This window comes from Rhinoderma darwinii, chromosome 2, assembly GCF_050947455.1.
Source record: "Rhinoderma darwinii isolate aRhiDar2 chromosome 2, aRhiDar2.hap1, whole genome shotgun sequence".
NCBI lineage: Eukaryota > Metazoa > Chordata > Amphibia > Anura > Rhinodermatidae > Rhinoderma > Rhinoderma darwinii.
In genome coordinates this window covers 351,526,094-351,598,182 of record NC_134688.1, presented here as the reverse complement: position 1 = coordinate 351,598,182, position 72,089 = coordinate 351,526,094, and positions in this window count along the sequence as shown.

The following is a 72,089-nucleotide window of genomic DNA, read 5'->3' as shown; positions in this document are numbered from 1 at the left end:
TTATCACCGATTTGCCTCCATCTCAAGGCAAGTCGGTGGTGTGGGTGGTAGTAGACCGCTTTAGTAAGATGTGCCACTTTGTGCCCCTCAAGAAACTACCCAATGCCAAGACGTTAGCTACCTTGTTTGTCAAGCACATCCTGCATCTCCATGAAGTCCCTGTTAATATTGTTTCGGACAGAGGGGTACAATTTGTTTCATTGTTTTGGAGAGCCTTCTGTAAAAAGTTGGAGATTGATCTGTCCTTCTCCTCTGCCTTCCATCCTGAAACTAATGGCCAAACTGAGAGGACTAATCAATCTCTAGAACAATATTTAAGGTGTTTTATCTCTGACTGTCAATATGATTGGGTCTCATTCATTCCCCTCGCCGAATTTTCCCTTAATAACTGGGTCAGTAACTCGTCAGGGGTCTCCCCCTTTTTCTGTAATTTTGGGTTTAATCCACGGTTCTCCTCCGTTTCACCTGGTAGTACCAACAATCCCGAGGTAGAGGTCGTTCATCGGGAACTGTGCACAGTCTGGGCCAAGGTTCAGAAGAACCTAGAGGCGTCCCAGAGCGTACAAAAAACTCAGACTGATAGAAGACTTTCTGCTAACCCCTTGTTTATGGTCGGGGATCTGGTGTGGTTATCGTCTAGGAACTTGCGCCTTAAGGTCCCGTCCAAGAAGTTTGCTCCCCGGTTTATTGGGCCGTATAAGGTCATTGAAGTCCTCATTCCTGTCTCCTTCCGACTGGAGTTGCCCCCATCTTTTCGAATACACGACGTGTTTCATGCCTCCCTCCTTAAACGCTTCTCCCCGTCCTTGGCTCCCTCGAGGAAACCTCCTGTTCCCGTTCTCACCCCTGAGGGGGTGGAATTCGGGGTGGCCAAGATTGTGGACAGCAAGATGGTCCAAGGCTCCCTCAAGTACCTGGTCCATTGGAGAGGATACGGGCCTGAGGAGAGGACTTGGGTACCCGCCCGGGATGTTCACGCTGGGGTATTGGTCAGGAAGTTCCACCTTCGTTTCCCCAATAAAACAGGTCCACTTAGAAAGGGTCCGGTGGCCCCTCATAAAAGGGGGGGGGTACTGTAAAGGATCTGCCAGGCACAACTTCTCTGTATACGCCCATAGGTAATCAGTCTGCACCTGAGTCTATGTCTCTGAGACTGACTCCATCTTCCACCACTCAGGATGGCAGGCTTAGGAGTGGGAGAGCCTATCGCAGCCTGGCCAGACGGAGCTAGCTGCCGCCCTCTGTCTATTTATACCTGCCTTTCCTGTTCCTCCTTTGCTTGTGATTCTTCTCGTGTGGTTTCCTGGCCCAGCTACAGCTTCTACTATTTGATCCTGCTCCATTCTGACCCTGGCTTACTGACTACTCTCCTGCTCTGCATTTGGTACCTCGTGCACTCCTGGTTTGACTTGGCTCGTTCACCACTCTTGTTGCTCACGGTGTTGCCGTGGGCAACTGCCCCATTTCCCTTGCTTTGTGTTCCCTTGTCTGTTTGTCTCGTGCACTTACTGAGCGTAGGGACCGCCGCCCAGTTGTACCCAGTCGCCTAGGGCGGGTCGTTGCAAGTAGGCAGGGACAGAGTGGCGGGTAGATTAGGGCTCACTTGTCCGTTTCCCTACCCCTGTCATTACATTACTCTTTTGAGCAGTCTATACTCGAATCCATCTGCCCAAGTAATGATCAAGGGTTTTTTCTCAGATCGTATATCCATAGCTCAGGGAGCAAGACAGAGGTGCCCCCTCTCCCCTATCCTTTTCATTTTGGCAATCGAGCCCCTGGCCCACCTGATCAGGTTGACCTGCGAAAATTTCTATTAACGCTTCGCTGGTCGAAGCCAATTATAAAGTATTTTTACGGTGGTACTTAGTTCCCTCTAGACTGGCCAAGATGTTCCCTTCTTTCCCATCGTTGTGCTTCAGACACTGTGGATGTGTGGGAGACCCCTGCATATATGGTGGGGTTGCCCGAAGGTACGCCGGTTTTGGCAAAGTATCTTTAACATGTTATATTCCATAACTCAGATAAATTTGACACTGTCTCCATCACAGGCGTTACTTAATGAGACCGTCCCTGGCTTATCTAAGGCCTCTCATAAATTTGTATCCTTACTTTTTCTGGCAGCCAAAATTGCTATAGCTACATCTTGGAAAAGTCCTGTGATTCCTCTTCATCTTCCTCCTCTTTCTCTCCCTCCCTTTTGTTTCATCTTTCTATTTTTCTCCCCTCTTTTTTTTTTTTTGACAAGTAGCAATATTTGGTTTATATTTGCCTGTTATAGCTTGATTAAGCCCATATTCACACGACAGGGTTTCCCGGCCGGGTGACGGCCATTCATAAATCGGCTGTCACCTGGCTGCATTAGGAACAATAGACCCCTAATGGGGCTATTCACATGACCGATTTTTTGACGGCCCGGGAAACCTGGCCATCAAAAAATGGGACATGCCCTATTTTCGGCCGTTTACCCGGCCGCCCGGCTCCCATAGAAGTCTATGGGGCCGGGTAATACACGGCCATCACCGGAATGTGTCCCGAGTGACGGCCATGTATTCCGTCGCTCGCGCCCTCTCTCTACTCCTCCTCCTCCTCACAGTGCAGAGTGCATGTGAGGAGCAGGAGGAAGGTCTTTTTTTGCTCCCTGTAGAAGTCGGAATCCCCAATCCCCGGCCAGGGATTGGCGAGTCCGCTACAGGAGAAGTGCGTGACTACACTGTCCATATATGGACACAGCGATGTCACTCACTTCTGCAGCGGAATCCCCGACTCTATGGCCGGGGATTCCCCTACAGGAGAAGTGCGTGACTACACTGTCCATATATGGACACAGCGATGTCACTCACTTCTGCAGCGGAATCCCCGACTCTATGGCCGGGGATTCCCCTACAGGAGAAGTGCGTGACTACACTGTCCATATATGGACACAGCGATGTCACTCACTTCTGCAGCGGAATCCCAGACTCTATGGCCGGGGATTCCCCTACAGGAGAAGTGCGTGACTACACTGTCCATATATGGACACAGTGATGTCACTCACTTCTGCAGCGGAATCCCCGACTCTATGGCCGGGGATTCCGCTACAGGAGAAGTGAGTGACTACACTGTCCATATATGGACACAGCGATGTCACTCACTTCTGCAACAGAATCCCCGACTCTCTGGCCGGGGATTCCGCAGCAGGAGAAGTGCGTGACTACACTGTCCATATATGGACACAGCGAAGTCACTCACTTCTGCAGCGGAATCCCCGACTCTATGGCCGGAGATTCCGCTACAGGAGAAGTGCGTGACTACACTGTCAATATATGGACAGAGCGATGTCACACACTTCTGCAGCGGAATCCCCGACTCTATGGCTGGGGATTCCGCTACAGGAGAAGTGAGTGACTACACTGTCCATATATGGACACAGTGATGTCACTCACTTCTGCAGCGGAATCCCCGACTCTATGGCCGGGGATTCCGCTGCAGGAGAAGTGAGTGACTACACTGTCCATATATGGACACAGTGATGTCACTCACTTCTGCACCAGAATCCCCGACTCTATGGCAGGGAATTCCTCTCCAGGAGAAGTCATATATGTCAGTTACTTCTCCTGGAATGTGGGGGGGGGGATGGGTGCAACCTACAGGGGGCTATGTGGCATCACCTACGGGGGACTTGGTGGCATCACCTACAGGGGGCTGGGTGGCATCACCTACAGGGGGCTGGTTGGCATCACCTGCAGGGGGCTGGTTGGCATCACCTGCAGGGGGCTGGGTGGCATCACCTGCAGGGGGCTGGGTGGCATTACCAACAGGGGGCAGGGTGGCATTACCTACAAGGGGCAGGGTGGCATTACCTACAAGGGGCAGGGTGGCATTACCAACAGGGAGCTGGGTGGCATTACCTACAAGGGGCAGGTTGGCATTACCTACAAGGGGCAGGGTGGCATTACCTACAAGACCCAGGGTGGCATTACCAACAGGGAGCTGGGTGGCATTACCAACAGGGAGCTGGGTGGCATTACCTACAAGGGGCAGGGTGGCATTAACTACAAGGGGTAGGGTGGCATTACCTACAGGGGGCAGGGTGGCATTACCTATAGGGGGCAGGGTGGCATTACCTACAGGGGGCTGGTTGGCATTACCTGCAGGGGGCTGGGTGGCATTACCTGCAGGGGGCTGGGTGGCATTACCAACAGGGGGCTCGGTGGCATTATCTCCAGAGGGAAGTGTGTGGCAATAAATTTAAATGAAATTCATCCGATTTTAAAACGGACAGGGAAAAAAACGGATGCAAAACGGGTCAAAATCGGCCGTTAAAAAGGCAACACGGCCCGGAACGGAATCGGAATGGATGCAAAACGGATGCAAACCGGCCGGGAAAAACGGCCCAAAACGGCCGATTTTTTCGGCCGACACTCGGACCCTGTCGTGTGAATGAGGCGTTAGGCTCTATTCACACGACAGGGTCCGAGTGTCGACCGTTTTGGCCCATTTTTCTCGGCCGTTTTGCATCCGTTCCGTTTCCGTATTGGGCTGTGTTTCCGTTTTTAACGGCCAATTTTGACCCGTTTTGCATCCGTTTTTTCCCTGTCTGTTTTAAAAATGGATGAATTTAATTTGTAATTTTTTGCCACGCAGTGCCCTCTGTAGATATTGCCACAGCCCCCCTTGTAGGTAGTGCCACACAGCCCCCCTGTAAGTAGTGTCACACAGCCCCCTGTAGGTAATGCCACACAGCCCTCTGTAGGTAATGCCACACAGCCCTCTGTAGGTAATGCCACACAGCACCCTGTAGGTAATGCCGCACAGCCCCCTGTAGGTAATGCCACACAGCCCCCTGTAAGTAATGCCACACAGCCCACTGTAGGTAATGCCACACAGTACCCCGTAGGTAATGCCACACAGCCCCCTGTAGGTAGTGCCACACAGCCCCCCTTAGCTAATGCCACACATCCCCCCCGTAGGTAATGCCACACAGCCCCCTGTAGGTAATGCCACACAGCCCCCTGTAGGTAGTTCTACACAGCACCCCCTCCACCCATAGATGGCACCCCCTACATTTCTGTTGATAGCGCCACCGTTCCAGGAAAAGTCCATGACTTCACTGTCCATATATGGACAGTGAAGTCAGGGACTTCTCCTGGAGCAGAAACACCGACTGCAGCGCCGGGGATTCCGCTTCAGAAGTCCCTGACGTCACTGTGTCCATATATGGACAGTGAAGTCAGGGACTTCTCCTGGAGCGGAATCCCCAGCATTGCCGAAGCTGTGGCCGGGGATTGGGGATTCCTCTCCTACAGCGAGCAAAAAAATACCCTTCTCCTCACATGCACTTCGCACTGCGAGGAGGAGGAGAGAGCGAGTGACAGAAGACACGGCCGTCACTCGGAACACATTCCAGTGATGGCCGTGTATTACCCAGCCCCATAGACTTCTATGAGAGCTGGGTGGCCGGGAGAAAGGCCGAAGATAGGACATGTCCCATTTTTGGACGGCCGGGTTTCCAGGGCCGTCAAAAAATCGTTTGTATAAATAGCCCCATTTGGGATCTATAGGTCCTACTGCGTCCGTGCGACGGACGTTTTTTGAACGGCCGTCACACGGCCGGGGAACCCTGTCATGTGAATAGGGCCTTATGGGTACTGCCCCCGGCTGCTACTTGTATTTTTTGACATATGAAAAAAGCCTTCAATAAAAATTATTGAAACATAAATATGAAGCCTCCATGAACCCTATAGCCTGCAATGCCATGATTTTCTAGAAGCGCAACCTTCCTGCAATTTCCTGAAGTGCAAAGTATCAAGTGCTCTGAAGCACAGCTTTGGTCAAAAAGGCTCAAATCCAACCCACAAAAAGATGTGATGTAAATTCTTAACAAACACCATAAAAGACAAATGTTAATAATAGGTGTTATGTATGTGGTATTAAAATAGCTGTGAATGAACGTGGTAAAACATAAAACAAAACATATCAATTTGGTATTGCCGTAATCGTTTCAACCTGTAGAATAAGTCGTTTTTACCGCCTGATGGATGCCGTAAAAACAAAACCCCCCTAAAAAATGGTGTAATCGCTGTTTATTGCCCATTTCACCCACAAATATTTTATTTGCAGATTCCCAGTACATTATGCGGTACAATAAATGGTGAAATGAAGAACTACAACATGTCCTGCAAAAAATAGCACCTCATACGGCTATGTCGACGAAGAAATAGAAAAGTTTTGGCTTTTGGAAGGCTGGCAGGAAAAATTTTAAATTAAAAACTCAAATTGGCCTGGTCTTTAAGGGGTTAATTGTACATGGAAAATAATGTGGGTGAATACAAGAGTATGTATAAAAATTGGGGAAATGAATAACTAGTGTAAGGTTTTAACTATGGGTGTTTGATACAACAAATGTATATAATCGTATTTAAAAAAAACTTCAGTTCTCCAACTTCCCAGTATATCTTCTATTAGGATTCGATTCCTGATCACAGCTACAGGGAGGCAGGCAGTTATCCTCATTGCTTATTGTGCTCCCTGCCAGATTGATGGTTATTCTGGTCTAAATGCACAGGATATGTAAAGGGCTCTATATAGCTGTATTTATTAGTAATTCTGTGTTTATCAAAGGAGCAAGAGGCAGATGACTGGAGTGTATATACAATACATGTTATCCTGGAGGTATTCTTTTTTTTAGTGGTCTGTACATGCAAGAGGAATGCTGCTAGAAAGTTGTTTTGGCCACCAATTAACACCCCTGTCCCACCCATTAATGGGTTTTCCTACTTTTGGGAATTTTGGCATACGGGACATGACATAAATGGCTAATACTTAGGAGTCCTACCTTTCGGACCCTCTACCTTTCAGTAGAATGAAAGCCGAGGCAGCCGGTGGGCACTCCATACAGAGTAAATGGAGAGATGTCCCTCCATTGAAGTCTATAAGAGTTGGAAAGAAAAAGTGGAGCATATCAGCCATCTCTCCATATGATCCTCTCCATTTTACAGTGGCCGCTGGCCACGTTGGCTTGCAGAACGTGGATAAGCTGATATGCCATGAAGTTAGAAAAGCCCTTTAACATGCACATTTGGTTATAATCAAATCCAGTTGCCCCTCATGAGAACATGCCCAAGGGTGTGTCTGGCAGCCCCCATAAAAATCTAATTAATGGATCCATAATTGGAGAAACAGTTGCTTACTGCCACATGGTAAATACCTGCTAAACGTTAGGCTTCTTTCACATCTGTGTAGTAACTCCGTTCATGGGTTCCATCGGACCTTTCCGTCAGGGGAACCCATGAACAGAATCCAAACTGAAACAAACGGAAACCATAGGCTCCCGTTTGAATCACCATTGATTTCAATGGTGACGGATCCGGTGCAAATGGTTTCCGTTTGTCACCGTTGTTTAAGGGTTCCATCGTTTTGACGGTATCAATACTGTAGTCGACTGCGCTATTCATTCCATCTAAACGACAGAACCCTTAAAAAAAGGTGACAGGTGGAAACCATTTGCACAGGATCCTTCATGATGGAAATCAATGGTGATGCAAACGGAAACCGTTTGGTTTCCGTTTGAATTCCGTTCATGGGTTCCCCTGATGGAAAGGTCAGACGGAACCCTTGAAGGGAGTCCCGACGCAGATATGACCGAAGCCTAACTTGTAGGTGCTATGACTAACAACGCAGTTGGCGTTCTAAATGTGTAAGTACTGGTCTTCTGTATTTCTACAATAAAGTTCTAAGATTGCTTCATGTAGTGCCGGAACATCCTTTTATTTGCTGCTGTGGAAGATGCATGAGCCAGGGCGAAGTCCATGCACTGATCACTCAAGAAGCTGGACACTGGTGAGCTGGAGTTTTTTTTTTTTTTTTCATTTTACTAAACGTTACTTGTTGCAAGATACATTAGGTTCTTTGTCTATTGTGCTGAGATTTTTTTTATATTATTATGTATGGGATGATCAATGAGTATGAAACACTGGATTTATGGGAAAACTTTGAAACCAGTAACATTGTTCCTTGTTGACAAAAACAAAATGGCCACTTGGCAATAACTAAATAGATTCTATAATTGTAATTTGAAATCTTTGTTAATGCTTAATTGTTACATGGTTATGTGACAATATACATTGAGATACTGTACATTTTTTATACATTATTGATAAAATAATAAAGAGAATGCAGAGTGGAGAAAAGTATTTGCCCCTTACCAAATGTGCTGTATCATAGAATAATTCTCAGACTACGGCCGAATGCACACGATCGTAGTGGTTTTGTGGGCTGCAAAACCAAGAATCCATTGCGGTCCATTTGTCTGCAAAAAAACTTCCGTTGTGCATCTGTTTGTCATCAGTATTAACGGATCCGCAACAAAAAAATGTATGTCACCAGTTTGTCAAACCGTAAATCCGGACCGCAAAATCACATATTCTGAGTTTTTGCTTCTCGGATTCGCAACCCCCACATGGATCTGTGAACATCACGGTCGTGTGCATGGCTCCATAGAAATTAATGAAAACTACGGTCCTTTGCATGGGGCCTAAATGTTTTCTGACCTTTAAGCAATGTGTCCTTTTGATACAGCTTTAAAATTATTACTGCATCCATAACACCTATGTAAAAAGTAACTGCTCTCTTATACTTAAAGGCTATGTTAACGTTTGCATTTTTTAAAAAGTTTGTGTAATGTGATTAAATAATTTTTCAAATTCACATTTATTAAAAATGTTCTTTACTTTTTGCATTACAGCTTCTATGTATGCACTATACATAGAAGCTGCATACCGCCGCTGTAAGCCGAATCCATCAGTCAGCTGGACTGACCTCTCAGCTGAAAGTGACTCCTGAATGCCCACCCAACTTAGATGTGATCGGTATTAGGGTTATCCTGTTTGTTAGAAGAGGAGGTTATCCTGTGTAGAAGGAGAGTAAAGACACCCTCATGAGAGCTTATATAGGGGATAACGGTGGTTGTCAGGAATCTACTTCCTTTACTAGAAAATGACTGGAGTAGAAACAACTGAGGTTACAAGAGTTAGGCTGGATTCACACCATCAGGACTGCATGATACAAGCAAAAAAACAGTTAGGCTGGATTCACACGAGCATGTTCGGTCCGTAAAAGACGGAACGTATTTCGGCTGCAAGTCCTGGACCGAAAACACTGCAGGGAGCCGGGCTACTAGCATCATAGTTAGGTACGACGCTAGGAGACCCTGCCTCTCCGTGGAACTACTGTCCCGTACTTCAAACATGATTACATTACAAGACCGTTGTCCCGCAGCGAGGCAGGGTCTCCTAGCGTCGTACATAACCATGATGCTAGGAGCCCGGCTCCCTGCAGTGTGTTCGGTCCGGGACTTGTGGCCGAAATACGTTCCGTCCTTTACGGACCGAACATGCTCGTGTGAATCCAGAATAGCTGTTTTTTTGCTTGTATCATGCAGTCCTGATGGTTCTGCTGTCAGAATGTTATGTCATGAGCACTTAGAGGTTATAATCACCAGTAGCGCTTTGCAAGGCTCTAATAAAATCAAAGGCACAAACCCAAGGCTTATGTTTTGCCCTCTCTCCCCCCCCAAAAATGACACATTTATATTAATTATAAGAGGCTGCCCAATCTTGACATTCTTGTGTCTGCTAAACGCTGCCAACTGAGCAGCCAGACTGCATTTAGCGACACTTAAACTGGAAAACTCAATTGTTAAAATAAGCACATAGAGTAAACTCGCAAATTTCGCAAAGTTTAAACCTAGCGCTATTATTATAGTAATGTAGTATTATTATAGAAATGTCGTATTGTTATAGTAATGTCGTGTTATTATAGTTATGTAGTATTATTATGGTAATGTAGTATTATTATAGTAATTTGTATTGTATCAAATTTGAAAGTAATGTGGCCCGCCAACTTCACATTTTTACTATGTGCGGCCCATTTACCCGGCCGAGTTTGAGACCCCTGGTCTAGATGGTGCAACTAACAGAGCATTGCCTAGGCTGGGTACAATTTAATCCCTTTCTTTTTTCTCAGCTTCTAAATGTTTTTGAGTTTATTAATTCACTTAGGGTCTATTCACTCGTCCTGCTCATATTGCAAATTTGCCACGAATGAATAGACCCTAAGATTAGATAAAGATTAAGAGGTAGGCATAATGGAAGTATATTGGAAAATTGTAAAGCTTTTCATTCTGCATTAAGCTTTATTCACATAAAACACCTTTGAAATCACACTGAAGCCAAAAGGATTTGTTAACAGATTATCCTTTTAATTATATATATATGTATAGGAAAATGCTAATCTGAATAGACTGTCACATAAATATGACCCTGCAATATATTATTATACATAACCAGACAGTAACATTATGATATAAGTGATCAAGTTGTCTTTTGTATCTGAACACTATGCAGTGCTAATAAATTATATTTTCTGTTTCTATTTACAAATATAAAAACTTTTGTATTTCATTTTGTTGGATAAATCAACTTAGACTTTTGTTTGATTATAATCTCTTTAACTGAGTTCGAAGGTGAAAGAATTTCTTTCCAATAAAATAATGCAAGTTGACCAAAGTCTTTCTTATCTGCCTCATATGTTCTTTCTCTGCAGCCAAGAGAAGTAATAGGCATTGCTCACTGGTAGTGAACAAAAGCGCTTCTGAAAATAGCTGCAACTCCCTCCAGCCGGACTGGATCCTGGTTACATAATGTCTGTCGGCAACACAGGCCCATTGTGCTGCTGTCACTGGACTCATTGTCTGAAATCCAGGGCCTCTCCGCTTATTGTTCTCAGCCCTTTGTCTGTCGGATTCCTTTGTCAGTCTTTTCACAGAATTGCTCTCCTTTCTTCCTTTGTTCCATCTCTCTCCTTTGTCTTTTATTTTCTCTCCTATTTTCATCCTTTTTGTTAACCCTTTCAGGATTTGCTGACTGCTGAAGCCAGTGATCTTTGCATAGTAAAGGTTGTACACATAGAATTAAAAAATACTGTGAACTTTCCTTTGAGTTACGCTCACATTAATAAATAATGAAGTAGTATATAATGATCTTTTATAGAGTCACTATTTAATAAACTGCCTGAACTATTATTTATACATTAAAAAGTTCCAAAAGAGACCTGCCGAGGGGAATAATTACATTACTAAAATAATGTGTGCACTACATGACATTGCTGCATGTAATGTTAATCTGGCCCAAAACATTAGATTTTTGTTTGTGGATCCCATTAATTTAAATTTGATTTGCCAGCAATTTAATATTTATGGCATCTGGCAGACAGTTCAACAATATCAAGTTGGATTTTGACCTTTTTTCCCCATGATATAAGCAGAGGTTTGAGGAAGTTGGTTAAAAGGATGGTCCAGGATTAGAAAAGTATGCCTGCTTTCTACCAAAAACAGTGCCACACCTGTACACAGGTTGTGTGTAGAATTGCGGCTCAGACCCATTCACTTCAATGGACCTAAGCTGTAATACCAGACACAACACATGGAAAGGTGGGGCGCTATTTCTGGCAGAAAGCAGTCATGTTTTTGTAATTCTGGACAACCCCTTTAACCACCTCCCTCCTCTATTAAAAAAATGTGTATGTTTGACTTAGCCAAACACTCATTTCAATGGAGAAGTGATATCTTTTGGCATCAATGACAGCAGATTTAATGTATATTTAAAAATAAGGATTTGAAATAAGTTTTAATGCAGTAGCAGATCCAGACTGAACATATTTTATAGACTGTGGGCAGACACATAACTAGGAAAGACTGGGCCCCATAGCAAACTTTTGACTAGGCCGAGTCCTCCCCCACACCCTTCCGACAATGAACGTTTATCAGTTCTGTGTGCAATATAAAACTACAGCTAAGCTGCTAAGTTGTAGGTCATCAAACCCCCCCCCTTATTTTATGAGATCCCATTTATAATGACCTCACAGTCCTACGTTAGATAGTGCCACACACACCCCCTTGTAGATAGTGCCACACTGCCCCCTGTAGATAGTGTCACACTGTCCCCTGTAGATAGTGCCACACTGCCCCCCTTGTAGTTAGTGTGTCACAGCCCCCCCTTGTAAACAGTGCCACACAGACCCCTTGTAGATAGTGCTACACAGCCCCCCATTGTAGATAGTGCCCCCCCAAACAAATAATTTCTTTTATCACCTAGCCCTGTTCCCACGAAGAACGGAGTTGCTCCTCAGCAGCCTATGAGACGCCCAGACGGGACTCTTGCGTAAGCTGGCGTGATACAGTGACATCATCGCGCCGGCCTGCGCAGGGATCCTGTCCCAGTGCCTTATAGGCTGCGGGCCTAACGTGGCCTGTAGCCTAGTGAATTGCAGAGCAGGGAGCTAGTTCCTAAGGATGCAGATACAATTGAATGTGGCAGTCGCCTGGGGCCCTGGATGCCCAGTGCTAGCGACACCACCAGGCATGTGGAAGCCCATGCCGCCCAAACCGGCACATGAATGTTATGTGCCAGGGCGGCATGGACCCCTTCATGCCGCGGACCCCATAGCATTTGCTATGCCTGCTATATCGGTAGTTCCGCCGCTGACTGTGGGTTAGAAGTAGGGCCCGTCACCTGCCTAGTGGGGGGTTACATCCAGAGACATTAGTATAGGGAGTGTAGAGGGTGCTGTCGCACCTCGGCCAGGGAGGAAAAGGTCCCTCTTCCCCATATGACAGATTTTGCTTGGGATCCTGGAGCTACAAATTATTCCTCTGGTCACATCCCAGGGAATGAAACTGATGTAAAATGTTTGCTGCTGTTTCTGCCATTAAAGGGAATGTGTCGCTAGAAAAAAAAAAAAAATATTTTTAGTTAAACAGTTATTAAATACATGATTAGACATTGTTCTAATTTTTTTAATTGTTTCAACAGGTCAGGAAATATTATAAATTAGATTCTAGTTTATAACATTTCCCTGTGCTGGTCACTAGAGGGAGCAATTCCCAAAATTGTAGCATTGGCATGTGGTAAAGCAACCACATTGCTTTATGCTGCAAAATTTGAGTGCCAGGAGAAAGGAGGGGATTGCATGTTCAAACCTCCTACACTGTGCCGCCATTTTTTGAGCGAATACACAGTGTAGTAGGCTTACATTCAGTGGTAATCACACACTAAAACACGAACATACACAGACATAACTTACCTGCTCCTGCCGCCGCCACTGCCGCCGCACCCTCTGGTCCGTCCGCTCGCTTCTGAACACATGTCCGGAAGTCGCGACCGGAAGTAGTCATCTTACTGTCTGGCCGCGGCTTCCGGTCCACAAGAAAATGGCGCCGGATGTCGCTCGGCCGAAGACCTTCCATTTGGACTGTGTGGGAGCGGCGCATGCGCCGTTCCCACACAGACGGGGTACACCATAGTGAATGGAACGGCTCCCATTCGCATTCTCTATGGGGATGCATGTGCCGTATTCCATCTCTGTATGTGTCGTTAATCGGAGGATCAGAAGGATCTTCACCTGTCAAGGGAACGGGCATAGGTGAGTATTTTATTATTTTTATTAGACACTATTGAGGCTGTGTGGAGGCAGCTATGGGGGCATTATACTGCATGGGGGCAGCTGTGGGGCATTTTACTGTGTGGTGGCAGCTATGGGGGGCATTATACTGTTGGGAGGGCAGTTATAGGTGCATTATACTGTGTGGGGGCAGCTATAGTGGGCTTATCCTATGTGGGGAAGCTATAGGGGCATTATAATGTGTGGGGGGCAGCTATAGGGTCATTATACTGTGTGGGGCCAGCTATGGGGGCATTAAACTGTGTGGTGCCTCAGCGACGCACAGCAGCAGGATACCTTGAGCCTGCCCCATCCCATACCTGCACAATTGACTTATTTTTCGAATGGAGCTAAGAACTGGCATCTAACTACGAATGATGTTGACATATGTCACACAAAATTGGGCTAAGTACGGTAGTGGGGGGGGTCCCAACCAAAAGTCTCGGCCAAAAGTTTGCCCCGGCCTCACAACGTTTGGGAACCACTGGCATAAAGCATCCTATCTGCTTGGGATTGAAAAACAGACAACTAAGTATAAAATAGATACCATAAGCAGGTATAAGGGCAGTAATTGGTGAGCCTATTATAGAGGCAGACCACGCGACTACTATGGAGCCCATGGTGAAAGGGGGGCCTATCACTAAAATGCTTCCTCTGCTTCCTCACACATTGTGTTTTCCTGAAAATGACACTAGGTGGCGCTCACTGCATAGATATTTTTACTGCTTTTCAATTCAATATGAGCTGTATAAATCCATATAAAGTAAGCTCCCCCTAGTGGTGACTGCAGGCATCCATCATTTTCACTATATGAAGCAGAAAGGTTCTAAGTAGGAAAAACACAGCTCCTACAAAGATACACTATATTATTACATTATGATGGACATTAACTATAATTAAAAAAATGTACATTAAGCAGAGCTTTCAGTGGATGGTGGGGTGCTTTCTGAATTTTTCTATGGGGTCCTATGATTTCTGTGTAAATCCATGAGAACAATAGCACCAGATTACTTGATATCAGTAGATTTCTGAGGTATAAAACAACTGGACATCAAGGATTATGTGGGGCATAAAACCACTGGCCACTTAAGAGAGAGTCTTTGAGCCACTTGACATTAGCTACTTGGGTACAAAATTATTTGTCATTAGGTACAGAGGCATCAAAATATGTAACACCCTTAACTGTCTCAGGCACCAAACTACTGGGTACTTAGTCAATGACAGCAAAACACTGGATACTATTGACAGAAAACTGAACACCAATTGAACATTAACGTATCAGTCATGTAATAGGTGGATAATAGTACATAATATACACAGGTTAGCAGAACGTCTGTGCTGCCTCTCTTGGTCCGATAGTCTGACCTGGTTAACCTGCGTAGGCTCTTCGAAGGTAGTAGTGGAAGACGGTAGCAGAGGTCTTTGAAAGTTTAATCCTACTGGCTAATCCTTGCCAGAAGGTTGCCACCAGGGCCTCATTACTCCAAGCAAGCTCTGCTGCGAGGGTACAGAATTGGATGGCATAGTCTTCAAAAGTCGAACTTGCTTGACAATCGATAGAAGCGAAGCAGCGGCTGAAGAAGTATGGCTAGGTTCCTAGAACACAGTGCGAAAGGTGTCTATGAAAAGCAGCAGATTTGCAGACTCCGGTCCCTCACGTTCCCAAATAGATGAGCATGTAACTTAAAATGTATTTTGCATTGGTGGAGAAAGCCTCAACAGGTTTTCGCTTCTCCATCGTAACGGGGTGGAAGTAGCAAATGATTTCCGGCTCCGGAACTGATTGGAGCTACGGCTGGCTGAAGAGTGGATGGCACTACAGCTTGTGGAGCTGCCGGGGTAGGAACAGGAGCAATGTCCCGGTCACAGACACAGGACTCAGGATACATGACTGGTCACAGACACAGGACTCCGGATACAGGACTGGTCACAGACATAGGACTCAGGATACAGGACTGGTCACGGACATAGGACTCAGGATTCGGAACCTTCACTGGCTAAAACTTGGTTAGTAACAACAATGCTCAGGCACTGGGAAAGTGGACAGAGTTCCTTATATAGTCCAGGGTATGCAGGGATGGGCTGGGGGCAATATTCCTGGTGCGCACACTGGCCCTTTAAGAGGCGGGCAGAGCTCACAGGCCCAGCGCGTGTGTACCCTACGGGTCCCGGAGGTGGAGCGCGCCGGCATCCTAAGGAAAGAGGCAGAGGACGCCGGCGGTCAGCATCCACAGGCTGACGGCCATGGCCGCTGGAGTGGAGGAGGTCCGCTGTCGTCGACGCTACAAATAGTATGTTTCAGTGATGGTGCGGGCTCACTTGTGTTTGCAACTGACACCCTGCTCTAACAGCTGGGATTGCAGATAACGCAGAGAAGTTTAACCCCTTAGATACCACTGTCAATAGTCACCGCAGCACCTAAGTGGTTTTACATAGGGCAGAGGCGTAGCTAGGTTATCCAGCACTTGGGGCAAAGATTCAGTTTGCCCCCCCCCCAACCTCTTTCCCGACATCTCCTTCCCCCTCGCCGTGTTTGTTTTCTCTACCAATCGACGTGTCATTTCTTTTCCACATTTCTTTTTATGTAACGCGAGCATAAAAACATTTGTACATTTTACAAGCAAGATAGTTCTATACACAACACCAGAATAGTGCTCAGTACATAACTACAGCCGCAGAACCAAGCTCATTACATATATGCAGCACCAGCACAAATACAGCTCAATTTAGTGCAACTCCTGCTGTATAGGTATGTACGGCGTAAAACTACAGCTCCCAGCATAGCCCGCACAATGGTAAGGATATGCTGCGAGTTGCTGTTTCACAAAAAATAAATCCTATCATAATCACACCACCCATCATCTCGCTGCAGATCATACAGTGACTGCATTACTGATTAGAGGCAGAATAAACATTTACATTAAGTGACTCACCGGTGACGTCTCAGATTCTAGTTCTTTTTCTCCATTTGGTCCAGACCTTTATGATGACTTCTCCCGGTCACAGCCCATTTCTGCAGTTTGCCGCTCAGATTTCTTCAGCTTCTCACTTTTCCAACATTTCTACACCTATAAATAAAGATAAAGTTCTCATTATACCACACACTACGCCCCTAAATATAATAGCGCCATACACTGCACCTCTAATTATAATAGCACCATACACCGTGTCCCACACACACACACACTGTGCCCCCTGTAGATAGTGTCTGCCATAGAGCCCCCTGTAGATAGTGCCCCATAGAGCCCCGTGTAGATAGTGCACCCATATAGCCCACCCCTGTATATAGTGTCCCACAAATAACTCCCCCTATAGTGCTCTACAGATAGCCCCCTGTAGATATAGCCCACCCCTGTATATAGTGCTCCACAGATAGTCCATTCCTGTATATACTATATATAGGGGAGGGCTATCTGTGGAGCACTATATACAGGGGTGGACTATATGTACAGGGGGACTATATACAGGGGTGGGCTTTCTGTGGAGCACTATAGGGGGAGCTATTTGTGGGATAATATATACAGGGGTGGGCTATATCTACAGGAGGGCTATATACACGGGTGGGTTATCTGTGGAGCACTATATACAGGGGTGGACTATATGTACAGGGGGGCTATATATAGGGGTGGGCTTTCTGTGGAGCACTATAGGGGGAGCTATTTGTGGGATACTATATACAGGGGTGGGCTGTATCTACAGGGGGGCTATATACTATATAGCCCCCCTGTAGATATAGCCCACCCCTGTATATAGTGCTCCATAGATCGCCGACCCCTGTATATAGCCCCACTGTAGCTATAGCCCATCCCTGTATATGGTGCTTCATAGATAGCCCAGCCCAGTATATAGCCCCCCTGTAGAGACACCCCCCCGTAGATAAAGCCCCCCGCATGTAGATAAAGCCCCCCATAGATAAAGTCCCCCCGTAGATAAAGTCCCCCTTGTAGATAAAGGCCCCCCGTAGATAATGTCTCCCAGAAGATAAAGTCTCCCCCCGTAGATAAAGTCCCCCCTGTAGATACAGCCACACACTTTTTATTACAATTAAAAACTCACCTTAATCCCGCTCCCACGCCGTCCGGCAGCAATGGAGACCTGCTCTCTTCTGCGCAGGTCTCCTGGGGGTTGAACGAAGCGTCTATGAAAGGCGCTGATTGGCTGGGCAGGATGACTTTCCCTGTCAATGAGCGCCTTTCATCGACGGAAGCTTCACTGGTACAAAAGGTACCAGTAGCTTCACTGGTGCAAAAGCGCTGAATAGCCGGGCACGGAACGTGCCCGGTCATTCATTGCTTCTAATTGTACCTGTTTCCTATAGACACAGGTACAATTATAGTGCAGGAGGAGGTGGCGCTGGCGCCCCCTCTAAGTTGCGCCCGGGGCACATGCTCCGCCTGCCCCCCCTAGCTACGCCCCTGCAGAGGGAGTGGGTTACCTCTGTTAGCCCATCGACACCCTTGCAATGCGATCGTGCATTGCCAAAGGGTCTAATATTGGCTGCCAGGTCTGGGTAGAAGAGTCTATTATGTCTGACAGGCATAATACATTACAACCTGTGTGAACATACTGTTACAGTTTTGTATTTATGTCCCCCCATAAAATGAATAAACATTGTTCAATACATTATATGTTCCCAAATGGTGCCTTTAAGAAATGCAACAAATAAGCTATTATACTGCTCCGTCGATGGAAAAATAAAAAAATTTATGGCTTTTGAAATGCAGAAATTAAAAAATAATAAAAATTGATGTCCTTAAAGGTTTTGGTGGCTTTTTATCTATAAATAATATATTTTTTAGCACAAATATAACTTGTATATATATATATTTGTAATATACTTTTATTAAAAATTTTGCTCTGTTTTACCTTAGCTGCTTTTTAGAAGCTGCCGTACGCCACTGTCAGCAGGATCCATCAGCGAACTGGTCTGACGTCCTCGGCTGACAGCGGCTCATGTGTGCTCCTGAGACATCACCTAAGCATAATATCGAAGTTGATTACATCCATCTATTGCAGCAGTAATATCCCGAAACTAATATGTAACCCTAATGCGGTTTATGACTTTCAGCTAACTGACACAGGCTAGGATAGTCCAAATAAATTGAGGCCATTAATCGCCTCCCTAAAGGAATCATTTTAAAGTATGTCACGATCAAAATTTATTGGTAGATGAATCCAACAAGTGCAGGCCATTGCTACCCCTGTGTTCGTAGCAGTCATGTGGTTCATGCATTTTAGTGACAATTTTCAAGTCCCTCCGCGAAAACCCATGTTATGATTGCCACAATAATTTGAGGCCATTGATCACCCTACTAAAAGAATAATTCCTCAACCACTGGTATGAATTTATTGAATGCACAAGCTGTGCATTTTTTAATTTTATAATTAAAGACAACATCATATACAGGGGCATAACTAGAAACTAGAAAAGGCTGGGCCCTATAACAAACCTTTGAGTGTTCCCCTTCCCATTAAGCATGAACATTTACCAGTAGTTTTAAAAATGAAGTTATTTAGGGGGGTTTTTAATATAATCCCCTCAAAGTCAATTCAGAACTGATTTTCCAAATATCACCACTAGCATAAAGTCCAATGTGTCGCAAGAAAACAATCTCAGAATCGCTTGGATACGTAAAAGCATTCCAAAGTCATTACTACATAAAGAGGAACATGTCTGATTCTAAAGCACAAAATTTGATGCGTCTGTAAGGGTATGTGCACATGCAAAATCAAAAACGTCTGAAAATACAGAGCTGTTTTCAAGAGAAAACAGCTCCTGATTTTCAACCGTTTTTTAAGCAACTCGCGTTTTTCACAGCCGTTTTTGGAGCTGTTTTTCTATAGAGTCAATGGAAATCGGCTCCAAAAAACGGCACAAGAAGTGACATGCACTTTTTTTTTGCTGTCGATTTTTTTTACGCGGCCGTTTTCCAAAACGCCTCGTTGGAAGAGAAAGCCTTTTTCCCATTGAAATCAATGGGCAGATGTTTGGAGGCGTTCTGCCTCTGATTTTTCGGCCATTTTCCGGGCGTTTACGGCCCACAAAAATGCCGAAAATAAGCTGTGTGAACATACATCATATTAGATGTTAAGAAACCTGTTGTTACATAGAGGCATAACCAACATAGCAATAGGTATCCTGTACAAGGACTTTTAGGATTTAGCCATATGAATGAGGTGTTTTGCCACTTTGTCACAATCTATATAAGAAAAGTTTTAACATAGAATTCTAAGAAGTAAGATTTCTTTTATTTGTTGTCCTGTACCAGAAAAAGATGTGTCATCCTTCCATGCATCTGATAACACAGAATACCTTTTCTATCTGCAGCTATGCCATGTAAGGAAGTTCTCACAAATCTCGACAGTTGGTGTTTCGAATGCTGGCAACAGTTGCTAGGGACAAGACTTGATTTCTTTGAGGATGGAAAAGTGGCTTATGTCCCGGGTTAAGACTGCTGCCTTAGAAAGCAAGCCAAGCGCCATGGAGGAGCTAATGAAGCAACTGGTGCATCAGCAACAAGAGATGGCTGCCAACAGAAGATGCATACAGAGACATTGCAGGTCTAACAACAGCTAATGTAACAGCAGCAAGTGTTGGAGCAGCAACGCCGGGCTTATACAGAGTAGTTACAAACTCAATGCCAGGCCCAGCAAGAAACCAACTATTTGTTGATAGAACAAATTGCTCTGCTTAGAGAGACTACTTTGGCTCACCCAAAGAGAATGGAAGAAATTTGTCCCGTAACTTTAATAAAAGTGAAGAAGGCTGTGCAATGTGCCTTGCAAAAGATGACACCTAAACATAACATAGAGGCCTACATTGTGCTTGAAAGTGTTGCCGGACAAGAGAGACTCCTAGCTGCTGAATGGGTGGACGTTCTTGCACCTTACCCAATGACTGAACTTCAAAAAGGATATTATGACTTTAGCGAGCTGAATATTAAGGACTATGTAAAGCTGAAGGCAGAGATTCTTGGTTTTCCGGGCTTACAGCTGCTGTTCGTGTATAGAGGGGTTCATACTTGAAGTTACAGCATGGACAAGCCTGCCAGGACCCAGATGTATGACCATGTCCACAAGACGATAAAATCGCTGGAAGACTCCTCAAACATTTGCACAAATCATGGAGAAAGTGGTTGTGGACTGCTACATCTGGGTCATTTCTGCTGATTTGCCATGCTCAGTCGGGCATAGAGACACTTTAGATGCAGACCAACTCATGTGGAAACGTTCCTAGTAACCAACGAATACCTCTGTAATGTCCCTGCTTCACAATCACCTCCCAAAAGCGCCAGAACTATGAAATCTAGTAAGCAAGTTTCATTAATTGGGGGAAAGGGAGATAATGCCGATAGAGGGAAAAGGGTTCTAGCGGTTTCTTGTGGACAAAAGACTGGTGGTTAGCCCAAGTGGTCAAATGGCCTTAGAAAGGACTCCCCACCAAGGAGATCCAATGCTAGAGATGCCATGAAGTGGGACATATTGCTTCCCATTGCCCTCTTACCTCAGAGCCCATGGTGTGTGACACTGGTCAGCGGCAATCGCAGTCTGCGGAACCCATTTGTATTGCATCACCAGGACTAGAGATTGAGCCTCAGGTCTGCAAGATTATGGTGGATGATTGTCCTGCTAAGGCCTTGCTGGACTCAGGTAGCCTTGTGACCTTGGGTCATGCCAGTTTGATAGCTGAAAACTATGTACCAGCCAAATGTGTGAGTGTTGTATGTATCCACGAAGATACCAAGGTCTATCCTGTAGCACTCATCAAAATAGAAACTATGGCAGGAACTGTAAACTATGAAGTGGGTGTCGTCAAAAACCTAATGCATAATGTTATACTGTGACGAGACTTCTCCTTATTTGGGGAATTGTGGTGAAAACGTGCCTTCCCCTGTAAATGGTTCAAAGGTTGATTTGTTGATAGTAATGCATGTTGACGGTGACAATTTTCCAGGTCTTAGCTGGAGAGGAAGATGCTACTCCTGAACAAAATTTCCCAAGAATATTTTGGTGCAGCGGAATTGAGAGATACCACTACTGCAAATGCTCAGGAAGGTATTACAATATTAAATGGTGTTTCACAAGAATCAGACACTGATAAACAATTTACACATTTTGTCATGAACAATGATCTCTTGTATATGGTTGCTAAGGTTAACAGTAAAATTATGGAATAGCTTCTAGTCCGTACAGATGTTTGGTACGTGACATGGCTCATAATCATGTACTTAGGGGCATTTGGGAACTGATAAGACACAGAAAAGAATTCTCCAAAGGTTCTACTGGCTAGTGGTATATCAGGAAGTGGAGAAATACTGCGAGTCGTGCCCCATATGTCAGATAAGTGCCCCAAAGTCACATTTTTGTAGCCCGTTGGTTCTGCTCCAAATTGGTGTGGTGACGTTTGAGAGGATAGCTATGGATTTGATGGGTCCCTTAGTTAAACCAGCCAGAGGACACCAACATATTCTGGTTGCAGTGGCGTAGCTATAGGTGTCGCAGCGGTCGCTATTGCGACCGGGCCCCGAAGCCACGGGGGCCCGCGGCCCCCCGCACCACATCAATAAAGTTACTATAGTAACTCGGGCCATGGGCCCCTGTTACTATAGTAACTGACAGTACTTACTTTCCGGGTTCCGGAGCGCAGCGGAGGTCCTGACGTCACAGCACTGTTCGCAGCGCATGACGTCACAACGCTATGCGCCGCGCACAACATCGTGATCCTGGATAGAGTCAGGACAGAACTTCCGCCACGGCTGAAGAGGAGGGTAAGATTAATATCCCTGTCTGCTGAAGCTGATTGGCGGGGTCCGACTCCCAGGAGTCGGACAATCAGCTGTTTTGAAGAGGCCGCAGCACTCGTACGAGAGCTGCTTCCCCTTCATTCTGGTCCCTTGCTCACACTATGAATCCGTGTCGGCGATTCACAGTGTGAGCGAGTAAGGGAAATTAAGGGAAAGCAGCTCTCATACGAGTGCTGCGGCCCCTTCAAAACAGCTGATTGGCCGGCTCCGGGGAGACGGACCCCGACCCATCAGCTATTGATGGCCTATCCTGAGGATAGACCATCAATGTTTAGGGACTGGACAACCCCTTTAAGCCTACGATGTAGCAGACTTAGAGGGCCCATGAGACAGGATCACAGATTGTGTGATGCTGTCTGCTGGGCCCTGTATCTAAGCCAATCACGGTAGGCTTAGATACATGGTCCATGTGTGATCCTGTCTGATGGGCCCTGTATTTAAGCCTACCACACGGTAGGTTTAGATACAGGGCCCCAGTGCACAGTAATCTTATACTGTATAAGATTACCGTCTGCTGGACCCTGTATCTAAGCCTACCTTGTGGTAGGCTTAAATACAGGGCCCATCAGACAGGATCACACATGGGCCATGTATCTAAGCCTACCATGTGATTGGCTTAGATACAGGGCCCAGCAGACAGCATCACACAATCTGTGATCCTGTCTCATGGGCCCTCTAAGTCTGCTACAGATTTTCCCATATTGACCTTACATACTCTGCTGAGCTATACTAAATTTGATAGGTCAGAGCCATCACTGCAGCTCCAGAATTAAGACACATTCAAACACAAGCCAAAACCAAAGTTACTGAAAAATAGCACAAAGAAATCCAAAAAAAGTTAAAAAGTTCACTTAAAGCGTACATAACTTTCAGGTGACATTTCAGAATAAGCTGTCATATGTGTGTACATGAGGAATAACACTATTTCTGGCTATTATATTGCTTGTATTCTTCATGTTTTAGACGTTTTCCCTCTGCAGGCACTATCTCTAATTCTCAGTTTTCGCGGCGCTAGGAGCTGAGCCTAATTGCTATCATGTCTCCTACTGTATAATCTGCACACCGAGAGAAAAACATCCTGTGCCCCAATTTCTTTGTAGCACACCCTCAGAAGCAGCAGAATGGAGGACATCATACAGCAGTACTGAGCAATGTAGCTGTGAATCCAGCACTGGAGTGAGATGAAACACTTTCTTAAAGCTGCAGCAGCATCTGTGCTCTCTATCTGCCTCTCTTTCATGCTGATTCCTCCCCCTCATAGACTTGTATGGGCAGCATGTAACCTGATCTCTCAGTGAGTTTATAATCCTTCGCGTCTCTTAAAGGGAAGATGTCATTAATTTTTATAATATTGCTTTTAGTGTGATATTAAAACAAATTTTATTTATTTGTGTTCTTGTGTTCTATTTTTAACTGTGTTCTTACTTTTACTTCTCTATGGGGGCTGCCATTTTTTTTTCATCTCTGTATATGTCGATTAACCCCTTCCCGCTCCTGGACGTACTATTAGGTCATGGTAGCTGTATCGTTCGCGCTCCATCACCTAATAGTATGTCACGGGAGTAACGGCCGTTTCGGCCGTCTTCCGGACACATGCAGGAGCTGTGACAGCTGCTGTCTTGTTCAGCAATTGCCGCATCTCCTACAGCGGGGACCGATCGCTGTGTCCCCGCTGATTAACCCCTTAAAAGCCGCGTTTAATAGGGATCGCGGCTTTTTAGGGGTTAAGCTACAATCGCCGGCCTGCTACACGATAGCGGCCGGCGACGGTGACTATGGCAACCGGACGCCTAACAATGGCGTCCGGCTATGCCATCGACGGAAACCTAGTGGGTCCTGACAAAGTCAGGTCCCACTATGCTTGCTGTCAGTGAGTAGCTGACAACTCTAATACACTGAACTACGCATGTATTAGAATAGCGATCAGGGCCTACTGCCCTCAAGTCCCCTAGTGGGACAAAGTAATAAAGTTAAAAAAAAAAGTTAAAAAAAGATGTGTAAAAATAAGAAAATAAAAGTTTTAAAAGTGATAAAAGTAATGTCCCCGTTTTTCCCTTATCAGTCCTTTATTATTAATTAAAATAGATAAATAAACAAATAAACTATACATAATTGGTATCGCCGCGTCCGTAACGGCCTGAACTACAAAATTATTTCGTTATTTATCCCGCACGGTGAACGCCGTAAAAGAAAATAATAATAAACCGTACCACAATCACAATTGTTTGGTCACTTCACCTCCCAAAAAATAGAATAAAAAAAGATCAAAAAGTCGCATGTACCTAAAAATAAGTCCTCGCACGGCTTTCTTGATGGAAAAATAAAAAAGTTCTGGCTCTTAGAATAAGATAACACAAAAAGTAAATGATTTTTTACAACAAGTATTTTTATTGTGCAAATGCCATAAGACATAAAAAAAACTATAAACATCTGGTATCACCGTAATCGTATCGCCCCACAGAATAAAGTGAATATGTCATTTATAGCGCACGGTGAACGCTGTAAAAAAAATAGAATAAAAAAATAATAGTAGAATTGCGTTTTTTTAGTCACCACGCCACTTAAAAATAGAATAAAAACTGATCAAAAAGCAGCATGCACCCCAAGAAAACTACAATGAATTCCTCAAGGGGTCTAGTTTCTAAAATGGGGTCACTTTTGGGGGGTTTCCACTGTTTTGGCACCACAAGACCTCTTCAAACCGGACATGGTGCCTAATAAAAAAGAGGCCTCAAAATCCACTAGGTGCTCCTTTGCTTCGGAGGCCGGTGCTTGAGTCCATTACCGCACTAGGGCCACATGAGGGATATTTCTCAAAACTGCAGAATCTGGGCAATAAATATTAAGTTGCGTTTCTTGGTAAAACCTTTTGTGTTATAGAAAAAAATGGTATAAAGAGGATTTTCTGACAAAAATAAATAAATATGTAAATTTCACCTCTACTTTGCTCTAAATTCCCGTGAAACACCTAAAGAGTACATAAACTTTCTAAATGCTGTTGTGAATACTTTGAGGGGTCTAATTTCTAAAATGGAGTGTTTAATGGGGGTGTCTAATATATAGGCCCCTCAAAGCAACTTCAGAACTGAACTGGAACATAACAAATAAATAAAAATGAGGCAGTACTTCACTTCTCCTAATGAGCAGTGCCCACTCCGAGATGACCCCAGTTTTGACCGTTTGTATAAACGGAGACCCCTATTAGACCGTTTCAGTGCCCGGTTTTCCCAAGCATACACCCCCGAGAATGGTATTTCTATTAATGAGTCCTTGGTACATTTTAAAGGGAGGCTTCAATTCCGCCAGTACCTGCCGGGTAAGAGGGCAAGGTATGGTGTGAAGATGTATAAGCTGTACGAGAGTGCATCAGGGTATACCTACAAATTTAGGATATATGAAGGGAAGGACACCAGTATTCAGCCCCCAGAATGCCCCCTTACTGGGAGTTAATGCAAAAATTGTGTGGGATTTGGTGCACCCCCGGCTGGACCAAGGTTACCACCTCTACCTGGATAATATTTATACCAGCGTCCCACTCTTCAACTGCCTTGCTTCTAGAAGTACTGCGGCATGCGGCACTGAGAGAAAAAAACTGAGAGGCCTCCCTAAGACTCTGCTTGGGCAAACAAGAAGGGGTGAGAGCAGGGCACATTCTAGCAGCAACATATTGTGCGTCAAGTACAAGGACAAGAGAGATGTCCTTGTATTGACAACAATACATGGCCACACCAGTACCCATGTACCTGTACGAAGTACCAGTACAGAGACCCCCAAACCAGACTGCCTCCTGGACTACAATAGGTACATGGGAGGGGTGGACTTGTCAGATCAAATCCTGAAGCCCTACAGCGCCATGCGGTGTGGTATAAGAAGCTGGCCGTGCACATCATACAGATGGCATTTTACAATGTGTACGTGCTACGTCGATGTGCAGGCCAGAGGGGAACTTTCCTGGAATTTCAAGAGGTGGTTATCAAGAAACTAATTTTTATGGACCAAAAAGAGGGGGCACCCAGTACTTCTGGAAGCGGGGCCACACGCATCGTACCAGGGCAACACTTTCCAGGAGAAGTTCCCCAAACTGGCAAGAAAGGAAAAAGTCAAAAGAGGTACAAAGGCTCTGTATGAAAGAGTGTTTTAAAATGTATCATACATCCCTTGATTTTTAATCTACCCCAGTTTTACTTACCCTGATGCACTCCGCACAGCTTATCACCCCTCGTCTTTCCCTTCTGAGTCCTGCTGCGTGCCCAGGCAGCTGATAACAGCCACATTGAGGGTATTGCCATACCCGTAAGAACCCACATTACAGTTCATGGGGTGTATGTCTCCTGTCAAAATGCTCACTACACCTCTAGATGAATGCCTTAAGGGTGTAGTTTTTAAAACGGGGCAACTTCTTGGGGGTTTCAACTGTACTGGTAGCTCAGGGGCTTCTGCATACATGACTTCGCACTAGAAAATCCCCAGTAGAGCAAATGGTGGTCCTTTCCTTCTGAGCCCTCCCATGGGCCCAAACAGCAATTTATCACCACAAATGGGGTATTGCCACACTCAGGACAAATTGGGCAACAAAATGGGGTATTTTATTTCTTGTGAAAATAAGAAATTTTCAGCCAAAACGACATATTATTGGAAAAAATAAATTTTGTTTGAATTCCGAGCCCAATTCAAATAAGTTATGTGAAAAACCTATGGGGTCAAAATGGTCACAACACCCATAAATGAATTCCTTGAGGGGTGTAGTTTCCAAAATGGGGTCACTTCTGGGTTTCCATTGATTTGATATCTCTGGGGCTCTGCAAATGCGACATGGCACCTGAAAACCAATCCAGCAAAATCTGGACTCCAAAAAACAAATAGCGCTCCTTTCCTTCTGAGCCCTCCCATGGGCCCAAACGGCATTTTATCACCACAAATGGGGTAATGCTGCACTCAGGACAAATTGGGGAACAAAATGGAGTATTTTATTTCTTGTCAAAATAAGAAATTTTGAGCTAAAACTACATATTATTGGAAAAAATTATTATTTTTTTAATCCCCAGCCCAATTCAAATAAGTGCTGTGAAGAAACTATTGGGTTTAAATCATCACATTACCCATAAATGAATTCCTTGAGGGGTGTCGTTTCCAAAATGGGGTCACTTCTGGTGGGTTTCCATTGCTTTGATACCTCTGGGGCTCTGCAAATGCACCCGAAAACCAATCCAGCAAAATCTGGACTCCAAAGAACACACAGCGCTCCTTCCCTTCTGAGGCCTCCCATGGGCCCAAACGGCAGTTTATCACAACAAATGGGGTATTGCTGCACTCAGGAGAAATTGGGCAACAAAATGGGATATTTTGTTCCCTGTGAAAATAAGACATTTTGATGAAAAATTACATCGTATTGAAAAAATTATTCCTACTGTTTTGGCACCTCAACACCTCTTCAAACCTGGCATGCTGCCTAAAATATATTCTAATAAAAAAAGAGGCCTCAAAATGTACTAGGTCCTTCTTTGCTTCTGGGGCTTGTGTTTTAGTCCATGAGCGCACTAGAGACACATGTGGGACATTTCTAAAAAACTGCAGAATCTGGACAATACATATTTAGTAGTGTTTCTCTGGTAAAACCTTCTGTGTTACAGAAAAAAATGTAACACAATTGAAATTCAGCAAGAAAAATTAAATTCTCAAATTTCACCTCTACTTTGCTTTAATTTCTGTGAAATGCCTGAAGGGTTAAATAAACTTTCTAAATGCTGTTTTGAATACATTGAGGGGTCTAGTTTTCAAAATGGGGTGTCTTATGGGGGTTTCTAATACATAGGCCCCTCAAAGCCACTTCGAAACCGAACAGGTACCTTAAAAAAAAGGCTTTTGAAATTTTCTTAAAAATAGGAGAAATTGCTGTTTATGTTCTAAGCCTTGTAACGTCCAAGAAAAATAGAAGAATGTTCAAAAAACGATGCCAATCTAAAGTAGACATATGGAAAATGTGAACTAGTAACTATTTTGGGTGGTATAACCATCTGTTTTACAAGCAGATGCATTTAAATTCTGAAAAATGCAATTTTTATAATACATTTTCTCTAAATTTTGCAATTTTTCACCAATAAACACTGAATATATCGTCCAAATTTTACCACTAACATAAAGCCCAATGTGTCACGAGAAAACACTCTCAGAATCGTTTGGATAGGTTTAAGCATTCCGACGTTATTACCACATAAAGTGAAATATGTCAGATTTGATAAATGGGCTCTGAGCCTTAAGGCCCAAACTAGGCTGCGTCCTTAAGGGGTTAATGACACATACAGAGATGGAATACGGAACATACATCCCCATAGAGAATGCGAACGGGAGCCGTTTCATTCACAGCAGCGTACGCCGTCTGTGTGGGAACGGCGCATGCGCCGCTCTCACACAGACCAAAACTAAGCTCGTTAGCAGAGCGAAATACGGCGCAATTTTCATGTGGACCGGAAGCTGCTGCCGGACAGTCAGATGACGACTTCAGGCTGCAGCTTCCGGCCATATGTTCAAGGATGCGAAGGTGCAAGGAATAGGAGCAGAGGCGGCAGCGGCGACAGGAGCAGGTAAGTTATGTTTGTGTATGTGATGTGTGTATTATGTTCGTGTATGTTAGTGTTATACTGTCTGCTTAGCACTGTATCTAAGATTCAACCCCCTCCTTCTCCTGGCACTAGCCAGAATGAGGGAGGGGGGATTGTGTGAGGACACTAGAGCGAGTGTGTCTACCCCAAATTTGCAGCATAAAGCAATGAGGTTGCTTTACCCCATTGACCATGCTGCAATTTTGGGAACAGCTCCCTCTAGTGACCAGCACATGGAAATGTTATAAATTAGAATCTAATTTATAATATTTCCTGACTTGTGAAAAAATGTAAAAAAATTAAAACAATGTGTAATCACTTAAATAATGATTGTTTAACTAAAAAAAAATAATAATAATTATAGCGACATTCCCTTTAAAACAGATTCTAGTATTGAATTGAGGTTGAATGATCAGTGCAGGATGCAGAGGGAGGAGAGGTGGCTCAATAGTGGAGATAGAGGCATTTTTTTTGTCTAATAAGATATATTAGAAAGTTTCTTATATTCACTTGTACTATTGATATATGCAAAGTTTGTTGAAAGGTTAGTGACCAATTAAAGTGGTTTAGAATACATTTGTATTTATATTATACTATTGGCAACCTCCGCTGGAATTAATTTAAGTTTGCAGGTGTAAGATTTCCACCTCTATTAGTATATCTTCAATCTTGTACTTCAAGCTTATCTTTGTGTTATTGTGGTCTAAAGTTTATACGTAGGGAGGATGCTGGCTTTTCTCTCAAGCGTCTGGGCAATTTCCGATTTGCACATTTTCTAGCTAATTTTCATGCCCCCTCCTCCCTCTGCCCTTCCCAAACTGAGCCACACTGAGGTCTGGCACCTATATTGATCCTATCTCACTTCCTAAACCAAGTCACATGGTCGGCACCAGCTGCTGACATACAGTAACCAGTAAGTTATCGCATCCTACACCTGTGGCAATACAGTGTACATTAGGAGTAATACCCTCGTGAGGTAAAGTCATCACATGGCAGCTAAATGATGAATTTTTTATCGCTAGACAGAATATTTTGTGAGACAGTTTTCCTATTTGAAACAACGTAAGTGAAATCGCAGTGCTGTAAGTACATTGCATGAGGTTTACATGCTATAGTTGTACTGTTCTTAGTACGGCTTCATGCACATGACCGTAGCCATGTGCACGGCCGTGATTTTCAGGTCAGCCAGCAGCGGACAGGCAGCCGCGGCCATGATTTTCAATAAGCCTGGACCGCAGAACACGGCCGTAATAAGACATGTCCGTTCATTCTGCGGTCCAGGCTCCCGGGCCATGCACGGACCGTAAAAACCACGGTCGTGTGCATGGGCCCATAGGAATGAATGGGGCCGCAAATCTCCTGTGGATTTTCGGGGGAATTGCGGCCTAAAAAGCACGTTCGTGTGCCTGGGGCCTAAAGGGTACTTTCTGGGACTATCCTGCATAAGCCATTCTGAGAGCTGCAAAGTATCAGTGGTTAGTTAATCGATGGCCATTCATTTGAATGCGCACCATATAATACTATATTTCCCCTGCAGCGACTGCTGTAATGCGTGGACAGGCTGAGTGGTTCTGAAGTCTGAATCATAGATAGTGTCCCAAGGGGGGTAGGACCACCTCTATGACGTCCAAATGCCCTAATAGGGCATATCAATCGGGATTTTATTGATGAGATGACACCTTTACGTATTTGCACAAGAAATAAGCACGTTTGTGCCATGTGCACTACTTTGTGATTCATGTTAGCCAAGTGGGCATACACTGCGTTTCAAATTATTCCTAAATAGTCGATGCAAATGACAGTCAGTATAATCTTCAAGCCATCAACCGTTGGAGTATAATGCAAATTTCATTGACCAAATCTCCTAATGATAACAGATTTTTTTTAGAAGTAAAAAACTCAAAATGCACTGTTTCAAATTATTATGCACAACAGAGATCAAAAGATTTTAAAGGTTGTAAAGAGAACTAAAATGGTAATTTGTTGAATTTGCAGCATCAGGAGGTTATATTTACAGAAATCAAAAGCTCTTTCAATCAAAAAAAACTTAACAGGCCAAGTTACATGTTAACATAGGACCCCTTCTTTGATATCACCTTCACAATTCTTGCATCCATTGAATTTGTGAGTACTTGGACAGTTTCTGCTTGAATATCCTTGCAGGATGTCAGAATAACCTCCCAGAGCTTCTGTTTTGATGTGAACTGCCTCCCACCCTCATAGATATTTTGCTTGAGGATGCTCCAAAGGTTCTCAATAGGGTTGAGGTCAGGGGAACATGGGGGCCACACCATGAGTTTCTCTCCTTTTATGCCCATAGCAGCCAATGACACAGAGGTATTCTTTGCAGCATGAGATGGTGCATTGTCATGCATGAAGATGATTTTGCTACGGAAGGCACGGTTCTACTTTTTGTACCACGGAAGAAAGTGGTCAGTCATAAACTCTACGTACTTTGCAGAGGTCATTTTCCAGCTCTCTCCCCATGATTCCAGCCCAAAACATGACTCCGCCACCTCCTTGCTGAGGTCGCAGCCTTGTTGGGACATGGTGGCCATTCACCAACCATCCACTACTCAATCCATCTGGACCATCCAGGGTTGCACGACACTCATCAGTAAACAACTCGGTTTGAAAATTAGTCTTCATGTATTTCTGAGCCCACTGCAAGCGTTTCCGCTTGTGAGCATTGTTTAGGGGTGGCCGAATAATAGCTTTTTGCTCACTTGCAAACCTCTGGAGGATCCTACACCTTGAGGTTCACGGGACTCCAGAGGCACCAGCGGCTTCAAATACCTGTTTGCTGCTTTGCAATGGCATTTTAGCAGCTGCTCTCCTAATCCTATTAATTTGTCTGGCAGAGACCTTCCTCATTATGCCTTTATCTGAACGAACCCGTCTGTGCTCTGAATCAGCCACAAATCATTTCACAGTACGATGATCATGCTTAAGTTTTCTTGAAATATCCAATGTTTTCATACCTTGTCCAAGGTATTGCACTATTTCACGCTTTTCGGCAGCAGAGAGATCCTTTTTCTTTCCCATATTGCTGGAAACCTGTGGTCTTCTTAATAATGTGGAACGTCCTTCTTAAGTAGTTTTCCTTTCATTGGGCACACCTGGCAAACTAATTATCACAGGTGTCTGAGATTGATTACAATGATCCAAAGAGCCCTAAGACACAATACCATCCATGAGTTTAATTGAAAAACTAATAATTAAATATTTATGACACTTAAATCCAATGTGCATAATAATTTGGAACACGGTGTAGTTATGGGCAAAGTTAGTGTTTTACCATACCTTTGAAATTCAAGTTTTTAAAAATAAACAAAAAAAGTTACATTGGCACGCCACCAACAGGCAGGTGAAAAATTTAAGCAGAGGTGTAGCTAAAGACTCATTGGCCTCAATGCAAAAGGGCCCCCTGCTGCCCCCCCCAACTTCTCTTCATGGCTGACAGCCCGCAGCTTTTAGCTACATCGCTGGGTCTCCTAAATGACTCATCGATGCAGCACTAGCAGCCAGAGGTGTAGGCTAAGGTCTTAAGACATCATGGGCACAAGAAACAAGATGCTTTGCCCCGACCCCAAAATTTTGATTATATATTGGAGACAGCATATCTATAAGACTACGACCCTATAACCCCTTCCCCTGGATAGGTTTAGATACAGTGGTTCAGCAGACAGTATCATACATGATAAAATTAAATTGGTCCTTTCTCCGGGTCCTCCACCCTCTATGGAACAGACCTTGGCGGAACTGTGGGAAATGGTGCGGGTGTTGCCTAGCAAGTCTGACCTGGATTTACGTCTCACCCGTCTTGAGGAGAAGCATGATAAGGCCATTGGTGCTGTCTCACAGGAGGTACGTTCATTGGCCGCACGTGTGGAGACATTGGAGCGCCAGAACTCTATTTACTCCATGGACATCTCGGTCCTTTTTCAGACCTTGGACACTCAGTCTACCCAAATGCGGGACTTTTCCTTACACCTGGATGATGTGGAAAATAGGGGGAGACGGAACAATTTGAAATTGAGAGGCATATCGGAATCCGTGCCTCCGGAAGGCCTATCTCCCTAACTATGGTCAGGTTGCCTTTCTGGAGAAGGTTCTGGTGGAGTTGGATGACTTTCTGGAAGGTACTCTAATACTGGGTTGGGATTTGAATGTCCCTTTGGACCCCACTTTAGACTCCTCACGAGGGCACTCGTCTTTATCTAGGTCAGCTTATCATCGTATACGTCGGCTGTTGCATGAGCACCAATTAGTTGATACGTGGCGGCTCATGCATCCATTGACAAAAGACTATACTTTCTTTTCGGACCCCGATAACTCATATTCCAGATTAGACTATTTCTTTCTATGTCATACACATCTTTCTGGCCTCTCATCAGCCTCCATAGATGATATTACCTTTTCTGATCATGCTCTTATCACACTTACTCTCTCCCTCCCAACAGTCCACCCTCACACCTGGCAGAAGCGCTTGAATGAATCGCTCCTGCAGGATAAGACAATGGCGTCTGACATACACAGGGAACTCCAGGAGCATTTTGCCACAAATGTCTCTCTGGAGGTTGACCCGCTTTGCATTTGGGAGGCGCATAAGTGTGTAGTTTGCCGTTCCTTCATTCGCATTGGTTCTAAACTGAAGAAGGAGCGGACTGCACACTTGTTGGATCTCTTGTCCCGAATACATCTATTGGAACTGTCCCATAAGGCCTCCCTGGACCGGGTTGTGGGGGCAGAGCTGGGGCAGCTGAGGGTTCAGGTTCGTTCGCTTTGCCTTTCCAAGGCTAGGGCTGCCTTAGCTAAATGCAGACAGCATTTTTATGAATTCAGTAACAAACCGGGTAGGACCCTGGCGCGGGCACTTAGGAAAACCCGTTCTCGTACTTATGTTCCTCATATTCAAGCTTCCCACAATAGGCGTTTGCAACTTCCCCATGACATTTCGGAGGCCTTCCGTGCCTACTACCATTCTCTATAATCTCCCTCGGGCCTCTTCATCCCCAGATGGAGGGAGCGATTTGTAGAAGATTGAGTCATATCTTCGGACCTCAGGGATGAAATGTATCCCCCAGGAGGCAATTGCTGCTCTGGAGGCTCCTATTTCCCTGGAGGAGTTGTCATGGCCTCCCTTTGCAATATTATAAGGCCTGTTCAGACCTGCTCTCTCCCCATTTCCTACACGCCTTCAACTCACTTACTGAGGGGAGTTTCCTTCCCCAAGATACGCTCAGGGCTTACATTACAGTGATACCCAAGGAGGGGAAGGACCCTTCCATGTGCCAAAATTACCGCCCCAAAACGTAGATCTAAAGTTATTTGCGAAAATCCTGGCTCATAGGGTGACTCCGCTTCTACAAAATGTTATACATAATGACCAGGTAGGTTTTATGTCTCTTAGGGAAGCTCAGGTTAATACCACACGGGCAATTAATTTAATATATCAAGCTGCTGCCTCGGCTCTGCCCACGTTCTTTCTGTCCACTGATGCGGAGAAGTCCTTTGACAGGGTCAACTGGGAGTTTATGCTGGCCACCTTACGGCATATTGGACTAGGCACTCATATGATGCAATAGATTTAGAGTCTCTACTCCTCCCCCTTGGCCCGGGTTAAGGTTAATGGTAATTTCTCCTCCTCACTCGCTATTTTAAATGGTACGAGGAAAGGTTGTCCCTTGTCCCCCTTAATTTTCATTTTATGCTTGGAGCCCTTCTTGTGCCATATTCGCTCCAATCCAGACATAGCATGTGTATCTTTGGGAGGAAGGTCCCATAAGGTCGCTGCATGTGCGGATGACCTGCTCTTTTTTCTTACTGCACCCAGGATTTCCTTGCCCAATCTGATGGCGGAGATGAGTAGATACTCAATATTGTCCAATTTCAAGATTAACTACCAGAAGTCGGAGGCTGTCAATATCTCTTTGTCACAGTCTCTGGTGGAGGATCTGTCTGAGTCCTTCTCCTTTAAATGGGCTAGGGATTCGCTTAAATATCTGGGGGTCCGGCTTTCCAGTGATCTGTCACGCCTTTATGCGGTGAACTACCCTCCGCTTCATGAACGTGTGAAGAGCGATTTGGATTCCTGGACGACGGGCACCTTTACCTGGTTTGGTAGGTGTGCAATATTTATAATGAATATTTTACCGCGGATTTTGTACCTCTTCCAAGCTCTGCCGGTTCACATCCCCCGCCCTTTCTTTCAAGCCCTGCTGTCCTTACTCCATAGATTCATATGGGTGGGGAAACCAGCCCGTATAGCCCGCGCCATACTTTTTCGTGGTAAGTGTGAGGGCGGTGTTGGCCTTCCGGACTTTGTTTCCTATTATCAGGCCTCACATTTGTCACGACTGGACTGATTTAGAAATACTGAGGTTAAACAGTGGGTGTCAATGGAACAGACCTTCCTTGCTGTCCCACTGCAGACACTGCCTTGGTTGGGCAAACACATTCCTCTATCGGCGCGGACACATCCGACTATTGGGCCCACCTTGGCGGTTGCGTCCCAGCTCTATCCCCAGAAGGAGATTTCCCTGCCTCTCTCCCCCTTGTTTCCTATCCTGGGCAATCCTGCGTTCCCCGGGACAAGAACGGGGTCTCCTCCAGCACTGATTGAGGGTAGGTAGGGGACATGCTGCTCATTTTCTAGAGGGTGGGAATTGGATGTCTAGCCCACAGTTAGCGTCTTTGACAGACCCTCACTCCTTTACCTCCTGGCAGGTTACTCAGTTGAGACATTTCCTCACGTCCTTACCTAACTCATCGGAATACTCGCAGGATATTTCTCCTTTCGAGCTTCTTTGCACCAGCACGGGCACAGTGAGTCATTCGCTGTCCAGACTTTATGCTCTCCTGATCTCTCCATCAAAACTTCCCACACTTTCTTATTTGCTTAGTTGGGAGAGGGGCTTGGGTCTAACATTTACTGCGGAACATAAGGATCGTTTGTTTACAATGACACATAAATCCTCCATGGCTAGCAGATTTTTAGGAGGCGGGATTTAATATTTTGTTGCGATGTATAGAGTGCCTTCCGGATTCCACACATTAATCCCTGCGGTCTCACCGTTGTGTTGGATATGTGGAGACCATGTAGGCACAATTTTACACATCTTTTGGGAATGCCCGCAGTTGACAGACTTCTGGTCAGAAGTGTGGCGCATCTCCTCCAAATTTACGGATTTCCCCCTTCCATGTTCTCCAGCCTTTTTCCTGCTCCATCTGTGCGATGTTCCATTTTCTACGTACAGATGCTCAGTGGTTCATCATCTGGTGAATGCAGCTAGAGCATGCTTTCCCGCACTGTGGAGACAATCTTGTCCTCCGTCGGTGGGCATGTGGTTCGACAAGATCCAGGAGATTATGAGAATGGAGGATCTCATGGCATCCATGAGAGGGACCCATGCTAAATTCCTCAAAACGTGGCATCATTGGATTAGATTTCAATCTTCTGTGGAGTTTAGGACCATTATTGCCTCTTGAGTTTAATTCCTAGGCTTGGTGTGTTATGTCGGTTCTCTACCTTTCCTTTTTTCCCTCAGGTCCCCTTTTCTTCGCTTCTCTTCTCTTTATGACCTTTTTCTTACAGGTCGCTATGCATGGCTGCGGGTTCAGGATACATAGGGTGTTTTTTCTGATAACGTTTTCAGCTGCGTGTAGTTGTTTTCTTGCATTTATTGTATCTGCATATACTGGCCTGTGAGCCGATGTCTGTGCTACTCATGTCTGCACTATATTATCTTATGTGTGTTTTTGAAAATGGAAAATAAAATTATTTAAAAAAAAAAGGTTTGTGGGTGCAAGCCTCAAGACTGCGACTATCAGTCCCTCAATTTAGGCATCCAAAAGACAGGCAGCACTCCACATATCAATTTTCAAAAGAAATATATTTTATTCACCCATAAGTGCAAGTGCGACGTTTCAGTCCCAGAATGGGCCTTTCTAAAGCAGTAAAGACAATGTTCATCACAGGGTTTAAATATCATATGACATGTAATGACATGATTAGATAAAAGTAGCATAAATATAAATTGTAAAATGTGAATCATAGTATAAAATATTTCTCACATACGAACAAAAAGTGTAAAGAGCTAAAAATACATATTCAAAAAAATACATGAGATGATCCATATAATCCCTTATACATGTATATTAGTCAAAAACACCGAAAAAGGCCATACTTACAAATGGACACAGCCAGGTCAGAAACGCTGATGAAGGCGAGTGAGCAGGTGCTTTAAATAATAATAGCCACTCCCACTAGTCTTGAGGGGAGTGGTATGTGGTGCATGGGATGTGTAGTAAGAAATAATAAATGAATAGTGTATGTGCAAGTGTAATAATGTAAGTGAAACATAGGGGGCAGTAATGAGTAAAGTGCCTAAAAAATAAATGAATAATGGGATGCAAGTGTGTGAAACATGGAGGGATAGTGTGTAAGTCATGAGGCGCAACGTGTCTAGCCAGGTAGAAGCCTATTTGTGACGCCTTGATAATTCATAGAGCGGGCTACCCTGCTTGCTAGGCCAAACAACAACACACCATGCTCTCCCAGCATCAAAGACCTGGCTGTGTCCAAAAGAAGCGAATATAAGTAATAATGAAAAATACATGGGGTATTAGTGATCATTTTGGCCAAAAGGACGCAAGCTCGCAATCCACGACAAGGATCCCCAGACTTGCGAGTCCCTAACTGGAGCGAAAAGCTCCTGATGTACAGACCAAACAGATAAAAACAAGGACATTTATGCAGAAACACCGAAAAAGGCCATACTTACAAATGGACACAGCCAGGTCAGAAACGCTGATGAAGGCGAGTGAGCAGGTGCTTTAAATAATAATAGCCACTCCCACTAGTCTTGAGGGGAGTGGTATGTGGTGCATGGGATGTGTAGTAAGAAATAATAAATGAATAGTGTATGTGCAAGTGTAATAATGTAAGTGAAACATAGGGGGCAGTAATGAGTAAAGTGCCTAAAAAATAAATGAATAATGGGATGCAAGTGTGTGAAACATGGAGGGATAGTGTGTAAGTCATGAGGCGCAACGTGTCTAGCCAGGTAGAAGCCTATTTGTGACGCCTTGATAATTCATAGAGCGGGCTACCCTGCTTGCTAGGCCAAACAACAACACACCATGCTCTCCCAGCATCAAAGACCTGGCTGTGTCCAAAAGAAGCGAATATAAGTAATAATGAAAAATACATGGGGTATTAGTGATCATTATTATTTCTTACTACACATCCCATGCACCACATACCACTCCCCTCAAGACTAGTGGGAGTTTGGTATGTATATTAGTCAATCAATCATGTTTAACCCCTTCTCGCAAATGGGATTTACTGTACATCCTTTTTAGCTGTGCATTGCCGCAAATGGGCATACAGTAACGCCCTGAGGATGAAGCGAGCATAGGAGCTGTGCTCACTTCATCTTCAGCCGGTGTCGGCTGTAATATATAGCAGACATCCCACTGCTATGGCAGTGGAAATAAGAACAAAAATCATGGCGCAACATAGTGCAGGTCAATTGGGTTAAGTAAGCTGCCGGTAGTGATATACCATGCTCACCCAGGTTATACTTGGATATAGTATTGGAAAGATGATCTTTCAGGTAATCCACAAGTGCTGCTGCCAAGATCCAAACCGGTTAACCATACGGTCACCGCTTGATGAAATAATTGAAAAAAAAGTGAAAAAGGGAGGCTCTTGTAAGGTGCTGCTACGTGGCTGTTGGTAAATACTGGCAATGGTATACGAAATGATAAGAAAAATGATAAGAAAAATATCTATTTATTATAAACAATGGTGGCCACGCGTTTCAACGCTGTACCAGCGGCCTGAGGAACCATTGCCAGTATTTTCCAACAGCCACGTAGCAGCACCTTACAAGATCCTCCCTTTTTCACTTTTTTTTCAATTATCACTGCTATGGCAGTGATCACAGTTCTCTCCAATCACCGCCGTTTAACCACTTAAATGTCGCTGTCAATAGCGACAGAGGCATTTAAGTCATTGACACAGAGGGAGGGGGTTCCCTCTGTACCCCACTGGTCCCCCGTGAAAAATCACAGTGTCGATGGTTGCTATGGCAACCATGAAGCCTAGCAATGGCTTCCTGGTCGTCCAGGTACGGAAGCCTATCAGGTCCTGCCTTTGGCAGGACCTAATAGACTGACTGTCGGTCGTAAACTGACAGTTGCAATACACTGCACTACATAAGTAGTGCAGTGTATTGTGAAGGGGATCAGAAGATCAGATCTTCAAGTCCCCTAGTGAGTGTAACAAAAAAGTACAGTGTTTCCCCGATAGTAAGACACCCCCGATTGTAAGACGTATCGGGGGTTTCAGGGGGGTCGGCTAATATAAGCCGTACCCCGAAAGTAAGACATATGTCTTACTTTCGGGGAAACACGGGGGTATTGCCGCCTCCTGCCCACTTCCGCGCCACCTCCCTCTCCATACGTCACCCCCAGCACTTGTCAATGCCGCCTCCTCCTTAAAACCCGAGCCATAGACTTTTTACGGCTCGGGTTTTAACTTGCTGCCCGCGCGATCGGGCAGCTGAATGTCGGGTCTCCGGCTGTCAGTGACTGCCGGGGACCCTGAGGAGAGGATAGGAGCAGCTTTAGCTGCTTCTGTCTTCTCCGATGTGTTTTTACACAGCGTTCAATGAACGCTGTGTATAGGAATAGAGACAGCAGCAGCGGCGCTGTCTCTATTCCTCCCGGTGATCATGTGACAGGTCACATGATCGCCGGGTCCCGTTAGTGACAGACTGCTGCTGGGTCTAACAAGACCCAGCACAGCCCTATTAGTGACAATCGTCACTATGAGAGGGCTGATTTCCCCTGTAACTGGGGCTGCTGTGCAGCTCCAGTTACAGGGGAAAAGATGGTGTAAAAGAAAGAAAAAAATATATATAAAGTTCCCCAAAGGTCTTTTTTGACCTTTGAGGGACAGACCATAGTAATAAAAAAATAATAAATAATAAAGTAAAGTGCAAAAAATTCGACAATTTTTTTCTAATATAAGACATACCCCGAAAGTAAGACATAGTGGGGCTTTTGGGGATAAAAAGAAAGTAAGACACTGTCTTACTTTCGGGGAAACACGGTAATAAAAAAAGTTTTAGAAAAATAAATAAATAAAAGATTTTTATAATAAAACCAATAATCGCCCTGTTTCCCTGATAAAGTTCTTTCTAATTATAAAAAAATGAAGAAAAAAACAAAAACTATACATAATAGGTATTGCCGCGTTCGTATCGGCTCGAGCTATAAAAATATCATATTATTTAACCCGCACGGTAAACACCGGAAAAAAAATTAAATAAAAAACAATGTCAGAATTTCCTTTTTTGGTAATGTTGTTTCCAAAAAAATTGAATAAAAAGTGATCAAAAAGTCGCAAGTACCAATGGTGTTTGGAATGTTGCTTAAATGTTTGATGTGTTGTTTTCCTTTTTCGCTGTATTGCTCCTTTCTTTTTATTTTTTAACAGATTCATGGACGCTGTGGGGGCAGCTGAAGCAGAGTCGCGGAAGTACAGGCCGGACACAGGCCAGAGGACTTAGGGTATGCCAGCAAGACCAGGGGTGTAGGTAGGAACAGGGGCGGACATACCGCATGTGCAGCCGGTGCAGCTGCACAAGGGCCCCGCGTGGGAAGGGGGCCCGTTCCTCTGCTGGCCGACTCAGTTCTCAGCTGCGCGATGCTGAGGACTGAGACAGAGGCCCGTGGACCACTGGCGTAGCTATAGGGGTCGCAGCGGTCGCAATTGCGACCGGGCCCCGAAGCCAGGGGGGCCCACGGCCCCCCGCACCACATCAATAAAAAGTTACTATAGTAACTCGGGCCGCGGGCCCCTGTTACTATAGTAACATACTTTACTTACCTTCCTGGTTCCGGATCGCAGCGGAGGTCCTGACGTCAGGCGCTGTGCGCAGCACATGACGTCACAGCGCTATGCGCCGCGCACAGCATCGAGACGACAGAACTCCCGCCGCGGCCGAAGAGGAAGGTAAGATAGCCCTGACTGGCGGGGTCCGACTCCTGGGACCCGCCAATCAGCTGTTTTGAAGGGGCCGCAGCACTCGTACGAGAGCTGCTCCCCTTCATTCCTGTCACTTCATTCCGGTCACACTGTGAATCGGTTTCGGCGATTCACAGTGTGGGCGAGTAGTGAAATGAAGGGGAAGCAGCTCTCGTACGAGTGCTGCGGCCCCTTCAAAACAGCTGATTTGCGGGTCCCGGGCGACACATCAGCTATTGATGGCCTATCCTGAGGATAGGCCATCAATGTTTAGGGACTGCACAACCCCTAAGCCTACGATGTAGCAGGCTTAGGGGGCCCATGAGACAGGATCACAGATTGTGTGATGCTGTCTGCTGGGCCCTGTATCTAAGCCAATCACATGGTAGGCTTAGATACATGGCCCATGCGTGATCCTGTCTGCTGGGCCCTGTATCTAAGCCTACCACACTGTAGGTTTAGATACAGGGCCCCAGCACACAGTAATCTTATACTGTATAAGATTACTGTCTGCTGGACCCTGTATCTAAGCCTACCTTGTGGTAGGCTTAGATACAGGGTCCCACAGACAGTATCACACATGGGCCCTGTATCTAAGCCTTAGGGTATGTGCACAGACACTAATTACGTCCGTAAGTGACGGATGTATTTCGGCCGCAAGTACCGGACCGAACACACTGCAGGGAGCCGGGCTCCTAGCGTCGTACTTATGTACGACGCTAGGAGTCCCTGCCTCGCTGTGGGACAACTGTCCTGTACTGTAATCATGTTTTCAGTACCGGACAGTTGTCCGGCAGCGAGGCAGGGACTCCTAGCGTCGTACATAACTATGATGCTAGGAGCCCGGCTCCCTGCAGTGTGTTCGGTCCGGTACTTGCGGCCGAAATACGTCCGTCAATTCCGGACGTAATTAGTGTGTGTGCACATACCCTAACACATGTGTTACTAATCATTTTTTGTGTGTTTTCTTACAGGTTCGGTCGTTGGACTACGGCGGATTCCAGGACTACTTCGATGACAGCTTTTTTTTTTATTAATAAAATGGTTAATGAGGGTTGTGGTTTTTTTTTTTATTTCAATAAAATATTTTTTCTATGTCTTTGTGGTTTTTTTTAAACTATATTACTACCGCCTTAGTAATGGCCGCCGGCTGATTGACAGCATCCATTGCTAAGGCAGGGCTTAGTGTTAGCCGGTGCAGAGGCTAACACTAACCCCCTTTATTACCCCGGTACCCACCGCCACCAGGGGTGCTGGGAAGAGCCGGGTACGATCCAGTACCTGACCATCTGTAGTGATGGTCGGCCACTGGGGTGGCCGCAGGCTGGTATTATCAGGAGGGGAAAGGCCAGATACAGTGGCCCTTCCTACCCTGGTGATGCTAGGCTGCTGCTGCTTTATTGTATCTGGCTGGTTATGAAAATGGGGGGGACGCCACGTCATTTAAAAAATAATTGGAAAGAACGATGTCGGGTCCCCCCCAATTTTCATAACCAGCCAGATACAACACAGCAGCAGCAGGCAGCATTACAAGGGTGGGAAGGGCCACTGTTTTTGGCCTTCCCCAGCCTAATACTACCAGCCTGCGGCCACCCCGGTGCCTGCCCGTCACTACAGCTGGTCGGGTACTGGTTTGTACCCGGCTCTTCCCAGTACCCCTGGTGGCGGTGGGTACCGGGGTAATAATGGGGGTTAGTGTAGACTCTGCACCGGCTAACATTAAGCCTCGCCTTAGTAATGGAGGTTGTCAATCAGCCAGCGGCCATTACTAAGGCGGTGATAATAAAGTTTAAAAAGATACAAGCACATAGAAATTTTTTTTATTGAAATAAAAACACAACCCTCATTAACCATTTTATTGAGAATAAAAAAAACGCCGTCATTGAAGTCCTCGTATCCGAAGTCCAACAACCGAACCTGTAAAAAAAACACAAACACACAAAAATAATCAGTAACACATAAAGAAGCAAAATTATTATTCTTACCTTTCCTGGGTCCAGCGCTGGAGCCGCAATGTCAGCGAGCTGGGCCCTGTATCTAATCCTATCATGTGTGATACAGTCTGCTGAGCTGTGTATCTAATCCAATCATGTATGATACTGTGCTGGGCCCTATATCTAATCCGATCATGTGTGATACTGTCTGCTGAGCCACTGTATCTAATCCTATCATGTGTGATACTGTCTGCTGAGCCACTGTATCTAATCCTATAATGTGTGGTACTGTCTGCTGAGCCACTGTATCTAATCCTATCATGTGTGATACTGTCTGCTGAGCCACTGTATCTAATCCTATCATGTGTGGTACTGTCTGCTGAGCCACTGTATCTAATCCTATCATGTGTGGTACTGTCTGCTGAGCCACTGTATCTAATCCTATCATGTGTGATACTGTCTGCTGGGCCACTGTATCTAATCCTATCATGTGTGATACTGTCTGCTGAGCTGTGTATCTAATCCTATCATGTGTGATACTGCCTTCTGAGCCACTGTATCTAATCCTATCATGTGTGATACTGTCTGCTCAGCCACTGTATCTAATCCTATCCATAGTTTATAGGGTCGTAGTGCTATAGATATGCTATGCTGTCTCCTATACACACACTTTTTTTTGGGGCGGACACATATGTATTGGGGCTATTTCCCGGACATTTTAAGCCCTGAGGGTATGTTCACACGGCAGCGTCTGTTACGGCTGAAATTACTGTGCTGTTTTCAGGAGAAAACAGCACCGTAATTTCAGCCGTAATGGCATGTGCAGGCGTCTTTTGCTGCGTCCACTACGGAAGTAATTGAAGCTGGTTTTCCATGGAGTCCATGGAAAACGGCTCCATTTACATCTGAAGAAGTGACAGGCAGTTTTTTACGCGCCGCCTTTCGACAGCGGCGCGTAAAAAAAAATGACCATCGGCACAGAACATCGTAAGACCCATTCAAATGAATGGGCAGATGTTTTCCGACGCTTTTGAGCCGCATTTTCGGATGTAATTCAATGCTAAAACGCCCAAATTACGTCCGTAAATAGTGTGTGTGTGAACCCAGCCTTAGTGACGCCCCGGCTGCTAGTGCTGCATTGTTGGGTCACTTAGGAGACCCAGCGATGCAGCTGAAAGCGGACCGTCGGCCATGAGAAGTTTGCGGGGTGGGGGGGGGGGGGGCCCTGGCACATTATCTGCACAGGGGCCTTTTGCAGTCTGTGTCCGCCACTGGGTAGGAAAGAGTTAAGGAAGCATAGGGGAGGAGTAGGAGACATGTAGGGGAGGGGGGATAATAGGGCGAGGCATAAGTTATATATGGGGAGGCAGGGGAGTTGGCACCATTAACGAGTCAGATAGTTTTTGGAGTTCCCGCCCAACCGCCCAACCGCCCGCCCTCCCTCAGTCATTTTGTGGTGTTCTTGAATGTTGCTTAAATGTTTGTTTGTGTTGTTTCCTTTTTTCGCTGTGTTGCTACTTTCTTTTTATTTTTTCACAGATTCATGGATGCTGTGGGGGTAGTTGAAGCAGAGTCGCGGCAGTGTGTTGGCGGATTGGGGGTCTTTGGAGTTGGTGGTTAATTGTGTGGGGGGGATTCATCGTGAGTATGGTCCCTCCCGAATTATATAAGTGATCAGTGGTCTGGCTCAATTTGGACTCCTGCTGGGTGGTGTCCTGGGGAGTGGTGGCACTTAAGGACAGCCAACTGCAGTTATGACCCTTAGCAGGGCCGCCATCAGGGGGGTATTAGGGGTACTGATGTGAGGGCCAAACCTAATTGAAAGGGGGGCCCGGCAACTGCCACGACTTGCCTTTGGTAGAAAAAAACAGGCCCCTGCAATGGGGCCCGTTTTTTTCACCAAAAGATTGTCGTGAGCTGCGGGCCCCTCTCTCGTCATGGGGGCCGTCAAACACCACCCGCCTGCGCGCGCGACCGATCGCGCGCACCCGCAAACTCCCACGCGTGCGTACACGCGAGCGCACACAACCGCGAACGCCCGCACTCGCGAAAGCCCGGAAGCGCGCACCCACGACAACACGGGCGCTCACAGCCGCGACAGCACGCGCGCACCAGCAATCGCCCGCGCAACCGCGAACGAAGCGCGCCCAGCTGCGGACATACATGGACACAACTTACCTGGAGCCTGGCTAGAGGTGAAGGACTGGACGTCTGGACCGAAGACATCGCCTGACGAGGACTGGAGTGGGAGCAGCAGCTCTTCTGACACAGTGAGTAAAGTGTCTCAAAGTGCTGTTTAAGTATGGCCATGTTCACACAGAGTATTTTGCAGGCAGAAAAAAATCTGCCTCAAAATTCCTTAAAGAATTTTGAGGCAGATTTTGACCTGCCCACACTATCTTGCCGCGTTTTTTTGCTGCGTTTTTTGCCCGCGGCGATTGAGGACAGCAGACAAAAAACGCAGCGAAAAATGAATTTTCTGCCTCCCATTGATTTCGATGGGAGGTCAGAGGCGGAACAGCGGCAAGAAAGGACGTGCTGCTTTTTCTTTTTTCCGCGACTGGCTCCCATTGATTTCAGATTAAATCAATGGGAGGCGGTTTTGGAAGTTGTTTGGTGCTGATTCTGACGCAGTGTCCGAGTCAATATCAAGGCCCAAAAACTCTGTGAACTGGGCCTTATTGTTAGGGCTTATTCAGACGAACGTGTAATACATCCGTGCAACGTGTGTGATTTTCACGCGCCTCGCACGGACCTATGTTACTCTATGGGGCCGTGCAGACTGTCAGTGATTTTCACGCAGCGTGTGTCCGCTGCGTAAAACTCACGACATGTCCGATATTTGTGCATTGTTCTCGCATCACGCACCCATTGAAGTCAATGGGTGCGTGAAAATCACGCCCAGCACTTCCGCAGCCGTATAAACTATAAATGAAAACAGAAAAGCACCACGTGCTACAAACATACAAACAGAGTGTCATAATGATGGCGGCTGTGCGAAAATCACACATCATACGCTGCTGCCACACGGAGCTGTTATGGACCTTTTGCATGCGCAAAACGCCACGTTTTTTGTGCGCGCAAAAAGCACACGCTTGTGTAAATCCGGCCTTAGGGTAGGAACACACTAGGCATGAACACTGCGGATTTTATGCAACACATTTTATTGTGGAAAATCCGCAGCGTATTACAGTCGCAGCAGAGTGGATGAGATTTGAACAAATCTCATCCACATGCTGCAAAAAAAATGGACCTGCAGTGTGGCTTTTGGCTCTTTAAGCCGCAGCATGTCAATTTATGCTGCAGAATCGCTGCTCCTCTGTTGCGGAAATGCTGCGGTTCTGCCGCAAAAATCACAAATGAGAAAAAAAAAAAGGCATTTTTTTAAATTTATAAAAAAGTTTAGACTTACCCCGGCCGTAGTCCTGGTGACGCGATCCCAAACTGAATTTTGAGGCAGAATTTTCCTCCTGCAAGAAACTCTGTGTGAACTGGGGCTTACCCCCTCTGTCTTCTCTGCACGTAGTCCGGCCTCCTACGATGACGTTGCAGGCCATGTGACGCTGGTGACGCGATCCTCTATTCTTAGCGCAGCTCGGCCTCCTGTCATGACGTTTCATCCCATGTGACTGCTGCAGCTGTCACATGGTCTACAGCGTCATCCCAGGACGCGGGGCTACGTTCAGAAGAGAGAGATGCGTCACCAGGACTACGGCCGGGGTATGTCTAAACTTTTTTTCCCTGCAGGATTCCCGCAGCGGACATGCCTCACGAAATCTGCGCCACTATTTGGTGCGGTTTTACTGGCAGAATTCCCTGCGACTCCCGGGGCGGATAAGCTGTGGAGTTTTACTCAGTGTTCCTACCCTTATGATGTCGCTCCTGGAGCTGCTGCTTGTCTCTAAATAGGCAGTTGGTCCAGTAGAATTTTGAATTATTTTATTTTGTGAACCAGCTTCAAAAAATACTTTTGTGTTAGGGCCTGTTCACATAACTGTTCGCTTCCGTTCCGGGGTTCCGTCTGAGGTTTCCGTCGGGTGAACCCCGCAACGGAAAGTGAAAGTGACAGCACAGCTTCAGTTTCAGTCACCATTGATCTCAATGGTGACGGAAACATCGCTAATGGTTTCCGTTCGTCACCATTCCGGCTGGTTTTCGGTTTTCCGACGGAATCAATAGCGTAGTCGACTAACACAAAAGTTTTGTATTTTTTTAAGCTGGTTCACAAAAAAAAATAATTCCTAATTCTACTGGACCAACTGCCTATTTAGAGACCGGCAGCAGCTCCAGGAGCGACATCATAAGGGTAGGAACACACTAGGCGAATATGCTGAGTAAAACTTCACAGCTTATCCGCCCCGGTAGCCGCGGGGAATTCCGCCAGAAAAACCACACCAAATAGTGGTGCAGGTTTCGTGAGGCATGTCCGCTGCGGGAATCCTGCAGGGAAAAAAAAAGTTTAGACTTACCCGGCCGTAGTTTAGGTGACGCATCTCTCTCTTCTGAACGTAGCCCCGCCTCCTGGGATGACGCTGTAGAACATGTGACCGCTGCAGCAGTCACATGGGATGAAACGTCATGACAGGAGGCCGGGCTGCGCTAAGAATAGAGGATCGCGTCACCAGCGTCACATGGCCTGCAACGTCATCGTAGGAGGCCGGACTACGTGCAGAGAAGACAGAGGGGGTAAGCCCCAGTTCACACAGAGTTTCTTGCAGGAGGAAAATTCTGCCTCAAAATTCAGTTTGGGATTTTGAGGCAGATTTTGTCCTTTGTCGCGTTTTTCGCTCGCGCCCATTGAGTGCTACGGGCAAAAAACTCAGCGAAATACGCTTTCTCTGCCTCCCATTGATGTCAAGATAGGGCATGTCCCTTCTTTTTCCCGCCCCCGCATTTTCGGCCATTTTTTGCCGAGTTTTGCAGAGAGGTTTTCGCTCCAAAAAGCTTGTCAAAATACTCTGTGTGAATTATGAGCGCTTTCTTCCGGAGACTAAATTCCATTAGAAAAACTGCACCACAATGTAGTGTGATTTTTCGGACAGAATGTCATGTGGGTTCCAGGTCAGACACCCTGCGTGATCAAAAAGTCGCACGTACACCATAATGGCACCAATAAAAACGATTGCTTGCCCCGCAAAAAATAAAGCTTCGTTCACATATCCGTTCGGGCTCTATTCTAACGTTCCGTCTGAGGTTTCCGTCAGAATAGAGCCCTGACTGACACAAACAGAAACCATAGGTTTCAATGGTGACTGATCCGGTCCCAATGGTTTCCGTTTGTCTCAGTTGTGCAAGGGTTCCTTTGTTTTGACAGAGACTACGCTATTGATTCCATCAAAATGACGGAAACCATTGGAACCGGATCAGTCACCATTGAAACCTATGGTTTTCGTTTGTGTCAGTCAGGGCTCTATTCTGACGGAAACCTCAGACGGAACGTCCGAATAGAGCCCGAACGGATATGTGAACGAAGCTTTAGCCATTACACCGCTAAATTGACAAACAAATTTTTTTTAAAAAGTAATTGCTTTCAGATGATGGCTATACAAAACTATTGTTTTTTCTAACAAATATTTTTTTCTTTGTAAATGTAGTAAAACGTAAAAAACAAACAAAAAAAACACATAAATTTGATATTGCCGTAATCGTATCAATCCGTAGAATAAAGTGAACATTTCGTTTTTACCGCACGATATGCCATAAAAACGAACTGCCCCTTAAAAAGGGGAATTTGTTTTTTGCCCATTTCACCCTACAAATAATTTTTTTGCAGTCTCCCAGTACATTATATGGTACATTAAATGGTACTATGAAAAACTGCAACTTGTCCTGCAAAAGACAAGCCCTCATACGGCTATGTCAACTAAAAAATAAAGTTAAGGCTTTTGGAAGGCGGGGAGGAAAAAACGAAAAATGAAAATAAAAAATTGGCCTGGTCATTAAGGGGTTAAATAAATAATATGTGATGGTGGTCTAACAGAACAAGGAAATGTGAGAGGGAGTAGAATAATAAAACAGGCTGTTGAAAAGAAACAATGCAGGAGTGGACAATGCAGTGATATCTATAGGCAGTACAGCAAGGAAAAAGGGAGGACTGGCTAGAAAGCACCTAGGTCAATAAATAGATGATTTGCTGCCAATTAGCATAATAATGGCTGCTTGTCTTAAGGGGAACACACACGTGGCAGATTTTGGTGCAGAGTCCCCACAGATTTTGCCCCTTCTACATTGAAAAGGATGAAATCCGCTGTTAACGTCAGTTAAAATCCGAAGCATACTCTGATTCCCGCGTAGAACGTGGCTGGTACCGTAATCTCCTCTGGATTTTTGTGTGCAAATCCACGTGGAAAATCCACAGCATTTCTGTCCCATGTGCAGGTACCTAAAGCAGGTCCGAGGGTGGCCATGTCAGATTGTGCTACTTAAAGGGGCCGCTATAAAACCTAAGCTGTCCAAAATTCCGTTTCCTACAGAAAAGCAGTAACATTTTGACCTAATATATTTTTGAACTTCTAGGAGAGAATACCTCCATAATACAACATGCATTGGAAAATGCTTCAGAGGCACTACACAGACTAGAGGTCTGTACTGTAGGGTGGTCCGTGCACACAAAAAACAGTAAACTTATGTTGTGGTTGCACTCTGCTGATACTCATAATGGGGAGCACTTTACAAACACCATTTTATACGCTCCCTCATTCACTGCTGGCCGGCCATCCTTCTTTGGATGGTTAGGACATCTGCTTTTGATGTGCGACAGGTGTCCCTCAGTAAAGCATGAGTGCTTCTCTTTACTACAAGGGATAGCGCTCATTGGTTATGCCTGTCACACAGGCATATCCTGTCATTTTGTGACAGGCGACCCATATTGCGGCACCCATGCCCCAGTCTTAAAAGGGACACCCCGGGCAGAACTGATACTGTTTTATGTCTAGTGCAACGCCCTAAAAGCCAATGCATGAAAAAGGGTTTCTCATCTTGGTGTTCGTAGAATCCCTGTCATACACTGCCCCCTCAGGACCTACACTAGTCATAACACAGTGGCCCACATTTATTACAGTATTCGTGCCTTTTTTTTGGTGTGCATTTTACTCCAAAATTGTGTCTGATCTGCTGTGAGCAGTGGCGTAACTACCGCCGTAGCAGCTGCTACGGGGCCCGCGGCATGAGGGGGCCCGTGTCGCCCGCCGGCACGGGCCCCCACCATGGCCGGAGGCTCCGCTAGCAGCCGCTATGGCTGCTACAGCACGACGTCACTGAACACGACTACGGCAGAGCAGGGAGGTATCTCCCTGCTCTGCCATTAAACAAAAGACATGTATCCCCTATCCACAGGATAAGGGATACATGTGTGATCGCTGATCTTGATAGGGAGAACGGGGGACTGAAAGTCCCCTGAAGTTCTCCATCACAAACCTCGGACTTCCGGGGTCTGTGTCGGCAGCTCCGCAGAAATGAATGGAGCGCAGGTCGCGCTTGTGCGCATGCGTAACCAGCGCTCCTTTCATTAGTCATGGAGAACTTCAGGGGACTTTCGGTCCCCCGTTCTCCCTATCAATGCCAGCGATCACACATGTATCCCCTATCCTGTGGATAGGGGATACATGTCTTTTGTAGGACACACTGTAGGTCGCATTTTTTTGGGAGGGGGGGCTGTATGGCGTTCCCTACAGGGGGGGCTGTATGGTGTTCCCTGCAGGGGTGGCTGTATGGCGTTCCCTGCGGGGGGGGGGGGGCTGTATGGCGTTCCCTACAGGGGGGGCTGTATGGCGTTCCCTACAAAGGGGGGGCTGTATGGCGTTCCCTACAAAGGGGGGGGGGCTCTATGGCGTTCGGCCAGGGGTGAACCTAGCCTCTCTGCTGCCTGAGGCGAACTATAAAAAGACGCCCCCCCCCCCCCAAATCTGTCAGAGTTTTCTCATTACTAGCTTTACACAACAAGCACGCAGTATATCCTTTTTTTAAAATATGAAAACATTTGTTGTTTATTTGTTAACCCCTTCCCCCTGCATGCATTCTGGGCCTTAATGACGAAAGCAAAATTAGCAGTTTCACTAGGTCTTTATTTAATTGGTTATAACGTTGTAGGAATCAAATGTATCCCTACAAATTTGGTATGGTTTTTTTCAGCAGAAACAGGGCTTTCTTTTGGTGGTTTATACTATAGGTTTTCTTCTTTGTTTTTTTTTTAAATTTTACAAAAATGCAAAAAAATGTAGACAAAAAATATGTTTTCTTCAATTTATTGTGTAAATTTTTTTAAATAAATAATGTTTTTACTTTTGCATGCCTCTAGATTTATTTCTGAGTTTGTTCTGATTGCTTGGATACCAAATATGTTGGTGTTTGTTATCTCACGGGCACTTGGCAAGGCCTCAAACTAAAAGGTGTCCAATTTGGCCTAAGGATGACTGTTTCCAAAGCTGATTTTTAGGCACCAGAGAGTCTTTGCAGAGGCCCTGTGGTGTCGGAAAATAAAAATACACTTAAAAATTACCCAATCTGGGAAAGAAGACCCCACAGATATAAAGACCCCCCCACCCAGAATTATCATTGACAGTTTCACTTTCGCATAAGGAATCCCTCCCTATTTTGGCTTTTGGTAATTCAGTAATGTGCTACTGTATGGTAGGTCTCAAAGCATGGGTAATTACACAGTCCTGGTTTTGAAGGGCAAAAGGGGCAATAAAAACGTGAATCTCTTCTTCGGCCATGTTTTCGGCAAACTTTGCATCTCTTCTGCCGATACTTTTGCGTCTCAGTGGCAGGGATAGGATGTAAGAAGTGACGCTCCGTGAGTCTCTTGACATCTTCTGATTCATGGTGTCCTACTTCCCCTCCTTCAAATAAAAGATGTTCAATAATTTTTGCTTGGAATTCCAGATATGTCATGGTTCCCTGGGCCTTTTTGAATATTATATAGGAATTGAACGTAGAAACCTGCATCAGATAAATTGCCACTTTCTTGTACCAGGCTCTAGTTTTCCTTTTGATCAAATAAGGTTGGAGAGCCTGGTCTGAAAGGTCGACGCCACCCATGTACTTGTTGTACTCTGTAATACAGAGCGGTTTCTGTCTGTTCGCAGTAGCGCCTCTCTCTCTGATAGTGACCTTGGTGTCAGTGTGTATAGTGCTCAGCATAAAAACCTCTCTCCGATCATTGCACTTAAGTGCAAGAAGTTCATCACTTGCGAAAGCAATGGATTCCCCCTTTGCCAGGCGCATTGAGAGAAGTTGTGGTGGCAATCCTTTGCGGTTTCTGCGAACCGTCCCACAGGCCCCTGTTTTGTCAGCGTGAAGACTTTTGAAAAGTGGCACACTAGAATAAAAATTGTCCGTGTATACTCTGTAGCCTTTTTGAAGGAACGGCTGCATAAGGTCATAGACGATTTTTCCACTGACACCAAGGTTTTGTGGGCATCCTGGGGGATTTATTTCACGGTCTCTGCCCTCATATATATTGAAGCCGCATGTGTAACCGGTCTTACTCTCGCATATTTTATAAAGCTTTACGCCATATCTCGCTCTCTTTGATGGTATGTATTGCCTGAAACACAATCTCCCCTTAAAATTTACTAGGGATTCATCCACACTCAAGTTCATGTCAGGAGTGTAGGATTTTAGGAATGAGTCTTTTAGCGCAGTAATAAAGGGCCTCAGCTTGTGAAGGCGATCGTGCCCGGGATCACTTCTTGGGAGGCTTTCTAAATTATTACTAAAATGCAGGAAACGCATTAATACCTCATACCTGCTCCGGGACATTATTGATGAAAAAACTGGGGTTACATGAATAGGACTTGCTGCCCAGTAAGAACGGGTGGACGTTTTTTTTACAATGCCCATATTCAGAATGAGCCCTAAAATTTTTTTTATCTCGCGGACATTGGTAGGAACCCAGACCCTTGCATAACCACATGCAGGCTTTTCCGTCAAAAACTGCCTTGCAAAAAGGTTCGTCTGGTCCACAATTAATTGTAACAGCTCATCCGTAAAAAAAATATGAAAAAAATTGTGTGGGGCAAAATTCGTGGTGTCAAGGTTTATGCCCGGAGTTGACATAAATTGGGGCACCTGAGGGATAAAGTTTGCTGCAGGATCCCAAAAAATTTGCGGTACTATTGGATTACTAGTTCCCGCAGTTGCGCCTGTGGATTCGGCAACAGCGGCATCTTCCATAGGGGGAGTTGTTGCGGAAGCGTCCGAAGCAGTACTTGTAGTTTCATCATAGCATATTTCCCCTTCTGATGCGGTTCCTGTGTCACTGCCTGAATCAGGGCACAAAATAGCATAAGCTTGCTCTGCGCTATAAAGTTTGCGCGCCATTCTAATAGGTTTCCTCTCTAATAGTAACAGTTTTTTTGTAACAAAATATATATTTTTTTTCTATAATTATAATTATTTTTTTTTTTGCTTTTTATGAGTTTTACTATAAAAATTTAAATAAAAGTAACTAAAAAAACAGGGGGGGGGGGAGTTGTTACAATATAATGTGATGTTTCTTGACTGTAACGATTTGTTCGTTTCGATTTCACAGGTCTCTGTCTCTCCTGTCACAAAACCACAACTGAGAGGAGAGACGGAGAGCAGAGGAGAGAGCCCGCTGTTTACAGTAACAGCGGGTGGTGATCGCTGTGATAGGCTGTTCACAGCGGTCACCTCCTCCTATCAGAGGTTCCCCTAACATTGTCTCCAAGCCTCCGCTGTCAGCTAACAGCTGAGGCTTGGAGATATACGCGCTGATTGCAGCGCCATCTCATTCTAAAGCGCCGACGTAGTTTGGCGGCGCTCTAGAATAAAGCCCACTAATGACCGCCGTAAAAAGACGTATCGGCGGTCATTAAGGGGTTAAAGTGCTGTTTGAGGTATAGAAAACATTTCAAGAATTCTTCTTACTGTGTTACTTTATTATCATAGATCAACAACGCAGCATTAACACTGAAAATGGTTGAACACATCTTTTTGCCGAGTGAAACTTCAAGGTCTTTGGCCAAACTCTTAAATAACTACAATCGGCAAAAAAAAAAAATACACAAATAATCATTGCAATGCATATTTCAAATGAATACATCATCCTAATTCCTAAAAGCTTTTGACTTCGACTCTTGAAGGGGTTCTCAGTTTTGGACAACCATGCTTGTTAAAGGGGCAACTAACTATAAGCAGATGACAAAGTGTCCCCCTGTTAAGTACTCCAGTATTTGTTCCTGTGCCCTCTCTAGTGTTGGAGTCGTGTTGTGCCGCGTACGACGCCTGTTGTGTTACACCATGTCTGGTGTCATCTGACACCTGGTACCTGCTGCCACGTTTTGCATCACCTGCCGGCAAAGTTCCATCTGTGCCTAAGCCTCTGCTACTGTCTGGACTATTATAGATACCCTTGTGCTTGGACTTTGTATAGACATGGTACACTGTTGTTTGGCCAGCTGCTACTCCGCTAAGGTGGTGCGACATAGTAGGTCAACATACCCACAGATCGTGACACCCCTCTCCAAGAGATAAGGATCCTGAAATATTACTTCCCGATTTACTCACAACTCCCTATTAGGGTATATAAAAATTTGATTTCTAAACCGGAAAACCAGTTTTAACCTCTACAAAGGCCCAGGTCTTACAGTTATCTCTAGTAAAGAGGTCCCTCTATGGAAAAATAGCTAACAATCTGCACCTTGGAGGAAATGTTAAGACAGACTTACCAGGGTAGTAGAACAAGGTTTTGAAGTATAGCATCTCTTCTTATTAATTTCTTTCAACTGGAAGTCAAACATTCTTCTGTATAAAACTCATTTGAAAAAAAACCTTGGAACTTTCGAACTCTGGAAACTTAAGTGGAACTTAACCATAAACCTAACTTGAGTAACAAAGTCAAGTAATCGGTGCTTTGCGTGCCTTTTGGGATGCAAATGCGTGAATTGCATCATCTAAGTCCAATTTATAGGCAAGTTCATGTTCGATTGAAATTGTAGCTAATCCAACAAGTCGTTCCTGTGACATGGTTGAGCGCAAGTATGTTTTAACAAGTTTCAACTTTGAGAAACTGCGCTCACCACTAGCAACAGTCACTGGTAGTGAAAGAAGAATTCTTAGAGCAATACAAGTGTTGGGAAACATGGTGCACATCTTGCTTCGGCAGATGTACTCCAGAACACTCTTTGGAGTATGGCAGTTTGCAGGAATGTATCTGGAGAGTGATTTAAGCTCATAACACAGGTCAGCTCCATCAATGTCACGCAGGTGGTCATGTGATAGCTGTTTTTTAACCCCTTCCCTCTTTAGCCACTTTTGACCTTCCTGACAGAGCCTCATTTTTCAAATCTGACATGTGTCACTTTATGTGGTAATAACTCCGGAATGCTTTCACCTATCCAAGCGATTCTGAGATTGTTTTCTCGTGACACATTGGACTTTATGTTACTGGCAAAATTTGCTCGATATGTTCAGTATTTAATTGTGAAAAACACCAAAATTTAGCGAAAAATTGCAAAAATTAGCATTTTTCTCAATTTAAATGTATCTGCTTGTAAGACAGGCAGTTATAATACACAAAATTGTTGCTAATTAACATCCCCCATATGTCTACTTTAGATTGGCATCGTTTTTTGAACATCCTTTTATTTTTCTATGACCTCACAAGGCTTAGAACTTTAGCAGCAATTTCTCACATTTTCAAGAAAATTTCAAAAGGCTATTTTTACAGGGGCCAGTTCAGTTGTGAAGTGGTTTTGAGGGCCTTATATATTAGAAACCCCAAAAAAGTCACCCCATTTTAAAAACTTCACCCCTCAAAGTATTCAAAACAGCATTTAGAAAATGTCTTAACCCTTTAAACATTTCACAGGAATTAAAGCAAAGTAGAGGTGAAATGTACAAATTTCATATTTTTCTGCAGAAATACATTTTTAATACAATTTTTTTTATAACACAGAAGGTTTTACCAGAGAAATGCAACTCAATATTTGTTGCCCAGTTTTTGCAGTTTTAGGAAATATCCCACATGTGGCCGTAGCGTGCTACTGGACTGAAACACCGGCCTCAGAAGCAAAGGAGCACCTAGTGGATTTTGGGGCCTTATTTTTGTTAGAATATATTTTAGGCACCATGTCAGGTTTGAAGGGCTCTTGTGGTGCCAAAACAGTCAAAATCCCCCAAAAGTGACCCCATCTGGGAAACTAGACACCTCAAGGAAATTATCTAGGGGTGTAGTGAGCATTTTCACCGCACAGGTTTTTTACAGAAATTATTGGAAGTAGGCCGTGAAAATTAAAATCAACATTTCTTCAAAGAAAATGTAGGTTTAGCGATTTTTTTTCTCATTTCCACAAGGACTAAAGGAGAAAAAGCACCGCAAAATTTGTAAAGCAATTTCTCCCGAGTAAAACAATACCTCACATGTGGTAATAAACGGTTGTTTGGAGACACGGCGTGGCTGAGAAGGGAAAGAGCGCCATTTGGCTTTTGGAGTTCACATTTAGCAGGAATGGTTTGCGGAGGCCATGTCACATTTACAAAGCCCCTGAGGGGACAAAACAGTGAAAACCCCAAACAAGTGACCCCATTTTGGAAACTATAACCCTTGAGGAAATTATCTAGGGGTATAGTGAGCATTTTGACCCCACAGGTTTTTTGCAGACATTTTTGCAAGTAGGCTGTGAAAATGAAAATCTACATTTTTTCAAATAAAATGTAGGTTTAGCTAATTTTTTTTCATTTCCACAAGGACTAAAGGAGAAAAATCACCATAAAATTTGCAAAGAAATTTCTCCCGAGTAAAACAGTACCCCACATGTGGTAATAAACGGCTGTTTGGACACACGGCGAGGCTGAGAAGGGAAAGAGCGCCATTTGGCTTTTGGAACTCAAATTTAGCAGGAATGGTTTGCGGAGGCCATGTTACATTTACAAAGCCCCTGAGGGGACAAAACAGTGGAAACCCCCCACAAGTGACCCCATTTTGGAAACAACACCCATTGAGGAAATTATCTAGGGGTATAGTGAGCGATTTGACACCACAGTTTTTTTGCAGAAATTATTGGAAGTAGGCCCTGAAAATAATAATCTACATTTTTTCAAAGAAAATGTAGGTTTAGCTAATTTTTTCTCATTTCCAGAAGGACTGAAGGAGAAAAAGCACCACAAAATTTGTAAAGCAATTTCTCCCGAGTAAAACAATACCCCACATGTGGTAATAAACGGCTGTTTGGACACACGGCAGGGCTTAGAAGGGAAAGAGCACTATTTGACTTTTTGAGATCACATTTAGCAGGAATGATTTGCGGAGGCCAGGTCACATTTGCAAAGCCCCTGAGGGGACAAAACAATGAAAACGCCCAAAAAGGGACTCCATTTAGGAAACTACACCTCTTGAAGAATGCATTTAGGGGTGTAGTGAGCATTTTGACCCCACAGATGTTTCATAGAATTTATTAGAATTAGGCAGTGAAAATAAAAACAGTCCTTTTTCTTCAATAAGACGTAGCTTTAGCGCAAATTTTTTCATTTTCTCAACAAATAAAGGAAAAAAAGAACCCAACATTTGTAAAGCTATTTCTCCCGAGTACGGCAATACCCCATATGTGGTCATAAACTGCTGTTTGGGCAAACGGCAGGGCTCAGAAGGGAAGGACCGCCATTTGGAGTGCAGATGTTGCTGGATTGGTTTCTGGGCACCTGTGGGCCCAAAACAGTGGAAACCCCCCAGAAGTGACCCCATTTTGTAAACTACACCCCTCAATGCATTTACCAAGGGGTGTAGTAAGCATTTTAACCCTGCAGGTGTTTTGTAGAAATTAGTGTGCGCTCAATGTTGCAGAGTGAAAATGGGATTTTTTTCCATAGATATGCCAATATGTGGTGCCCGGCTTGTGCCACCATAACAAGACAGCTCTCTAATTATTATGCGGTGTTTCCCGGTTTTAGAAACACCCTACATGTGGCCCTAATCTTTTGTCTGGACATATGACAGGGCTCAGAAGTGAAGAGTACCATGCGGAGTGGAGGCCTAATTTGGCGATTTACAAAGTATTGGTTCACAACTGCAGAGGCTCAGATGTGAAATAATAAAAAGAAACCCCTGATAAGTGACCCCATTATGGAACTGCACCCCTCAAGGCATTTATTAAGGGGTGTAGTGAGCATTTTCACCCCACAGGTCTTTTCCATAAATGAATGCGCTGCGGATGGTGCAAATTAAAAATTTATATTTTTCCCTAGATATGCCATTCAGTGGCAAATATGTCATGCCCAGCTTATGACGCTGGAGACACACACCACAAAAATTGTTAAAAGGGTTCTCACGGGTATGACGGTGCCATATATGTTGAAGGAAACTGCTGTTTGGGCACGCTGTAGGGTTCAGGGCCGAGGGAGCACCATTTGGCTTTTGGAGAGCGGATTTTGCTTGGTACTATATTTGTTTGAGTATTGCTGGTGTTTTATAATGTGGGGGTACATGTAAGCGGGGCGGAGTATATAAGGGGCATAGTCAGGTGGTATAAAAAAATAAAAATAATCCATAGATGTGTGTTACGCTGTGAAGCAATCCTTTCTGCACAGGCCGGTGTCGCACTGATAAATGGTGTCATTTCTTATCCCCCTTTTGGTCCACACTCCGCGCCTTTGTAGTTTGGGGAATTTTGCTGGGAAAGTATTATCCTGGTATAATACGGGCACCGTCGCTTCCATCGGATATGATTGGGCCCTCCCTTCCTGGTTCCCTAATTTTAGGTCCTTGATAAATCGCCTCTTGAAACAGAAGAAATGTTCTCCTCGGGCACAACTGCATATTTTTTTATTTCCTGACTTATTGGAGCCATAACTAATTTTATTTTTCATAGACGTAGCGGTATGAGGGCTGGTTTGTTGCGGGACGAGCTGTAGTTATTATTGGTACCATTTTGGGGTACATGTGACTTTTTGATCACCTTTTATCCTATTTTTTGGGATGCCAGGTAAACCAAAAAACGCAATTCTGGCACAGCTTTTTTTGGTTTTTTTTTATACAGAGTTCACCACGCATTATAAACTACATGTTACCTTTATTCTGCGGGTCAGTACGATTCCGGCGATACCTCATTTATAGAACTTTTTTATGTTTTACAACTTTTTGCACAATAAAATTACTTTTGTAAAAAGAATGTATTTTTTCTGTCGCCAAGTTGTGAGAACCATAACGTTTTAATTTTTTTGTCGACGGAGTTGTATGAGGGCTTGTTTTTTGCGGGACGAGCTATAGTTTTTATAGGTACCATTTTTGGATACGTGCGACTTTTTGATCACTTTTTATTGTAATATTTGTAGGGCAAAGTGACTAAAAAACAGAAACTCTGGTAACGTTTTTTACGGGTTTTTTTTACGCTGTTCACCGCGTGCAATAAATAATATAATATTTTGATACCTCCGGTCGTTACGGTCGTGGCGATACCAAATACATATGGTTTATTATTATTTTTCAATAATAAAGGACTTGATAAGAGTAAAAGGGGGATTGTGTGTTATTTGATTACTTGAAACTTTTAGGGCATGACCACACATGGCGGAATTCCTCCGCAACTGTCCGCATCGATGCCGCACAGAATCTGCGTTGCAGATTCTGCAGCGGATCTGCACAAAATGTGCAGTACATTGATGCGGACTAGCTGCTGCAGACTGCGGGAAAAGTGCTTCCCTTCTCCCTATCAGTGCAGGATAGAGAGAAGGGACAGCACTTTCCCTAGTGAAAGTAAACGATTTTCATACTTACCGGCCGTTGTCTTGGTGACGCGTCCCTCTTTCGGCATCCAGCCCGACCTCCCTGGATGACGCGCCAGTCCATGTGACCGCTGCAGCCTGTGCTTGGCCTGTGATTGGCTGCAGCCGTCACTTACACTGAAACGTCATCCTGGGAGGCCGGACTGGAGACAGACGAAGGGAGTTCTCGGTAAGTATGAACTTATATGTTTTTTTACAGATACATGTATATTGGGATCGGTAGTCACTGTCCCGGGTGCAGAAACAGTTACTGCCGATCGCTTAACTCTTTCAGCACCCTGGACAGTGACTATTTACAGACGTCTCCTAGCAACGCTCCCGTCATTACGGGAGCCCCATTGACTTCCTCAGTCTGGCTGTAGACCTAGAAATACATAGGTCCAGCCAGAATGAAGAAATGTCAAGTAAAAAAAGCAAGACGCATCCGCAGCACACATGACATGTGCATGACAGCTGCGGACTTCATTGCGGAACTTTGAATCTCCATTGAAGTCAATGGAGAAATTCCGCCATGAGTCCGCCACTGCTCCGCAACAGACAGAGCATGCTGCGGACACCAAATTCCGCTCCGCAGCCTATGCTCCGCAGCGGAATTGTACGCATCGTGTAAACGAACACTGCTAAATTAAAGTGAAAGTCAATGTAGAAACGGCTCCGCTGCGGATTAACGCTGCGGAGTGTCCGCAGCGGAATTTAAGTGCAATTCCGCCATGTGTGAACCCGCCCTTATTGTTTTCAAACTTTTATTTTTTGCACTTTTTTTTACACTTTTTTATACTTTTTTTACACTTTTTCTCAAGTCCCACTAGGGGACTTGAAGGTCCAACGGTCAGATTTTTTTTTTTCTAATACATTGCACTACCTATGTAGTGCAATGTATTAGATCTGTCAGTCATTCACTGACAGCAAGCCGTTTAGGCTTCGCCTCCCGGCGGGGCCTAAATCGGCTTCCGTAATGGCAGAGCAGGAGACCATTGTGTCTCCTGTTGCCATAACAGCAGTCGCCAGTCCCGATTGCCTGTCAGGGCTGGCGATCTGCTTGTAACCGCTACGATGCAGCAATCGCTTTCGATTGCTGCATCGAAGGGGTTAATGGCAGGGATCGGAGCTAGCTCCGGTTCCTGCCGTTACAGGTGGATGTCAGCTGTACAGTACAGCTGACTTCCACCGCTGATGACGCCGGATCAGCTCCTGACCCGGCGCCATCTTGCCGGCAGCTACGGAAGCCGATCAGGCTCCGCCGCCGGGCGGATCTTGACCGGCTTCGGTGCTAGGCAGACCGGGAGGCCAGTATTAGGCCTCCGGTTGCCATTGCAGCCACCGGAACCCCGGCAATTTCATTACTGGGGTTCCGATGAGCTGCAAACACCTTAAGTGCAGCGATCGCGTTTGAGCGCTGCACTTAAGGGGTTAATGGCGGGGATCTAAGCTAATTTCGGTCCCCGCCGTTACAGTCGGATGTCAGCTGTAAGATACAGCTGAGATCCGGTGATGATGGGACCGGCTCAGCTTCTGAGCCGGTGCCAAACGTTTGACGTACATGTACGGCAAGATGCGGGAAGTCAGTACTTTCCATGACGTACATGTACGTCAAATGTCGGGAAGGGGTTAAGATTATCACACTGCTCTCGAAGGTTTTCTTGGGTCAGATCCTTTATTTGTTGTAAATTATACATTACTCCAAACACGTTGCTGTGTTCTCTCAATTGCAAGAAGCGATCTTCAACAGACTGCATAGCACAATCAAGAATCTGGTTAAAGAACCCTACTTTGAATAATTGTTTAGGATCTTTATCTGTTCATCTTGTGATTCATAATAAAAGTGTCTCTTTTTGCGACGCATTCTACCTTCTTCCACAGGTGGAAAGTTTCCTTCAATTTCCAATGCTGCTGCCAGGCTCTGTGCTTCTCTGATAATATTTTCAAATTGTTCATCTGAACGGTAGCTTTGCATGAATAATTTAGATGTCTCTAATTGTTTAATTGCACCAGAAATATCCAAGTCAATTTCCTGAAGTTTTTTACTTGTGATGTTAATTTCAAATAAAATATCATACCACATAACAAGTCCACACAAAAATTTGAAGTTACATATGTTTTTCTGGATGCCCTTAATCTCCGCAACTGTTTTTGAAAGAGTAGCTCCTTCTAGAGTGCTGTCCTCCATAACATCTGTAAGGGCATCATCTATCTTTGAGATTTGGTTGCGGATAGCCCTCACCGCATCTACACGGCTCTTCCATCTGGTGGTACTTAAAGATTTCAATGAAAGGGATTGGTGTGAAGCTCCAAGGTTATGTTTAAGAATAGCCCATCAGTGAGTGGAAACAGAAAAAAAGACATAAACGCTTTGAATTACGTTGAAAAACTCCACAGCTTCAACACAGGCAGATGCTGCATCACTGACCACAAGGTTTAAAGTGTGAGACTTGCAAGGAATATAGAAGGCCCGTGGGTTTATTTGTCGTACACGAGCTTGTACCCCATTAATTCGACCCTTCATGTTGGAGCCGTTGTCGTAACCTTGACCGGCTTCGGTGCTAGGCAGACCGGGAGGCCAGTATTAGGCCTCCGGTTGCCATTGCAGCCACCGGAACCCCGGCAATTTCATTACTGGGGTTCCGATGAGCTGCAAACACCTTAAGTGCAGCGATCGCGTTTGAGCGCTGCACTTAAGGGGTTAATGGCGGGGATCGAAGCTAATTTCGGTCCCCGCCGTTACAGTCGGATGTCAGCTGTAAGATACAGCTGAGATCCGGTGATGATGGGACCGGCTCAGCTTCTGAGCCGGTGCCAAACGTTTGACGTACATGTACGGCAAGATGCGGGAAGTCAGTACTTTCCATGACGTACATGTACGTCAAATGTCGGGAAGGGGTTAAGATTATCACACTGCTCTCGAAGGTTTTCTTGGGTCAGATCCTTTATTTGTTGTAAATTATACATTACTCCAAACACGTTGCTGTGTTCTCTCAATTGCAAGAAGCGATCTTCAACAGACTGCATAGCACAATCAAGAATCTGGTTAAAGAACCCTACTTTGAATAATTGTTTAGGATCTTTATCTGTTCATCTTGTGATTCATAATAAAAGTGTCTCTTTTTGCGACGCATTCTACCTTCTTCCACAGGTGGAAAGTTTCCTTCAATTTCCAATGCTGCTGCCAGGCTCTGTGCTTCTCTGATAATATTTTCAAATTGTTCATCTGAACGGTAGCTTTGCATGAATAATTTAGATGTCTCTAATTGTTTAATTGCACCAGAAATATCCAAGTCAATTTCCTGAAGTTTTTTACTTGTGATGTTAATTTCAAATAAAATATCATACCACATAACAAGTCCACACAAAAATTTGAAGTTACATATGTTTTTCTGGATGCCCTTAATCTCCGCAACTGTTTTTGAAAGAGTAGCTCCTTCTAGAGTGCTGTCCTCCATAACATCTGTAAGGGCATCATCTATCTTTGAGATTTGGTTGCGGATAGCCCTCACCGCATCTACACGGCTCTTCCATCTGGTGGTACTTAAAGATTTCAATGAAAGGGATTGGTGTGAAGCTCCAAGGTTATGTTTAAGAATAGCCCATCAGTGAGTGGAAACAGAAAAAAAGACATAAACGCTTTGAATTACGTTGAAAAACTCCACAGCTTCAACACAGGCAGATGCTGCATCACTGACCACAAGGTTTAAAGTGTGAGACTTGCAAGGAATATAGAAGGCCCGTGGGTTTATTTGTCGTACACGAGCTTGTACCCCATTAATTCGACCCTTCATGTTGGAGCCGTTGTCGTAACCTTGCCCTCGCATGTCCTTAATATCAATACCATTTTCTTGAAGGCTTTGTAAGAGTACTTTTGTAATACCTGCTCCTGTTGAGTCATCTATTTCGATGAATCCTAAAAAGTGTTCTTTTATTTTCACCTCAGATTGTTCATTTCCGTAGCTTTCCTTGACTGTAACGAAATGTACCATCAAAGTCATTTGCTCCTTATGACTTATATCAGGAGTGCAGTCCAGAATTACAGAATAGTATTTTGCTGCATCTAACTGTACAACAATTTTCTGCTTGATTTGCGTCGCTAATAATTGGATAATCTCATTTTGAGTGCCACTTCCAAGGTAGTGAGTGTGAATGCTATGGTTGGTTATTCGCTTGATGTGTTTTTCAAGAACTGCATCAAACTCTGCTATTGCCTCCACAAATTTCATGACTGGCCTAAGTAGAGTCATGTACTATTTAACCTTCTAAACCTATTCACCCCCTTTTCCTGCCCATCTCCCAATAAGGACACGTGACAACCGAGGTTGGATATGAAATGGCCACAGCAGCCGTTTATTTATTTACATTATTTAAATGCAATTTATTCCGAAACATTCGGATAACTCCACCTCTAATTCACATGACCCAACATGGGTCAGAATCAGAATTAACCATCAACATTTTTTAATACTTTAACAGAGCAGGGGAAGTCCTTGAAGCCATTTTAAGACCGGATTTTTCCTTTAAGTTAGCCATCTGCAAACCACCACCAACTCTTTACCTCCAGCCGTAAACCAGCTCGTAGGCACCACTCACCTCTGCAGATGGCGCCAACGACCAGAAGACCACTTCAAAGGGATAACACCCTATGAAGTCTTCAAATGATATACCTTTTTGGGGGACGCATACCCCCGATGCGACCCCCCCACCATTTTGTACTGACCAACCTCAAGGACTCCCCCCGCCACAGCGAAACAGGCCTTGACTACCTTAAGCCTGTGAGTTCCTCCAAACCACAACTGCCCTCTCAATTCCTTCTGCTAAGGCCAAGCTCCACAGATCAATTCCAACCTCGGTCAAATGCACCCCATCACTACGCCAATAATTCCCAACCCCGGACTCCAGATCCCTGTGGCGAACACAAATGCCCCCATTCTTGGCAACGAATCGTGACACTGCCCAATTCACCTTAATACGGGCCTTGTTAACCCTCTCCATCGACCTTGCCAGGCGCCAAGCCTTCCTCGGAACTATGTCCGAGCAAACAATCATCAAGGACGGATGAGACGCCCACAGACACAACAAATCATGCTTTATATCCCGCACTAGCTCACGAAAGGGGCATACCCCTAGATCGTTCCCCCCAACATGTAACACCAAAACCTCCGGGACTCTATCCAGGCGAGAATATGTTTGAAACTCGGCCAATACCCGGCTCCATAACATACCTCGAAATCCCAACCAATGTAACACCGCATCCCGACGCGGAATGCGAAGCTGGTGGCCATCCTTGCGCACTTCCGCCCGCAGTGCCCCCCAGTGCACAAAAGAATGTCCTAACAGCCAGACTAAACATGGGCGATGATCTGAAAAGAAAGGACAAGAAACTCAAAGAAAACCATAAGAAACAACGTACAACTCATAACAAATGAGGGCGCACGTAAGACCTAAACCTATTGGACTCCCAGCGGCCAATGCGACGCACGCCCTCGTCATCCAACCCCCAACGCCCAGCTTCTGTAGCCGCGCCAATTCTGAACGAGGGAGACGAGTAACACCCGTCCCCCACCCCAACCACAGCCAAGCATTTTTTGAATATTGCATCAAATTGATACTTAGACAGAAACGTGCCATTCTCATGGCGGAGCAATGGCGCCTCCGGCACCTTGCCAAGTGGCCTGAACGCACCCATGCAAGCGACCGGACACATCGTCGATCCCGGGAGAGCAAATAACACTATCCGCTTACCTCGGCCCAACTGATCAGTCTTGGACTGCCGCACCAACAACTCAAGTCTATCCCCGTAAAGACCAACATCCGCCTGTCGCAACCCCCCAGCCTTAGCCTTACTAGGGGAGACCAACTCCCCAATTCGGAGTGCCCCAAAAAACGCGAGGGAAAAAGCCAACCGAAACAAATCTACCTCATAAGGTGAATTACAAACAGCCCCGAGCGATTCGCCCAGTGAACCAAGGAGGGCAAAAGACACGGGTCGCCTCTGATCTGCTTCGGCCCTGCCTCTACGCAAACCTTTCAAAGCTTGCCTTACTAGAAAATGCTTGGATACATCCTGGAAACCCCGTAATTTGAAACCGAACGCCAAACCAGCAACAAAACGATTCACCTTAGCCAGCGAAAACCCCGCCTCCCACGCATCACCCAACCAGTACAACAATGCTACCAACATGTCTTGCTCCGTGCAGACGTTGCCCAATACTCTTACCCAATCCTCCCATTGCTGCCAACAAGCCGAATAAGCGTTCCAAGTCGCCCTAGCCAGCGACCGTTCAATCAACCCTTCCACGGGACCGAAACCAGCTCCCAGAGATGCTCCGGGCAAGCCAAGCCGGACGCATCCGCTCCCGGTGCCAATTGACGAAAACGATCCCACTGCGAGCGAGAAAGAGCATCAGCAATACAGTTGGATACCCCTGGAACATGCACCACCACCACCCACGTGTTTAGAGACAAGTACAATAACACTAGGTGACGCAGCAACTGAACCACCGGTGGAGATGATGCTGATAAGTTGTTAATTGCTAACACCACCCCCATGTTATCACAGTGGAAACAAACCTTTTTATCCCTGAGCCTGTCCCCCCAAATGGTTGCTGCAACCACGATGGGAAACAGCTCGAGCAGGGCCAGATTTCGCATAAGGCCACTGACCACCCAGCTGTCCGGCCAGTTCCCCGCACACCATTGACCCCCCGCATATGCGCCAAAACCTCCGGACCCCGCCACGTCAGTAAACAACTCCACATCACTCATTTCTTGCACCGTGTACATCCACAACGATTTACCATTATACTGCCCGAGGAACTCGTCCCATACCTGCAGATCTGCCTTGTGTTCCAAACCAAGCCTCACAAAATGATGGGAAGCCCTGATACCCGCCGTCGCTGCCGCCAAGCGCCTACTAAAAATTCTACCCATTGGCATAATCCTACAGGCAAAATTCAACTTCCCCAGCAGCGACTGGAGTTCGCGCAAAGTGATCTTTTTTTAGTCGGCAGGCCCGCCTCACTTCCTGCCTCAAGGGTAGTAATTTATCCTCAGGCAGTCTGCACTCCATAGCGACCGAATCAATTGCGATCCCTAAAAAACAGATGGTGGAGACTGGGCCCTCGGTTTTACCCGGCGCCAACGGAATTCCGAAATCCGACGCAACCTTCTGCAAGCAATACAATAGGTTACCACAAACAGGAGAACCGCTAGGGCCGACACACAAAAAATCATCCAGATAACGTATCAATGAGTCCACCCCTGCTACACCCTTCGTCACCCATTCCACGAAGCTACTAAAAGCCTCAAAGTATGCGCACGAAAGAGAACACCCCATTGGAAGACACCTATCGACATAGAAACCCCCGTTCCAGAAGCAACCCAACAGCCGTTGGCTCTCCGGATGTACCGGCAGCAGACGAAAAGCCGCCTCAATGTCTGTCTTCGCCAACAACGCCCCTTGTCCCGCCCCTCGCACCAACGCCACCGCTTTATCAAATGACGTGTAAACCACCGAGCATAAGTCGTGATCTATCCCCTCATTTACCGACGCTCCCCTGGGAAAGGACAAATGGTGAATCAAACAGAATTTATGGGGCTCCCGCTTTGGCACAATTCCCAAGGGGGATACAACTAAATTTACAACAGGCGGCTCGACAAAAGGATCGGCCATGCGCCCCAGCGAAACTTCCTTTAACAGCTTTTCTGAAACAACCGCCGAGTACAAATAAGCCGACTTAAGGTTACGCCGTGTAACCGGGACCTCATACGGAGGAGGGGGAATAACAAAACCAAACAAAAACCCCTCGAAAATTAACTTGGCTGCAACCCTATCCGGATATTCAGTTAGATACGGTGCCATACTTTCCACCCTCACCGGAGACCGCCCCTTGGCCAACGGAGGAGGACTGAGGACCTGACCGCTTCCCTTTCCGCATACATTTTGCAGCCCCATGAGAGGAGCCGTTACACTCCGAACATACATGTTTAAATTTGCATGAGGCCCCGAACTTACACTGGCCATCATTGAACTGCCAGCAGAACCCAAGTTTTGAACCGGAACCCTGTCCGGACTGACCCGACTGACCTCCTTGGCCAACGCTCCCGGGAAAGGACTGCTTAATCGGGGCCGTAACCCTTAACCACAATGCAATATCTTTTTGATCCCACTGAATCGCCGGCCGTACCGCTTTTCGCTGGCGAAATTGCTCATCATACCGCAACCACGCCTGCCCCCCGTACGCCCTATAAGCCTCCCCGATGGCATCGAAATAACAGAACAACGGTGAGCAATTTTCCGGCGCCTTTTCTCCGATCACGCTCGCCAAAATAGCAAAAGCTTGCGACCAGTTCACGAACGTCTGCGGAATAAGCCTATACCGCCGGCGTTCTTCTTCCTCTTTTTTATTCTCACCCCGCTTGCCTTTATCCAGATTGAACTTAGCAAGCGGCAGAAGAGAAAATATCTCCACGTATTCATCCTTCCAAATTCGGTCCCTCACCTCCTGCTTCAGGTAAGCACCTAACGGACCCTCAAAACAGACATACACCTCCCCCCGAGCACGATCATCCAGCCTAATTCTATCCCCATCCTTCTGCACCTCAGTTTGAACCGACACTGCTACTGCTTCTCTTGACACCCCCGAAACATTACTACTACCCACGGACCGCGGCAATACATCACGATGACCTTCCCATACCACCGCCGGGGACACCGCAGGAACTACAGGGGCCGCTGCCCTATCTAAACGCCCGACTAACTCGCGCAAACAACCCACCAAATCCGATAAGCCATCGCGCCCGACAACGCCACTATCGACAGCCGCAACCTCCGCGCTTGCTGCCCCACCCTCAAAACCCGAAATGAAAATTGCTGGATACGGTAACGTAGGAGTTACACACTCACCGGGCTGCCCAGGCGCTGTATTCCCGCCAGCTGGAAAATCCTGACCGCGCTGCGTCTCATCCAGCTCTCCATCTTCCAAATCCTCTCTTGGTGCCGACTGGTGCTCACACCGACATCTCCGACATGGGGACCCCGACATGCTGACCGAGGGGCCGGCCACCTGCCGCCCGACCGTAGGGATCCAAACCTCCGACCGGACTTGTTGCCTCGATGTCGGCGTTGATCTTGTCGCCCTCCCCGATGATCTCGAGGAAGCCTGCCCCCTGGCCGGCACATCACCATGCGGGGCGGCCGTGGACTGCACACGGCATACTGCGGCTGAAGGCGGGGGTGTGATCGGGAGCCCGGCCTGCGACTCCCTGTTAGCCGTCAAGCCGCGTCGCGGCTGTGGATTCCTGCCAGGACGCAGGCCCTGGGAGGAGGCGCCCGTCCCAGCAACCTGGCCTGCAGCGTCCTTAGAAGGGCTCCCCCTGCGACGCCGGCCCCTCGGGGCCATGTCTGGGCTCAGACGCTCTGGTGGACGGGACCGCCGGGAGCGGCGGGGTGACCTGGCCTGAGCCACCGCTCCCGACGACGCCCTCTGCTTTATTGTAGCAGGGGCTGCAGGGATCATCTCTCCCCCTGCTGCTGTAACACTAACGTCCGTGAGGAGGGTGGGGGAAGGGGGCGCATCTATGCCGGCTGCCGACACAGAGCGCGACGGGCCTGCCTGAGGGATCCGGGCTAGCGCTGCCACTGTTTCCTCCAGCCAGCCCGGATCGTGAAACGCCGCTGCAGCCTGCAGCTGCTCGAACATTGTGGCCAGGGAAGACATACTAACTACCGCCGTGGGAGGTAAGTAAACGGCAACCTCTCTTAGCTCAATTTCTACTTGTTGTTCCTCCCGCTGCTTCCGGCTCAATGCCGAAAAGAGCGGGAGGAAGAGATAACTCCCCCCGTCCCCTCCCCTATACGTCCCCTCCCTTTCCCCAACTATCTCCTCTCCTATTGGTTCCCTTCCCTCCTATGGCAGTCATGGAGGCTTCCCCTTAAGCCCTCCGCGCTGCCGTCCAGCCTCGTCTGGAAGTTGCCATTGTTCGCTTCATAAAGCTTTTGAGATCTCCCACGAAATGCAATGTTTTGAACTGCCATTGTTCTGATCAGAACAATCAACCTTTTTAAGACATTTTTCCAATAATGAGTTTCAGATGCAATAAGTTCTTTGTTTGTATCCTCAATTGTTAAATTTAGCCTTAGTCTAGTCTCCAAGTCCTTCCACTTGAGGAAAGCTCTCTCGTGGTATAACGTCTTTTCATGACTAGCCAAATTTCGAGTAAGATTTTTCCAATCACTTGTCCCAGTCGTGCAAAGCATAGATACAACAGATCTATGTGGAAACAATTTGCAGCAAAAGCAATATACAGAATTGGTGGTGGTGGAGTCATTGCCTTTCTGACATCTCACGGTTAGGCAACTCTCTGCAATAATGTCTCCGGTCAAGTCTTCTATTGTATTTGTCCTTTGGAAATCTAAAGGACATAATCTGCTGCGGACCATTGAAAACAATGAATTCTCTTAACTTCTTGCTTATATTTGGCCACAAACCAGGATCATGAAGAAGTGAATTGCTGAATTCTGCTGAGGCTGCTTCAGACGGTGTTTGCCCCCCCCTCTGTCACATCATCATCGCTTGTATATTCTTCAACTTCCATATCCATTTCTAATGTTGGTGTTGAAACTGTCCTTTCTGTGACTTTCACATCACTTTCTGGTATAGCTGCAGTAACTAGCAATTCGCCACCTGCTGCTACTGTGATGTGTACTTCAGGTGCACATGAAACCGGTGAAGATGGAGATGTAGGTCTAGACAATTCTTCAGTTACTGCCTGACTGCTAGTACTTGCTGCAACATCAGAACCAATGGTTTCACTCTCTTTTTGGCCTTCAGAGGATTCTTGTGTTTCCGAAGTAAAGAACTGCGGAATCGCTCCTTTCTGTTTTGAAAGAGCAGCCTCCCTTGCTTCCCTCTTCTTTTTGTATGCTGCTCCAGAAAGTCGTTTCCGTCCATCAGACATTATTAAATTTTCTGGTATGCACAATTTTCTAGGGAAAGAAACAATCTATATCAAGTCTTTACTATGTTCTTAGAGAGCTGTTTATCCCCACTATGCTGTAACACCCCATTACAATATATATAAAAATATATATATATATAATTTATTGTACGAGAGAATTATGCAGGGGACTGGGTGTCTGGGTCGCAAACGAATGCTTGCCTGCTAAGACTAGAGCCTGGTTGGATCTCTGGCGACAATTACTGGCTGTGACTTGCGGTCTTGGTGGTCTCTCTGGGCTCACGCTCAAGACAGGCTAAACTAATCCACAGCGGAGCCTAGGCCCTGCCTGGAGCTGAATGAGGAGTAAAAGAAAACAATTTCACGGGCGAGAGGTCGAGGAAAAGAAGATTTTACCATGCAGACGGTACGCTCCCTTGTGACCTCAAGTGACCTGGCGGGGACAAAATGTCAGAGCGAGACTGATGCCCCCTTGGTAACTAAGTGTGCTGTGCCAATCAGTGCAAATAGTACAGTCTGCACTGCACTGCCCCATATCTCTCCTCGGCAACCAGTCTCCTCTGCGGCGTCACTCTCTGCAATTACATTCAGGCCAGTCCAGGACGGATCACACTTAGCGCTGTTTTGAAGCGGCACGTCCTGGGCTGGTTTCTTTGCTCTACCTGCTGTATTGTAGTGGTCTTCCTGTGCTGGCTTGATGCAAGTGGTGGATTAATATGATCTTAGGCCCTGGGCTGTACACAAGTTATGGGCCCACATCCTACACGTAAGTATCATCTACATGTCAAAGTACATCACATGCTACTCTGCAGACTGTCTCTTAGCCTGATCATCTGCTGCCACACTCACACTTCCCCACAGCCCCCACCACAGTAATTTACATAGTTTGTAAGACCAAAATTACAAATAATACCCAATACTGTTACTGAATAATACCAGTGGCGTAACTACCGCCGTAGCAGCAGTAGCGGCTGCTACGGGGCCCGCAGCATGAGGGGGCACGTGTCGTCCGCCGGCACGGGCCCCCACCATGGCCGGAGGCTCCGCTAGCAGCCGCTATGGCTGCTACAGCGGGACGCCACTGAACACTACGGCAGAGCAGGGAGGTATCTCCCCGCTCTGCCATTAACTGGTTCCCGACCGCTGGCTGTATTTTTACGGCCAGCGGTCAGGGTCCTTAAAACCCGAGCCATAGACTTTCTACGGCTCGGGTTTTAACTTGCTGCCCGCGCGATCGGGCAGCTTAATGTCGGGTCCCCGGCAGTCAGTGACTGCCGGGGACCCTGAGGAGAGGATAGAAGCAGCTTTCGCTGCTTCTGTCTTCTCTGATCACTTGTACAAAGCGCTGAATGCGCGCTGTGTACAGGAATAGAGACAGCAGCAGTGGCGCTGTCTCTATTCCTCCCGGTGATCATGTGACTGGTCACATGATCGCCGGGTGCCGTTAGTGAAAGACTGCTGCTGGGTCGGTCTTACTAGACCCAGCACAGCCCTATTAGTGACAATCGTCACTATGAGAGGGCTGATTTCCCCTGTAACTGGGGCTGCT